The sequence below is a fragment of the Podarcis gaigeae genome (genome assembly GCF_964106915.1).
Source record: "Podarcis gaigeae genome assembly, chromosome: 3".
In the NCBI taxonomy this organism is placed as follows: Eukaryota; Metazoa; Chordata; class Lepidosauria; order Squamata; family Lacertidae; genus Podarcis; species Podarcis gaigeae.
This window is the reverse complement of record NC_139680.1, coordinates 73,183,159-73,247,739: the sequence shown is the minus strand read 5'-3', so window position 1 is coordinate 73,247,739 and position 64,581 is coordinate 73,183,159. Positions and strand designations below refer to the sequence as shown.

The 64,581-nt window shown below is 43.0% G+C and overlaps 1 protein-coding gene across 1 annotated transcript; it reads left to right on the top strand.

The window, feature by feature from the left end:
- Positions 1-5,673: 5,673 nt before the first annotated feature.
- On the top strand, positions 5,674-52,231 carry THBS2 (thrombospondin 2). Its single transcript, XM_083732203.1, has 22 exons — positions 5,674-6,064; positions 8,388-8,462; positions 9,878-10,434; positions 14,247-14,331; positions 18,547-18,740; positions 20,811-20,954; positions 22,457-22,553; positions 23,967-24,137; positions 24,625-24,801; positions 26,502-26,675; positions 27,414-27,541; positions 27,685-27,837; positions 29,766-29,984; positions 31,287-31,394; positions 31,896-32,055; positions 34,220-34,338; positions 37,291-37,525; positions 41,763-41,990; positions 42,779-43,050; positions 43,943-44,040; positions 47,470-47,609; positions 48,706-52,231. Exons 1-22 carry the CDS (start codon positions 6,058-6,060, stop codon positions 48,711-48,713), a joined length of 3,549 nt encoding a protein of 1,182 aa, XP_083588329.1. The 5' UTR covers positions 5,674-6,057; the 3' UTR covers positions 48,714-52,231.
- Positions 52,232-64,581: the final 12,350 nt, after the last annotated feature.

Sequence of the window (64,581 nt, the reverse complement as noted above, 5' to 3'; positions counted from 1 at the left end):
TCACAGAATCTGATTTAGGATTCAAAATGAGACTTTCTACCGGAGGGGTGAGCTCGCACTTGCAGTAATGGTCACCAACTGGTATGCTTTTAAACAAGTTTTATCAGATGCACAGAGGATAAGACTAGCAATAGCTACTGTTCTCTGAATACCAGTTGCTGGAAAATGCAAGTGGAGACTGTGCTGGTGCACTCAGGACGCTGCTGGCGCCGTGGTCTAAACCACTGAGCCTCTTGGGCTTGCCAGTCAGAAGGTTGGCAGTTCGAATCCCCGCAACGGGGTGAACTCCCATTGCTCTGTCTCAGTTCCTGCCAACCTAGCTGTTCAAAAGCATGCCAGTGCAAGTAGATAAATAGGTACTGCTGCGGCGGGAAGGTAAATGGCAATTCTGTGCGCTCTAGTTTCCATCACAGTGTTCCATTGTGCCAGAAGCGGTTTAGTCATGCTGGCCATGACCCAGAAAGCTGTCTGTGGACAAACGCCGGCTCCCTCGGTCTGAAAGCGAGATGAGCACCGCAACCCCATAGTCATCCTTGACTGGGTCCTTTTTTATATACAGCAGTACCTCGGGTTAAGTACTTAATTCGTTCTGGAGGTCCGTTCTTAACCTGAAACTGTTCTTAACCTGAAGCACCTCTTTAGCTAATGGGGCCTCCCGCTGCCACCGCACTGCTGGAGCGCGATTTCTGTTTTCATCCTGAAGCAAAGTTCTTAACCTGAGGTACTATTTCTAGGTTAGTGGAGCCTGTAACCTGAAGCGTATGTAACCTGAAGCATATGTAACCCAAGGCACCACTGTATAAGTAAACCCCAAATAATTATTGCCTGCAATATTTAAGTGGTATGATGAACGCAGGTGGTGCTGTGGGTTAAAGCCTCAGCGCCTAGGACTTGCCGATCGAAAGGTCGGCGGTTCGAATCCCTGCGGCGGGGTGCGCTCCCGCTGCTCGGTCCCAGCGCCTGCCAACCTAGCAGTTCGAAAGCACCTCCGGGTGCAAGTAGATAAATAGGGACCGCTTACCAGCGGGAAGGTAAACGGCGTTTCCGTGTGCGGCTCTGGCTCGCCAGAGCAGCGATGTCACGCTGGCCACGTGACCCGGAAGTGTCTCCGGACAGCGCTGGCCCCTGGCCTCTTAAGTGAGATGGGCGCACAACCCCAGAGTCTGTCAAGACTGGCCCGTACGGGCAGGGGTACCTTTACCTTTACCTTTATGATGAATGCCTCTTAACAACTTTTTGTTCTGTTGTCATGTTATAGTGCAGTGTTGATGCTTGTAACCAAAACCCAGAAAGCCCAGAGTCTTACATTTTAATACTTAGGAATTGCTCGCTGGTGGCAAAGAAGGCCTTCAGTCCAAAATTCATGTGATGATTAATTGATGGGTTACCAAACCAAGTAAACTGGACTTGTGGGTTGCCACACCAAAAAGGCACTGGGAACCTCTGCAATATAGTACCTCCAGCATCAAGGTCAGTGTACTTCTGAGTGCCAGTGGCTGGGAATCACATCACGGGCAGGAGAGTGCTATTATGTTCATGCTATGCATGTGTCTCGACCTCTGTGAGAAGAGACTGCTTTGTCTGATGCAGGCAGGACTCTTCCTAGGCTGCAAGTTCAGGAATAATGTTACCGCCATCTGCTATCTGTGAGAATTAGGAGCAGAAGAGCTGAACTAGGAAACGGCAAAAAGGAACCTTGAATTCTCCAGCCGCTTTTTAAGCGTGACCCCACTTCATAAAACCAGTCTACACATCTAGAGGTGAGGTAGAGCAAGGTGGAGAATTTCCTGTCTGGAGCTCGGAGGCTGCCTGTGTAGCGTAGCGTTATGCGCTGAAGAGATTTCCCCTCTGGCTCTTGCCTTACAGCTGGATCTTGCCTGAGCGCTCTGTCAGTCTCCCTCCCTCTGGACTCCTGCTGCTCTGCAGCTTCTCCCCCCTCCCCTCCCCAGCATGCCAGCATCTCCAGAAGTGAAATATGCAGCTCTTCCATTCCCTCTCCATGCCTTCCCCCCAGCTCTGTCTTGACACTGGAGCTGGGGAGGCAGGGGCGGCCACTGCTGCTGCTGCTGCTATCTGGCCTCAAGCCTTGCACCAACCCAGCTAATGAGGGCCAGGTTTATTCCACACGCTAGTGCGCCTGCCAAGGAGACAGTGTTGCTAGAAAAGGGGAGAAGGAATCCACGTCAGGCACGGCTTCCCACAACTTTTGAAGTTCAGCAATTGGAACAGTCAGTAAGTGTGGTAGGCATGTTTCTGAATCACGCACAATTGCATTGCGCCCATCTCTTTTTTGACAGGCTTCTCCTTAAGAGAAAACGGATCCTGTGCTTTCATCTTGGTTTGCAGCAAAGCATACTTTTAGGCTGCAGTCCTGTACACCAGTGGCTCCCAATAGCTAAGCACTGAGAACCCCCTGTTTTTCAAAAGCCGAGCCATGGACCCCCCCTCCTATTTTTGAAAATGTTGATATCTCTGTGGAAGTTTTTGATATGTGAATAGTGCCACCACACCCTTCAAGGTGTCCCAGCGCAAAACTGGGATGCACATCTTCCAGGCCACATTCCTGCGTGAGTCACGTGACCCACACAAGAGTATGGCACAATTTTGGGGTGCCATGAACTGGTGCAAGATGTGCATTTGACTCAAATGTTTTTGGCCTCTCACAAAAAAGCACCCCCCCAAAAAAAAACACCAGGATGTCCCTGAAGTTGACAGGTATATGCCATGAACACCCTGAGTGGGTTACATGGACCCCCTGGGGTCTGTGGACCACCAGTTGGGAAACACTGCTTTATGCAATTGCTTGGGAGGAAACCCCATCGAAACAAATGAGGCTGACTTCTGAGTAGGCATGCATAAAAAGATTGCACTGTCAATAACCAAAATCCTGCCGTATAGGCACAATGCACCCAGTGTTTAATGTCTAAAAAGAGGGGTACTACAGTACAAGTTTATTGGGACACTTGCCTGGAAGCCTTCCCATATTACTGATAATATGTGAAAGCTGGTTGGGAAAGAAGCATCCTCTGAAAGTTCTCAAAAAAGAGTCTTCCTTTTTATCTTACAACGGACCATGCATGCCACCACGAGCCATCCTGTTCTTCAGAGTTAGAGACAAGTAGCACTCTTAGGTCTTAACAAGAAGGTCCTTGTTCCAAGTGTATGAAATGTCCCATCAATCACATCCACCTGCCTGGTCTCTGCACGTCTCTCTGCTGGAACAGTAGCTTTGTCGGACTAGTGTGTGTTGCTAAGAGCTTTCTGGAGGGAGAAGACTGATATTGATTGGGACTCAGAGAATTGCAGAGTTGGAAGGGACCCCAAGGGCCATCTAGTCCAACCCCTTCTCTCTCCCCCAGCAATGGATATATAATACCTACCTCTGCACTTGCTTCTGAATGCGTCCTCCTCATGTTCAGTTGTAAATGACAAGGTGGCTGGCTGCATCATCCTGTCCAAAGGCTCCTTTGTACTTGTATGGGTGACTGGGGAAGGACCGTAGCTCAGTGATGGAACATTTGCATGGAGGGCACAGGCTTAATCCCTGGAATCTCCAGGCAATGCTGGGAATGTCTCTTGTGTCTGAAACATTGGAGAGCTGCTGCCAGTCAGTGTGGACAATTTTGTAAACGGTCTGTGGAAATGCCCATCCATCCTGGGAACTTTATTATTATTATATTTTTTTTAAAAAAACCATTTTTATTATTAACAAACACTACATAAAACGAGCATCAAAAGCAGAGAACAGAGAGGTAGAAGTCACTGGGCTGTATCCAGCAAAATGGTCCTGGACCTTAAACTTGGCTCAGGAGTAGATGGGCAGCCAGTACAAGTGGAAGGTCCTTGTGTGAACAGGATGAACTCAATGGATCCTACAGTAATGTCTAGCATCAGTCTGATGTTCCTCCCCCATCCTGCACCCACCAGCATCACTTTTGTACAGTTGATGAGTGCAGGGCTCAGGTAGGCAGCTGTTCTTCAAGAACAAGTCCAGTACCTAACTTAGTCTTTCCTATATGCAAAGAAAGAACTTAGAAAGATGACCACTCTGTCTTGTCAGAGTGGTACATGCATTGGTTTTCTCCTGCTTGGACAACTGCAATGCGCTCCACGTGGGGCTACCTTTGAAGGTGACTTGGAAACTGCAACTAATCCAGAATGAGACAGCTAGACTGGTGACTGGGAGCAGACACTGGGACCATATAACACCGGTCCTCAAGGATCTTCACTGGTTCCCAGTACATTTCCGAGCACAATTCAAAGTGTTGGTGCTGACCTTTTAAACCAGGCATAGGCAAACTCGGCCCTCCAGGTGTTTTGGGACTACAGCTCCCATCATCCCTGTCCACTGGTCCTGTTAGCTAGGGATGATGGAAGTTGTAGTCCCAAAACATCTGGAGGGCCGAGTTTGCCTATGCCTGTTTTAAACCCTAAACGGCTTTGGCCCAGTATACCTCAAGGAGCATCTCCACCTCCATCATTCAACCCAGACACTGAGGTCCTCCTCCGAGGGTCTTGTGTTGGTTCCCTCACTGTGAGAAGCGAAGTTACAGGGAATCAAACAGAGGGCCTTCTTGGTAGTGGCACCTGCCCTGTGGAACACCCTCCCTTCAGATGTTAAGGAGATAAAGAATTACACAACTTTTAGAAGACACCTGAAGGCAGCCCTGATGTGTTTATTATGTTTTAAAGATAAAAGCCGCCCAGAGTGAATGGTGAAACCCAGCCAGATGTGTGGGGTACAAATATAACAACAACAACAACAACAACCTGAGACTGACTCTCTCTCATCCTGGGGTGGGGGGTAAGGAAGCTGTGCTTGGTCATGTGCTGTACCATTGGAGGAAATGAGGATTCCCCCCCCCCCACTTCCTGTGTGCAGCTGTGTGGCAGAAGAATGTAAAGCTCTTCCTTGCTGGAGATCTTCTGAAAAAGGCTGGGCAGCCATCTGTAAGGATTTGGGAATGCTCAGTCCATCTGTGCCAACCTGGTGCCCTCCAGAGTTTTTAGACTACAATCCCACTATCCCCATCTTGAGGGCACTACGTTGGCACAAGCTGCTGTAGCTTCCATGTGGAGAGCCAGTATAGTGCAGTGGTTAGTGTGCTGGAATGAGACCTGGAAGACTAGGGTTCAAATCCCCACCCAGCCATGAAACTCACTGGGTGACCTCAGGTCAGTCACTGCTTCTCAGCCTGTCCTCCATTCACAGGGTTAATTGAGGAGAACCATATGCCACCTGGAGCAACTTGAAGGGGAAAAGGTGGGATTAAAAATGCAATAAATGCATAAAATTTTCTACACTAAGAAGTAGGGATGGGGAGTTGGCCTATAAGGCACTTCTTCAGCTTTGGGTGAAGAGTGGCTGGAGAAACCCAGCCAAATGGGCAGGGTATAAATAATAAAATTATTATTACTTTGTAACTCTCTGTTCCTCAGCATTCATCCTTTGCTTCTTCTCCAAGCGACCATCCAGAATCTGGAGCCGTTTTGTCCCACCAGGAAATCCAACGGGATCATCAAATCGCTGGGTGAAAACAAAGGCAAAAAACCCCAAACACCCAAGTTCCTCCCAAGTGTTTAGGAATGGGGAGGAGGTGTGACCATGCCTCATCCCTCTCGCTCCTCCCCTTCCCCAGACGAAGAGCTGCCAAATTGGGGTGGGGGGGAGGAGGGGGGGATTTTTGTGGTTCAGGATGTGGCTGGATGTGGGATCGCCTTCCAGGTAGGCGAGCGAGCAAATTGTCCGCTCGGAATGGGGAATTATGTCATTGCCGCGGAGGGACGCCTTCCAAGAGCGTTTCCTCCGCTGGCTGATTGACAGGCCTCGCATGCGAGAGGAGCCTATATAAAGCAGGCGAGCCGAGCGCCGCTTTGAAAGGCAGCCCGGCTAAGAGGCGAAGCGGGTTTTTTTGCGCGCACCTCCCCGGCCGAGGACTTGCCCTTGCAGGGAGCTGACTTGGCTTCGCGCTCTCGCCACGGGACTTTGGGAACTCGCCGCCTGCTTGGAGTTGCATTGGGAAGCGGCAGCTCTCAAGAGCATCGCGGGGGACTTGCATGCCAGGTAACGACCCTGGGACCAGTGGGGACAGGTTGGAGCCGGATTGTGGGTGGGTGGGGGTCAACAGAGGGACGCCCCCGGGAGACCCCGGCAGCACCACCTCCAAGGACTGAAAGGAGACTTACTCCCTAGGGTCGTCTTAATAATAAAGAAAATAGGCTGGAGCCAAATCAAGGGGGCGCGATCGCAGCACCTAAGTCCCGTTGATTTCAAAGCGCAAGCATCCTACGTATGCAGTTTTCCAACCTAGAAGGGTGCCTAGGACCGGAGCCTAGGGCTGCAATCCTAACTCCGTTTACCTGGGAGTAAGGGCCGTTGAATTCAGCGGGTAGTTGCAACTAAATTTTACTCAGAGTAGGCTCATTGAAATGAATGGACCTAACTCAAACGTGAATTTCAGTGCGTCTGTTTTGAGTAAATCGTATGGGAATGCCATTCAATAGAATGGGACAATTAAAATTGCATTGGACCCAATTCTTGTCTTTTCAACCCCTTTCCTTGGGCAGTTTCTCCGATTTTTTCCCCATTCATTCCCTGATTCTTCCTTGTAAAGAAAGCTTTTTTTTACTTGGGCTCAAAAAGGGTGTAGATCTTTAGGATGAAGAAAGGGCACCACCCACCACTGGGAAGTTTTCTTGTACAAGCCCCGTTGTCAGGAATGGCAGCTGGGAACACACACAAAAAGCAAATGCTCACAGCAGCTTGACAAGACAGGGGCCAATGTATTGTCTGATCAATATCTAGTGCATTGTATGGTACAACCCTAGATAGCTTCCAGAAAAGATGTTCAAGGCTAAGATGCAGGAACTCCTTTGGGGCTCTGTCAGGAGGACGTTCTCATGTACAAACCCCTGTGAGAGTGATGGGAACTCGTTCTTTTCACTGGAGTTTAAGCAGGACAGCAGAGCTTCCTAAGGGGAAACTGGCCATTGTCACTCTATATAGCATCACTGTAGACTTTCTGTGTCTAGGGATGGCACTGATAAGGGCATGGGTTGATAAGGTGACTTCACAGTATGGTGCGATCCTTGTAGCCCGTACAATCCAACCATAATTAAGCAGAGGAATTAATTATGTACACAACCCCACTTCTGGAAATATTCACCTTGCACAAAAATACCCAGTTTTTGTGTCTTTGGAAAAGTGCAGCAAATAATGATCCAAGCTGTGGATGGGGAAGATTTACCCAGAAACAAATTCCACCTAGTTCAATGGGACACCTAGTGAATTTACTCTGGATTGCAGCTGCAAACCTATAATTTTGGCTAGAGCAGGTCGTGAGATTTAAATTTGCATCTCTTCAAGAAGTTTGGATGTATAGAAATCATCAAGAAATGTATCCAGCAGAGGGCTAGGTCTACTCTCCTGAGTCCATTCATACACAGGACAGATGTGTAGCCCATCCCTGTGCTTGTTTACTCAGAAGTAAATCCCACTGACTTCCCTAAGATTTGGGCTGCAGTTCTAACAGTGTCTACTCAGAAGTAAATGCTGCCGACTACAATGAGGTTTACTCCCAGGTAACTGGAGATTGGATTGGAGACGCAGCATCACTTCATCTTGATGTGACACAATTGGTATAGAGAAGCAGGCTGTCTCTGTCTTTCCAGCAGTAAGAGAGTATGTATGTGTGAATGAGTGTGACTGAGACAGGGAGAGACTGGAATTTGCTATTGTAGCTTAATATATAAGTTAAATTACATGTGAAATGCTGCTGGAAATACCATTATCTTTCAAGAATGTAGCTCTACGGCTTGCCAAAAGTGGATTTAAGAGATGCAATAACTAGTAGACTATCTGAGAGCCCAGACGTCTCATGGAAAACTTTTGAAGACAATTCTGGTTGCATCATATATATTTCCTTGAATTTATTAGGAAGGATATTAAACACTTGAGCCTCTCCCCCTCCCCGTGCATTTAAAGCGTGTGCTTTCACTAATGTTATCATAATCAAGTCAGGATCAAGCACCTGGGTTCTCACACATAGGCATTGTCAGAAGTAATAAATGTCCTGTTTACAGTGTATACCAGGATTCATAAAAAATGCCCCAATGATGGGTTGATTTTTAATCTTTGTCCACCACACAACAGTGAAGGTTTTCTGGTTTGCAAGTTAAAAAATACAACAGCGAAACATAAATATAGAATGGCAATTAATTGATGAAGGACGATGTAGAAATAGGTGACATAAACAATAAAATAGCACCTGACAGAACCAACATTTGCTTTCAAAATAGTTGCTTCTGTTGTAAGCTTGTGGGAGACATGGGGAAATTTAAAAACAGACAAAAGTATCAACAATGTGCACATCTTGCTTTGTTCATAGGCATTATGCAGGACAGGAGCTGGCTGTTGTGGCTGACGATCTTGCTAGCTTTGTGGATTTCCTCAGAGGCTCAAGGTAGGTCTTTAAATATCTGTAGCATTGAGGCCAAGTATTTCCAGAGTGGACTAAAGCTCTGGCAACCATAGCCTGATGCTTAAAAGGAGCTTGGCTTCTGCTCACTCACTTGGCTTGGTCTTGAGAATAATTGCTCAATTATTTCTTTCCACAGCATGCCTGAAATATGAAACTAGCCTGCGTAGATAATATACCTTACTATAAATGCATCAAGGAAAGTGGAGGGATATGTATGTAGATCAAATTGAGGTTTGGCATCAATTGGTCAAATTAATTTGTGGTGTAAAGACCTCCCCCTTTTAGAGCACCAACTACTTAGTTGGCTAAAATGTATTTATATTTTGGTTCTCCTTGTTGGAAATTAGGATTCAGCTAGCAAGCTGAAAAACTACAAAAAAAAATGCTTTGTTATTATTGTTTGTTGCATTGATACCCTACTATTCCCTAAGAATATTCAGAGCAGCTTATATATGGCATCCCTATGGCATCCAGGTTCTCACTTTGGATATTTGCAGACAGTTTGATTTGAAATTTTGCTGGACTGGATCCAGAGAAGAATTCTACACAGCCAGTGGGGTTTCCTGGCTCCCTTCCACCTACAGTAGGGTTTCCTGCACCCCTCTTGCCCACTCTATTGTATCACCTCTGCCCCCCCAAATCAATCCTGAGAGTTGGGGCACATGATTGTGCCTCTGTCTGCAGCAAGACAGAGAAATTAGGAGAATTTGTTGGGGCAGTCATGCACAAGTAGAAATGTATATTTCAACCTGAGTGAGGCATCTCTGGATCTAAGCCATTCTGTTTCATGAAGGATATTTTCCACACATTTTCCAAGAAGCAGTACCAAGTAGATGGAGCCACTGAATTTAGTGTTTTGTGCCAAATGAACAGCCATTATTCACATCCCATTAGGAAGAAGAAACAGGCAAAGACACATAAGAGCCACCATTTTCAGATTGCAAGCATCTCAATTGGATGGGGGCTTCAATGGTAGGACTTGTAAGATTGCCTATATGTGGTCCCTGGTTCAAGCTCAGATAGACGGGCTAGGAGAGAATCTTCTACAAGTCCCTTAAGAGGATTGTCAGGTTAGGTGGACTGCCAAGTTTGATTGATCACTCATGTGCATGGACTGCTACTACTGTTTCTCTATAATGTTTGATGGTTCCCTGAGCATGCACCCACTCTAAGCTTCAGATCATTTTCTTCATCATTTAAGTCAGTGTGGCTCATTGGAAGTGTGTTGGATTTTGATCAGGGAGACTTGAGTATCCTTGGACAAATTAACTTAAATTTACTCCATCTGTGAAAATTGGAGTATTTGTGACCTGCCTCATAAAGTGAGGGTGAATGAGATCACCCCATGCCTTACATTTCTTTGTTAATCATGTTCCTTCATGTTGTTGCCTTTGCAGATGACGGCCAAGAGGACGAGTCCACTTTTGACTTGCTGCAAATAAGCAACATAAACAGGAAGACAATTGGAGCAAAAGTATTTCGGGGCAGCAATTCCAGCCTCCCAGCATACCGCTTCATCCGGTTTGATCACATACCTCCGGTTAACTCGGAGAAATTAAAGCAGATTATTAAACTGATCCAGCGAAACGAGGGCTTCCTTCTTGTAGCCACCTTCAGGCAGGACAGGCTGGCCAGGGGCACCCTCTTGGCACTGGAAGGCCCTGGCACCGCTCAGCGCCAGTTTGAGATTGTTTCCAATGGCCGAGAAAATTCACTCGAACTTTCCTATTGGGTAGATGGCTTCCGGAAGAAGTATCTTTTGGAAGACGTGGACCTAGCCGATTCACTATGGAAGAACATCACAGTACAAGTAGCTGGGGAAAACTACAGTCTCTATGTTGGTTGCGACCTCATTGACAGTGTGAGCCTGGAGGAGCCTTTCTATGAAAACCTGAAAGCAGAGAAAAGTAGAATGTATGTGACAAAAGGATCTGCCAGAGAAACTCACTTTCGGGTAGGTAACCTACAACACCCGTGAGGTCAATGATTTGCAGTTCAATCCCTGTGCATATCTACTCAGGGGTTGTAATGAATTGAGCGAGGCTTCCTCCGAGGTTGGTGTGAATAAGACTGCAGCCTTATAATGAGATCCTGACAGAAGGCAGCCCACATAGTAGCCCCACTGAGACTTTTGTCTTGGACTGTGCAATGGGAAGGGTGGCAAATTTGTGCAGCAGAGGGATAAATCTGTGGGCAAGGGAAGAATTTGGTGAAATGGTGACTGCTCTGCCTCAGACAGAAGAATGTCTTGTGCTGGTCCTGGATCCTGTTTAGTTTGCCTTATGTATGCTTAACAATGTAAACTCGTAGGCCGGAATTAGAGGGGATTCAATTGGCACTTTTGGAGAACCAGCTTCTCCCTTGACTCTGGTGCAATGACAGTGCTGTCCTCTTTCTGACAACTCTTCACACATACTTAGTCTAATTGTAAAGGGATGCAGGAATATTTGCCCCAAGTGAGGAAGGGGTATCTCTGTTTGATTCATCTTCGCTCTGTGCCAAGGTCACAGAAGTGAAAATGGAGATGTTTTCCATAAAGGTGGGTGAGCACTATGCAACAAGTCTCTTCAGCTGTTTGTCCAGAAGCCACTCCAAGATGGGAGAAGGAGTGTTTTAACCCTGACACTTTTTGGCCCACTTGCTATATCCAAACCTCTGAATGTCCACCAAGAGTTGTAGATTGGCAGCATGGAGGCCCTATAGGCTTCAGTCCTCTACACACTTACCAGGGAGTAAGCTCCATTAAAGTCAGTGAGGCTCACTCCTGAGGAGACATGTATAGAATTGCATTGGCAGCTTCTGTTAAGATTTGCTGCTCTAACATCTACACCACACTGGCTGTCATGTCTGGGGTAGGATGGGGGAATGACTCAATAATATCAGCCACACATTTTGTTAGCTGCACTTGTGAGGAGAGGAGGGAGACACAGGGTTGCTATTTTTGGCAGGAAACCATTGTTCTGCACGGCTTCTTGTTCTGGCCTCAATGGCAAATGTCATGGTCAGGTAAAAATAAACCTGACCATGGCCACTCTATCTTTTGGCTATTAGAATGCTACCTTTGCTTTTTGTTCAACTGGATGATTCCTCAGAGCATGAGCCAAGAGCTCCACTTTCTGATGACTAAAGAATTAACTTAATGCAGTAGGGGCCAGTGTTCGTTGGGATGGCAAGGTGGAACCAATGACAGATGGAGCCAGCAAATTCTGGTTGTGTTCCTCTCTTTTGCTTTTCCCTGATGAAATTTTCCAAGGCCAACACTGAGGGGCAGTGGGAGGAGGCTGACAGACAGTGTCATCCCACGGCCTGGATGTAAGGAAGGAAGCAAACAGGTGGGGGCTGGCTGAAGACAGACTGAAGCTGGTGGGGCAGTGGCTACTTTGTCCTAACATGCCAACCTCCACTGCTCACCTGAATTAACCAGAGTTCAGGTGGATAGGTGGATGGTTTGGAGTGCTTTTACTGAAGCTCACTGGCTGATGCTCATTGGCTGCTGAACACTGGGATTTGGTTTGCATGTGACACTAAGCCAATCCATGTGGGTTCCCACAGCAAAAGTCATGACTGTTGCACTCTTCCAGTTCTGCCACTGCCTTGTTACTCAGGACTAAGTCAAAGTTTGGCATAGCATTGCATTCAAATCTGGGCTCATGGTTTGTCTCACTTCAGGCAAATCATGAGTTGTAAACAAGGTTTGTTCTTCGTTTATTGCCTTTGGTTTGACTGGAGCAAAGGTGTCATCTTCTTAAGAGGATTGAGGAGGCCCGTATCTGATGTTTTTCATTTTTTTTATGTGTTGTTAGCTGCCCAGAGTGGCTGGGGAAACTGACAATTAGAACTTCTGGCAATGCTGAAGAGAGCTGGTGGAATATTTTATCCCATGCTGAGAAATTACTGTCCTGAGCCAACATATTAGCTACAAACAATAGTATTTATTCTAGCAATTTGGATATGTGGTCGCTGTGCCCCTGTGCAGGGATGGAGGACCTATTCGGATTGTCTGTGCTTGAAGACTGGTGGAATCTGATGGAATCCTGAATGCTCTGGGGGATTGTGTCATCGAGTACTGTCCAGCAGAGCTTTTCGGGGTGGTGGAGCTTTTGGAGCCCTTGTAAACCTACCTTGAAAAGCTGCAAAGCACTTTGAGGGCAAAGTCACACACATTTGGTCTGACCTTGACACCACTGTTAATGCAATCTGCTGGAGGCATCTAGAGCACTGTCTTGGCTGGTTTGAGACATGGGAACATGGATAAGGAATTTGAGTCTTTGGCCAATACATCCCCTTTCCAAAGAGCCTCATTGGACCCTAAAGACACATCTGTCAATTAGTAGCAACTATCCTGGTTTTGGACAAGTTGCTGGAGAGGGTGGAGGCTGAGGAACTGCAGGCGTGCTTGGAGGAAGCCATTTTTCTTGACCCAATTCCATTATGCTTCAGGCTTTGTTTTAGCAGTGAAGTAGCTTTTGGCCACCTTGATTGACAAGGGGAGGACAAGGGGAGTACAACCATATTGATGCTCCTCAAATCTCACAATGGCTTGTGACCATAGTCTCCTCCTGAACTGACTCTGTGAGTTGGGAGTAGGAGGTAGGGGTTTTCAGTGGTTTCTCTGGTTTCAGATATTACTATTAGCATTAGGGATCTATAGGAAACTTTTCAAAGCAGTCAGTAGAAGATTTGAGGGAAAGTGTCATCACTATGCAGATGACAGATTTCTCCTTGACATTGGCCTCCGATGAAGCTGTGAAGATGCTTGACCAGTGTCTGAAGGCAGCACTAGGTTGGATGAGGGCCAACAAACTAAAGCTGAATTCTGACAAGACAGAAAGGTCCCAGGTTCAGGAATTAGGAAGGTGGCCTGTTCTGTAGGGTGTTGCATTCACTCTGAAGGACCAGGTGCAAAGTCTGAAGGAACTATTGGATTCAAGTCTGAAACTTGAGTTCCAGGTGATCACAGTGACAAAGAGTGCGTTTTCCCAGCTATGACTACTTCACCAGCTACGGCTCTTCCTGCACAGGGATTTCCTGGTCACAGGGACCCATGCTCTAGTAACCTCCTGTTTAGATTCCTGTAATTCACTGTATGTGGGGCTGCCCTTGAAGATGTTCCAAATACTGAAACTAGTTGAAAACGCTGCAGCCAGATTTTTGAGGTGTCTGTGTGAGTTCATGATACAATTGTTCTTAAACACTTGCACTGGTTGCTGATTAGACACTAGGCCAAATTCATGGTTTTAGACTTGATGTAAAAATCTCTAACTGACTTTGGACCCATCTACCTGAAAAAATGCAAGGTTTAAAGTTGTCTCTGGCAGTCCTGTTAGCAGAATTATATTTAAGGGAGGCTCATAGTTTGCAAGAGGGTCTTTTCAGCAAAGGCACCCTGACTTTGGAATACCCCCCCCCCCCACGACGTGTGGCTGGCACCATGGTTTTCATTGCCAGCTAGAATCCTTTTTCTTCTACCAGGCCTTTGGGTAATGTGACATCTGACCTGTTTTGATGACAGCGTTTGATTGGTTGTTATGCAGGACTTTTTTCCCCACCTTCATTTCTCTGTTTAATTATGTGGTGATCAGCCCTGGGCTCTGCTGAAGAAGGGTGGAATATATGGTATTTAAATGAATAAAACAAACAAACAATTTATGCATGATTAAATTCAGTCAAGGTTGAAGAAGTTCTGAAGGAGGCGGGAAGTAGACTAATGATCTGCTGTTACCTTAAATGATACAAACATTTTTTTTGTGTGTGTCTTCTTTGCAGGGTCTCCTCCAAAATATTCATTTAGTTTTTGGAACATCAATAGAGGATGTCTTGCGCAGCAAAGGATGCCTGAGGAGCCAGTCCGGTAAGAAGAAGAAAAAGTGCCATTCTTATTGCTCACAGTAATTTGAGGGAGTGGCAACACATACCATCAGTTTCTATTGGCTCCTTCTGATAATATGCAGAATGAAGAAACCAATTAAAATCTGTACTGACAGAGAGTTCTGCAAAGGATCAGTTTCATGCTGCTGTCAGATGAGCTTCATCAACTGGGGCAACAACCAATCACGTCTACAGATGACCTCTGTGATGGAGCTTAGGATGGGTTTAGGCCAGGCATCCCCAAACCCAGCCCTCCAGATGTTTTGGGACTACAATTCCCATCATCCCTGACCACTGGTCCTGTTAGCTAGGAATGATGGGAGTTGTAGTCCCCAAACATCTGGAGGGCCGAGTTTGGGGATGCCTGGTTTAGGCTGTCTCTAAGGTACAGTGGACCTAAATTGTTCAGGGCTTTGTATCTCCTTTGTACTATAAAGAATGATATTGCCAGGTGACTCTTTTGTGTGAATGCTGTTCTTTAAAGAAGCATAATTTATCCTTGACACACATATACAAGAGAGGATTTTAGGTCCAAACATCTCCCCAGACATGTTATTTATTACTTATTTTAAAAAGGCTAAAGCTTCCCCCCTTTTTTGCCTCTCTCTTAAGACACAAAGCCTGAGATAAGTGAACGTCAACATTTGTGATCAAATGTGAAGTATTTGGTGAGCTGCATTGAAAGGCCGGGTTCTACATTTCAATATGAATAAATAAAATTGCTCATTAGTAGTAGCATTTCCACTTGGAACCATTTTGACTTTCAGAGTAAATCGTGTTTACTGCCAGGGGGAAAAAACCAGAAAGTGGAAAGATACAAGACTCCCATAATAGGTTGGTCCCAGATGTTGCCTTTCACTTCCACAGGCTGTCTGCCCTTATTGCTTCTGCCATAGCTTGTGCCAACAAAGCTACTGCACTGACTTTAGTAATCTTAAAAACATTCAGTTCAAAATCTGAAATTAATGATCTCAAAAGTGTCACATGTGGGACTTACATAAATTTTCATGGCAAGAATACGTCTTTTCATTGAGTCAAGATGACACTCAAACAAGTGGCATTTCATGATAAATTACTTTATTGTGCTGTGTTGCATTTTTAGAGTTTCCGGTCTACAGCCAAGATATTTAAAGTTCTTAGCTCTGGAAACAATTCATTATAAACTTTTGGAAAATGTTTACTTAACTGTTGTCACCATGTTTAGATTGATTAGCTCCATTAGCTGCAATTAATCATTTCCCTGTCCAAAGTTTTTTGTTGATTCTTTAGCTGTATTTCTATGTCTTTGTTTATTTTCAGATCTAATATGCAGTTCTGCCCTTTATAATATTATTTGCTGTCCTGGAATCATTCCTGATTTACATTAATACATCAAGTCAGATCATGACCTTCTTCGATTATTTTTGTTACCGTGCAATTGATAGTACAAGCAAAGGAACAGAGTGACAGATTTATGAGCAAGTTTTAAGGGCCACCCTCGAGTGGGCTCCTCCCTTTGTTGTAATACTGAAAAATAGAATGGCTTTGGCATGGTTTGCATGACATGGTAAGCCAAACTATGGCTTATTGAGGCCACAAGGATGGGTAGGCTCCTCAAGAGAAGCTCTCAGCTGCTTTGCTCCTTCGTGGTCTTTTTTGCTCCTCATCCCACACTGTGATAAACTAAGCCGTGGTATGGCATCCTGTGTTGTCTGAACCAGGACTTGTGGTTAAGCTCTCTCCTAACTAAGTCCAAGGTATCGTCAAGGTTTATTCTTAGCTGCAGCTCATGGGTCGCAAGGAGAGAGCTAAACTATGAGCCTGGGTTTGCCCAACATGCTAAGCCAAACCTTGTTTTAGCTCAGCAAAGTGCAGGGGTAAAAAAGACCAGGGATCAGCAAGGTAGCTATGAGCTCTTCTCTGGGAGACCACACGTTTGTGTGGTCCTGGTAATCCTTACTGCAAACGAGGCCTTTATAATGCAATGCCGTTTGGTAAATAAGTTTGTATTCTGTTCACCACCACTAAACATATGGCTGCTTTAGTATTTCTTGAGGGTACCTAAGGAACTTTAGTTTTAGTGAAAATATGTGAGGTATGATGCGCAGATCAAGCCTACATGCTTACTCAGAAGTAGCTCCCAGTGGGTGGAAGCCAATATAGTGCTAAGTCTCTCCTTCCGTCAGGGCAAAGATTTCTCCTTGGAAAGTGGGATGTTTCCTGCTTTCCACCCCCCGTTTCCCCCTAAATCTGTTCTAGGGGTTCCCCTCTGGAGCAAGCATTTGGGGAAAGCATGGGACAGGCTGGGGGGAGGAGAATGCAGAAAATCCTGTTACACAAATAGAGATCCTTGCACTGATGGGACATAGCAGTTATATACCACACACCAATTTCAGTAGGACGTCCTCTTTGGTACATATGCATAGCATCTACCTGACATCATAGAATGGAGATGGCCATGCTTGCCTGTGGCCTATGAAGTATTCAATGCCCTCAACCTGATGAGTGGTAGGAGCGCAGCTTGCTCCAATAGCACAGCAGGGATGGCTTGCCAGATGTGGTTGGACTCCAGCTCCCATAATCTCTGATCATTGGCTATGTTGCCTGGAGCTGACGGGAGTTGGAGTCCAGCAACACCTGGAAGTCCAGGAACAGCTGGAGGTCCACAAGTTCCTGATCCCTGATTTTATTTCTGCTTGTGATTTAGTATATACTATGCTGTACCTGATGATGTGCACTCCATTTACAGCCGAGTTGTGCCAATTTTATTGTAGGGTCTCTCCACTCCTGAGGGGGTTAGTTTGTGCAGCAGAATAAACTTTCAGCCCCCCAACTGCTCTCTGCAGTGGCTCCCAAGAATGTGGGAAATGACCACCTCAACAATAAAAGATGAGCAATAAGTCATACTGAAAGTTGCCCCAAATCATAATGATGTAAAGGTATCAGAGTATCGTCTTGCATATCTACAATGAGATGCATGTCATCTGAATTTGCACTATTTTTAAATATGTGGCTGAGACTCCAAGAGGATGACAGTAACACAGCTCCGTGTGTGCAAAGGAAATGCTTGCTACTCTTTCCCCATTCAGTGATCTGGTTTTGGCCAAGAAACATAACAACTAGGGGAGGAAGCGTCCCTGAGTTTACAGTCTGGTTATGTTGTCAGTACATGCTCTTTTGGCACAAGCACTGTGCCAACAGCAAGTATGCTTTGACTGACGTATATTGCTGCCTGCAAAAGCATCTGCTGCAAATGAGTCTGCTTAGAAAAAGCTATGCTGCTTGTGCTTCTTCATTCCCTTCAGACACACATTTAAAATAAATTGTGCTGCGTAGGGCTATGCTGAACCTTTACTTCCTTGATTTTGGAAGCCAGAAAGTAGTGCTCGGAGAGAATAACATTCCCTGAAAAAAGAACCTTGCAAGGAAAAGCCTATGCACATTTACTCAGAATTACGTTGCACTTGGTTTAATGGGCCTTACTCGCAACTAAAGGTCCATAGGGTTGCAGTCTTAATTCATCCTTTTTTGTGGCTTCTTGCCACTGCTTATATCTATAGCTATTGCTTTCAATTAATCAAGCCAAAATGTTCCTCTTATCAGCACTGTGTTCTTATAATTCTTTGGGACTAAAATGTCAACAAGCATTCAAACCATTCTTGCCCCCGTACCAGAGTGATCATGAAACCCTGGGAACATGTGATACTACATCATCATCATCATCATCATATTTGTATACCACCCTTTATCCATAGATCTCAGGGTGGTTCACAACATAAAATTACAATATAAAAACCACAAAATACATAATAAAAATAAGAACAAAAGCAAACTAATAATCCCCCTTCCCACAACACATTTAAAAGGGCATCAGATGTCAAACAGTTATACTTAAGCTTTTAAGTGGATAGTATTTAACATTGCATATGTTCAATTGCCCTGTCCTGTGTTCCTAAAAGACTTTTCCATTGCCTCTAAACCTGCAGACCTCTTTGAGAGCTGGAATCTAAACTGTGAAAAGGAATGACTATAATTGGAAGGGGCCGACATCCAATCCTTCTGTTATACCCTTGAGTATAATTTGGCATCAAACTTGTTCCAAGAGAGATACAGTTACAATCCACCTTTAGTACCAATGTATAATTTGAGCCAAAAGTTGTAATCAGGGAAAAGCTGTTGCATATACGTAATGGGTTTTATTTTACTTCCTCCCTTCCAGCTGAAGTGAACACAATCAACGAGAGCACCGAGATCCTTCACCTTCCTTCTGTCATGACAGAGTATGTTGGTGAAAACACAGAGAAAAAGGCAGAATTCTGTGATCGCTCTTGTGAAGAGCTGGGGTCTATGTTTACGGAACTCACTGGACTGCGTATTGTTGTCAACAGCTTAACAGAAAAGTTAGAAAAAGTGGTAGGTATCACCAGTGTATCCTGCTCTAGATGTCTGCTCATTGATTTGCAGCGATTGCTCCTCAAGATCAGCAACAACAAATGAACAGTCAAGTCACTGGCACTACAATAAACCCTTTGTTTGGGTATCTACCAGACGTTGATAAAGAGAACACTTATACATGTTGGAAACATACCAAAATATTGTATGAAAATTGTCAGAGAATAGTGGGATGGTGTATTAGTTCTGATGTCACCTCAGGAGATTCCCATGTTATGGGAGGACACATTAGGTAGAAAATTCTGAGTGCTGTGAAAGGGTGGAGTGGCTTGTGTTCTAGGTTCTAGCCATCCAGCCATGCCCTTCTCGAGGATGTTCCATTCCATTCTCTCTCCCTCAGCTTTCCATTCTCCCCCCACCCAACAATCAGTTAGTAATCTTCAGCCAGTTAGCCTGCTGGGGCTTTGAGTGTGTTTGTGTGCTGCTCAACACACAAGTTGAAAGACATTGCAAGGTGTTATATGTGGGTACCAATGTACACAGGTAGATCTCAGCCATGCAAAGAGGGGGAGCTTCATTGGGCAGGGTCCCTGTTCACGAGAAGGAGCTCTACCAGCTTACATCTGTAGGCGGGGAGAACTCCTGTCATCTGTTGAACAAGCAGACATCCATAGAGCATGGAAATGATGAGTTAGACTGCTGGGCTCCGCAACCGGCTTCCATATGTTTTTTCAGCACATGGAATGATTCGTGTGAACCACATTAAGGACAGCCTTGATGCTGCTGAGACAATACTTTGTTGTGGGAGACAGCTGGATGATATTTTGTTCCACTTGCCAGAGAAAGGATGAACACACAGGCCCAAGGGTTTGGGGGGCGGGGAGAGAAAGGGTGGAGAGATAGGGTGACAATTGAGAGGACTAGATTTGCCTCCGTGCTCAAATGGTGTGGTTAGGTTAGTGCCAGGTGATTTGGCACCATCTAGATACCTGTGTGACATTGGCAAAACTGCCCTCTCCACCACATGCGGGGTACTGTTGCACTTGCTGGTGCAACTATTGCATTCCAGCAACTGCATTTAGGAGTCTGATTACTGGGACGCAGGGACTTGCTGGTAGGTAGCTGTGCGTTCTGGGACAACGTTACAGGGGCAGATGAGGGAAGGATAAGTGACCCCCTACCCAGTTTCATGCCTACCCATCTCCTGGAAAACCATAGTCCCTGGAAAGGCTCTTGGTGGCTAATCCTTAAAGTATTTGTGTGTTGCACATACTACCACTGCCAGGGGTGACATGTCCCATTTTGCCACTTGAGGTGACATGGAACGTGCCTGCTGCACTGCGCTACTGCCACTGGCAGAGAAGCAACATCGACATCAGCATCAATATCCAGCGAGATCTCATGAGAGTTCACTGAAAATCACCAAATCTCTTGTGCTCTGTGAAATCTCGCAAGCTTTTGGTGAGATCTCACAGCAAATCAGCACTGATACTGCACGCCACTTCTCTGCCAGTGGTGGAAGTGGTGGGGCAGGTGGGGTGCCTTCAGGGGCTCCCACCTTCTGAGGTGGCTGCTTCACCCCACCTCACGAAGTCATCAGGCCAGCCCTGATCATTGCACGGTGTTAATGCATATGCAGGCACCCTGATAAATCATATAGAAAATACATGAATGTGCCTTGTTTGTCATTGCCTGGCTTTTGTTCCATTGTCTGCTTCAGTCTGTGTTATGAATCAACTTCACATATTTGAAAAAGACCTGAAGTAGTCTAGCACATGTCTCAAGAGTGAAATCATCTTCCATTTTAAGGAAGATGAGTGATACTCTACAATCTCTTCAGTATAATTTATGGAGATCTGTGTAAGTGCTGCAAGCCCAGATTGTAACATTAGCTGGGACGTTTGCGCCCAGAGGAACAGTGCACTCACTGAATTGTTTGCTTCTTTTCTGGCTCAGTTTAGCTGGGTGAAAGAAGGAATCTGTTCTGAGCAGCTTAGCTTTCTATGCTGAGGGTTAGTGAGAGTTTCACCCTTCTCTGACTATGGTGCATTGCAAAAAGGCCAACTCATTGCTACCTGTTTCATTGTACAGTCTGAGGTGAATGAGAAAATTGTGTCGGAACTGCTTGGCCCCAACAAAACACTCAAGAACCAGTCGGCTTGTTGGCAAGATGGCCGTGAGTTTATGAATAATTCACATTGGGTTGTGGACAGCTGCACGAAATGTCACTGCCAGGTAAGGCATCAATGAATCATTTACCCTTCCCCACCCAATCACACGGAGTTTCTTTTCAGCTGCATCCAATCAAGTGTACATTGGTACTTTGGTTCCCAAAATCAATCCATTCTGGAAGTCTGTTTGACTTCCAAAACGTTCGCAAACCATTGCCCCAAAATATTCGCAAACCAAGGCGCGAATTCTGATTGACTGATTGGCCCCAGAAACAATGCCAACAGCTGAAATAGACATTTGGCTTCCAAAAAACTTTTGTAAATTGGAACACTTACTGGGTTTGTGACATCCAGGAGACGATTTGTTCAGGAGCCAAGCTGTTCGGGAACCAAGGTACCACTGTAATGGGCTATTTTAATAGGCATCTATCTCTTTCTGTTGGGCTTTGCACTGCCCTGTAATTTCAATTTATTATTTGGCAGGTTGCCTTTGCTAAACTGTTATGATGGACGGCCACATATTCTTGGGGTTGAATCAATAAATCTGTGGAGCAGACTGCCACTCACGCAATGGGATTTCCCCTTCCTCTTCCATAACCCTCCAGAGCAGATTTTGGAGGAATGTAAGGAGCTGCAGGGGACGCAGGTGGCGCTGTGGGTTAAAGCCTCAGTGCCTAGGACTTGCCGATCGAAAGGTCGGCGGTTCGAATCCCTGCGGTGGGGTGCGCTCCCGCTGCTCTGTCCCAGCGCCTGCCAACCTAGCAGTTCGAAAGCACCTCCGGGTGCAAGTAGATAAATAGGGACCGCTTACCAGCGGGAAGGTAAACGGCGTTTCCGTGTGCGGCTCTGGCTCGCCAGAGCAGTGATGTCACGCTGGCCACGTGACCCGGAAGTGTCTCCGGACAGCGCTGGCCCCTGGCCTCTTAAGTGAGATGGGCGCACAACCCCAGAGTCTGTCAAGACTGGCCCGTACGGGCAGGGGTACCTTTACCTTTACCTTTAAGGAGCTGCAGAGTGGCGAAGAAGGGCAATTCCCATTGGGTGGATGGAAATCTGCTCACCTCACCCCATGTTGAATTCCTTGGCCTTTAGTAGCCAGGGCTGTCCTCTCTCCCTCATGCTGCACCACTAACTAAACCTAGCGTCATCAACCCTAATGGGGATGCAGCTGTACAGTTTGGCCCACCTGCTGTCACTGATGCAAAACTACAAGCTTTATTATTGATCGACTAGAGGGTGTTATAGCCCGTTCTTCTGTGTGACATCTCATATTGTCAGCTGCATAAGTCTCTGATGGAAAATAGCATGGTGCCAGTTGCACTTTTTGATGTGCATTTTTTTTTGTCAGTAAGGCAAACTTAGGTACTCAAGCCTAATTCCTGCAATGAACATTTTGCCTTGCAGAGGGTTGGCCTGGAGAACCCTTGGATCCCTCCCAACTCTGCAATTCTATGATTATATTACTTTTTCCTTCATTTGAAGAATGTCCTGCCAAAAGATAGGGTATTTAGATTGACTGATATTGGAGTAATGGTTCCATGTGTTTTTCCCCCTTTGCACATACAGAACTCTAAAACGATATGCAATAAAATCACATGCCCAGCTGTTCACTGTGTCAGCCCCACTTTTATTGATGGCGAGTGCTGCCCTGTCTGCTCTCACTGTAAGTATGGCATGCAAGGATAGCTTATTGTTAAAAGCTTGCATAGTAGGGAAGTCTCAGCTTGAATACCACTTGCTGGGTCTACAAAGAGCAAGGCTGCAGATGATTCCAGCTAGACTTCCTATGTCAGTGTTGCACACTTAACTAGCAATACACTATGTGCTGTTACTGCTTGGGTGATCCCTGAATGTTTTGCCACCTGCATCATTTTCTTCATTTGAGGAAACTACTGCAGGGAATAACATATGGCAGAAGGAGGAGCAGGAGAGGTGCAAGATTCTGACTTCTGGGATGATTGCCATTTTGCTAAGGCAGGGACCCTGTGACCCTCCAGTTATTGCTGAACTGTAACTCCCATCAGCCTCAGCCAGCATGGCCAGGAGTCAGGGCTGATGGGAGCTGTAGTCCACATTGAAGTGATCATCTTCACACAGGGATTTCCCACTTCAGTTTTTACAAGGGGAAGAGGTTGCCGGTTTACTGCTGTGTGATGCTCACGTTCCATGTGAACAAACCAAGTATATCAGTGAGAAGCCTTGAGAAACTACCTTTCTCTCAGAGAGGAGAGAGATTTGCATGTGGAGAGCAAATTTTCAAATGGGACACTTAAAAAGAAGATGTTATTGAAGTAAATCAAACAAAAATAACAGAGGTACAAAAAAGCAACACAGTATATCAGGGAGAGACTTACTATTAAGTTGGTAGAGTACTTAAGACCAATAGGAAATCTACATATCACATTGCACTGTGCAGAGGGAGTCCTTTGTGTCTACCTTGGTTGTATATAAAATAAATTCCCACCAAACCACATAGAATTTTTCCAGGGTCCATCAAGCCTTTGGCAACATGTAATTTATGAGTTCTTTTCCCCCCAGTTAATGCTAAAATCCACGTATTATTATACTAAAGCGAATATCACAAGTCCTGTAAGGGGGCAACTGAGGTTTTGGCAGCCACTAGTAGCCACGTCAAGAGGTCCTGAGAGCTGAAACCTTTCAAATTGTTTGCCCCATAGATTTTGTAAACAAAGTGGCAGTGAGGCTGGAATGTGATGTTTGAGTATTTTGATCATTTCTTGACAATTGTCCAGAATTTGAATATTTGTGAGCAGCCCCAACACAGAACACTATTGGAGCACATAGCTTTACAGACCGAATGGACAATATGCTTTGATAGTGATGTGTAAGTCAAACAATGCCAACAATAATAATGTGTAGCTAGTTGGGCTGTGTCTATTCAGTGCTTCAGGCTGTATATGGGCTTAAGCTTTGAAGAGCTAACCCAACAGATGCATTGGTTCACCTGTTTATTTTGGCTTATTTTTTGGCTCCCTAATGTATCTGCAAATTCCAGCAGGCTTTTACATGTGAACAAGACCGTTCAGGGCACCTCTATGATTCTTCTGATTTGCAGCTGACGACAGTGAAGAAGGCTGGTCACCCTGGTCTGAATGGACAGAATGCTCTGTCACTTGTGGATCTGGAACCCAGCAACGAGGAAGGTCATGCGATGTCACCAGCAATACTTGCCGAGGGCCCTCCATTCAAACAAGAACCTGTTCCCTCGGGAAATGCGACAATCGCAGTGAGTGTTTGTAATGTCAAGCTTTTATCTTTGTAACTTCTCCTTTGCTTCTCAAACAAGCAAATGCTACTCACCTGGAATCAATCTTGTATGCAAAAGAAACACATCCACGCATGAAAGAGCTGTGTGACATTTTTTTTTAGATTCATCAGATTTTAAGATGTGACCTGAACTACTCTCCTTACCCACAAGGCAAAGAGGTAGATAATAGATAATTGACAGGTGAGGACACCTCTCTTTGTGTCCCACATAGGACTATCCAGCTATGGTTAGCACATGGGGGCAGTAAACATATGGCCACTTTGACATTGATAGACATGGCTGAAAGTTGGTGTGGACTGTCAGATAATCACAGCTGCCAGTGGTATTTGTACTGCAGATACAGTTTTCCTTACGTTGCTATGCATTAAAGGAGAATTTCCATTAGAGCCTTTGAGGATTTAGGGACAGGGCCTTGAACTGTGATTCTTTTTCTCTCCTTGATCAGTACGGCAAGATGGCGGCTGGAGCCACTGGTCCCCTTGGTCTTCCTGTTCTGTGACCTGTGGGGTAGGCAACATAACTCGCATACGTCTCTGCAATTCCCCCATTCCACAGATGGGTGGGAAAGGCTGCAAAGGAAGCGGAAGGGAAACAAAAGAATGTGAAGGAGTCCCATGTCCGAGTAAGTGTTTTGGTTTGCATTCAGCCTCTGATAAGGCTGCAGTCTAGATGTCAACATTACTCAAGCTGAAATAACCTAACCTAAACATTTGGGATCAGCAACTGGGGCTCTGTTAGACTGAATCCACATCTACTTGGGCCTTCACTACTTGGCCCTTCTATGGCAGTAGAACTTTCCGGCACACTATTTTAGAGGGTCTGCCTTGATTGGGCAACTTTTTACTCACTTTTCAAAGAACCCCTTCTGGAAAGCTGGTTGCTGTGCAAGGCAATAAATAAATTATGTAACAGGTGGTGTGGGTGGCATCACTCATCTGACCTCTGGTCTACCAGGAGGTAGAGGGGGAAAGCATGAGTTGGCATGGTGGAAATGCACCAGTGAGAACACCAGATCAACTCACTCTACTGCCTCCAATTCCTGGTAAGAGGTAGTGATGCAGAAGTCAGATGACTGATGGTGCTCTACCACATGGTCCACTACTGAATAGAATATCATAACATTCTACTAGACTTAGGCTGCATTTCTGTGCACATTTATGAGGCAGTAAGTCACACTGAAATCAATGGAACTCACCTATGTAGGGGTCCACTATTTGCTCAGAGGTTTCCTAGGTTTATATTGGATAGTGTAGATGTTCTATAATTGATGTTCTATAATGGAAGCCTAACATTATTCTCATTATTTGAGTTTAACATCTACATGAAAAGCATGTTCTAGCAGGAGAGTGAAGTCTACAGTTTCATATGTAACCAGTAATAAAATTCAAATAGAAGAACCTCAGTCTTATATCATGAAATTTGCATCTTCCTATTATGTTTATTTCAATGAAAATGGGCTGAAACTGCTATAGCCTGAGGATGTGCAATGTTTTCATAAACTGATATCTACCTTTCAACTACTAATTGCTTCTTCACAACCTATTTGTTGATCATTCTTCCTGATTTGTTTGTTTACAGTTTTCAGGGAGGTTAGACAATGTCAGCTTTATAGTGAGCATTCATTCTGATTAGGAGGCTATATAACAACATCTTCCAGATCTTTCCTCCATCAATTTCTGTACTGCAAAATGTATTGGGTTTTTTTGGGGGGGGGGGGGTTGGATGCGAGGGTAAAGCAGATTTGTTGTGCAAGAGCATCAAATCTTCTTTGATTGTGCAATCTGAATTTGCCAGGGTGCATCTGAATCCCACTTGCAAAATCACACCCAGTCTTTTCTATGAAAATGACATAATTCAGATTTGTTGCATGTATTTGTATATATGCATGGGCAAAGTCATGTGGAGAGAAACCTGGGGTAGATTACTATGTGGGCAAAAATATGCATTCTTTCTTGCACTGCATTTTCCTTCCGGAGTGCCAGTTGTCTTATTGGATTCAGGGGACTGAAGAGGCTGCCATCTACAACCCTTTTGTTTTAGTTACCCCATTGAAGTGAATGGGGTACTTCTGAGTAGGAGGATTGTGGATTATGGCCAAAACAGAATTTGCAGGTTGAGCAGATTTGCAATTTGAGCAGATTCTTTTCAGGTTCCTTGACTAGACCAGAAAGACAATTTGTATTCATTGTACTAGTGAAGTGGCCAGGTGAAATAACTTCTTGACATCACTGAATGACACCACTCTGTGTGGTCAGTGTTTTGTTTTCTTAACTGTACTGTGCTTGCCCATGCTAATTTTTCCTGTTGCCTGTCCTACTCCAGTCAATGGTCGATGGAGCCCTTGGTCTCCTTGGTCTGCATGCACTGTTACCTGTGGCGGAGGCATTCGGGAAAGATCTCGTCTCTGCAACAGCCCAGAGCCTCAGTATGGTGGAAAGGCATGTATGGGAGATGTCATACAGCATGATATGTGCAACAAACAGGATTGTCCAATAGGTGAGTGTGGAATGTGCTGGATAGTTAGCTGTGTTCTAAACAAAGATACCCAAGTATACTTCATGCCTCACATGGGATCTGGTACTCCAAACCATTCTGCTAGACTAGCCTACGATTGTTGGAGCAGCAACTGCACAGTGGCAGAACATAGGATTTGTATGCAGCAGGCTTTGGGCTGGGTTCAGCTAATGGGTCCTGCCTGTGGAAGCTCACACAAGGACTTGCCAGCACAATGGGGCTTTCTCCCCACTCCCACTGATTGGCTTGGGATGTGTGTGTCAGAAGAACGCCAAGAACAGTGCACAGGGGAAGGAGAGGAGAGATTGCTCCTCTAGCACAAGCCTGACAGAACAATTTCCTTAATGCTATATTGAATTCCTTCTCTGAGATTCAATCACTGCCATCTCCAGTTAGAAGGATCTTGGCTGAGAGTGCTAAGAAAGGCACCTGCCTGAAACTGGAGAGTGGCTTCCAGTCTGGAGTAGACATTTTGAGCTGGCAGTTTCAGACATACTCCATCTTTACTGCTGTGCCTTCATATACAACTTGTCCTTTTGGAATTGTCAATCTGGGACTAGTATAAAATATATTTGTAGTAAATTTTAATACAGTTGCTTCGAAGTGGGTGGGGAGATTTAATATAGAAATGATGTAAAGCTGTTTTTCTTCCTCTGTATTCAGATAAGGAGATTGGCTTAGTACTGGCACAATTAATGCTCTTTCCCCTTGCTTTGGCAGATGGATGTTTGTCAAACCCTTGCTTTCCTGGAGCAGAATGCAACAGCTTCCCGGATGGTTCTTGGTCCTGTGGTGCATGTCCTGCCGGTTACCTTGGAAACGGAACAGTCTGCGAAGACCTTGATGAGGTAGACACAGTTTTGGTTCATACAGAAATGCCGTTTTGACCCCACCCAATGGAAACACGTAGCCAACTTCGTTGGAGGTTCCTCAGTGATATAACTCAATACTTCTTTCTGGTTGTGTGTGCGTGTGTCTTTGTTTTTTGCAGTGTGCAGTAGTGCCAGACGTTTGCTTTAAGTTAAATCAGAACCACCGTTGTGTAAACACTAATCCTGGATTCCATTGCTTGCCATGCCCTCCTCGCTACAAAGGAAGTCAGCCTTATGGGGTGGGCCTAGAGGCTGCCAAGAAAGAAAAACAAGTAAGTGCTGTTGAAAGAAGGCCAGTAACGGGATGGAAAATGTGATACATCTGCTATAAAAGTATGGCACAAAGAGGGTGATGTAGTATCAGTCCTGAAGACTTCATTGTCTTGGAGCATCTCAAAATGAGCAAGAGTGCAGCTTGCATGTTTAATAATGTACTCCTTAGATTGGAAACCTGGCATTCAAAACCACTCCAAACTTTTTAATAAATTGATCTCAAAAGTCATTTCTTTATATTAAAAAAAACCCAACAACTTAGGGCCAATTGAAAAGGGCCAAGAAGGTGTAACAGTGCATAAGACATGAGGGATTAATTCTTCACATAGCACAGGATGTAATGATGGCTGCTAATTTGGATGATTTTAAAATGGGATTAGAGAAATCTATGGAAAGGCTACTAGTTGTGATAGCTATACATTATCCCCGGTGACAAAGGCAATATGCCTCTCTGACTGAACACAAAGAGGGAGAGTGCTCTCACGCTCATGTTCTGTTTCTGGGCTTCTCATGCTCATCTTGTGAGAACAAAATACTGGAGCAGATGGGTTTATGGTCTGATCCAGAAAGCCTGTTCTTATGTTAGCCCTTCAGCCACAGGTTCTTCACTAACATATTCTTAATGCATTGCACATGAGAACCAGCACAATTAATATAAGGGATTGTTTGACACATTCTGTATGAAATAGGTCACTTTGGGGAGATCTTTATTCAGTGAACACAAGAAAATGCAACTAAATTAGATTTGATAAAAAGACATTCCCCACCCTCATTTTAAAATAGTTTCATTGGGTTTTACTCAGTCCCTTCATAGTTCTCCATGTTCTGGCTGACACGGTTTGTGAAGTTTAAATGTGAAACATCCGCTAATATTAAACTACTCTAGCAAAGCTGTCAATCAAAACAATAGCAATACAGAAGTACCAGTCAGGACTTGTGGGAAAAAAATCACAGTCCATTAGGCTGTCTCTCTATGTAAAAACAAAAACCCAAAGGCAGCTAAATAGCTGGTTTGGTGCTACATCCTGAAACTGCTGCAAAGGAAATGGGTGGGGTTGATTTACGTTAGTTAATGACATCCAGAATCAGCAAATGTAAGAGAATTTTTGTGAATTCTGCTTAAGGCGACTCTTTAGTTAAATAAAGCATTATTCATAATTACTGCACTGACAAACGTGTGCAGCTAATTAGCTCAGTCAGCAAGGAAATGTTCCTTGAGGCTCTGCCCAGGATTTTAATAAAAGGTTGTTAAATCGGGGCCCAGCTAAAGGATCTGTGGCTCAAAGCTCAACAATATTATGGGAAACTAAAACTGCTGTTTATCTACTCTTCTGAATAATCCGATATTTTGGATGCTTCATGTGTCATTTGAGGGTAGTGTGTTGCCTGCTTGACTATCGGTACTGAAAACTGTTTAAAACAAGGCATTTGAAAAACAGACATTTTGGGCCAACTTAGTTGAATTCAAATTTGGCTTTGAATGGTTTTTCCAGCACTATGTGGAACTGAGTAGGTCTTGCCATCCTAAGCATCTCTTCTCTTGTGTTGTTAGCACAATTCTCACCCACAGATACTGTTGTGGTCCCAGCCATTCCAGGCAGGTTTTCCTGGTCCCAGCCACCATATATTGTCCTGTTCCTAAAGTCACCTGTACTGCAGAAAGTATCCTGCAAATTCTTTTCAAGTATTGTAACTTGCTATGATGAGGATGACATCAAAGCAAATAAATAATAAACAAGCTCATGTCCCTGTAGCTCATAATAAATTTATTTAGAGAAAATAAAATGGGATACCTTGCATCAAAGCATCACTGTCTCCTCCTCCAATTTAGCTGGGTCTGGTGCTGCAGTTATTTAGCTTAATTTAGCCCCAGACCCTTATGCCCCTACAGAAGCATGGTCTGAATGATTATGATTTGCTTTTTCAGGTATGTGAACCTGCCAATCCTTGCAAAGACAAGACACACAACTGTCACAGGTCAGCCGAGTGCATCTACCTTGGGCATTTCAGTGACCCTATGTACAAGTGTGAATGTAGGACAGGCTATGCTGGTGATGGATTCATTTGTGGTGAAGATTCTGATCTGGATGGATGGCCCAATCATAACTTGGTCTGTGCTGCCAATGCAACTTATCACTGCATAAAAGTAAGTAAGAAGCAATGGAAACACCATGAATGTCTCAATGAAGGGCAGTTGATGAAGGGCAAGTCTAGTGATAGCCTCCGGTGACCATCATTTTCTGAATGATTTCTTAGGCCACTGTTGAAATAAATATTTTTCCAAGATTGGTAGGTCTCTCAGTTTAGAGAATCTGTCCATTTTGGGCTCCTAGTCTACCAAAATTATCTTCCTCTTATGATTCACCAAAAAGATATGACTGGATAGGCATGTCAGAATTGGGATCATTCCAGTGAAATAGTTGAATGCACAATGTATTGTTGTTAGAATTAGAATTTATATACTGCCCTATACCCGGAGGTCTTGGGGCAGCCCATTGCTTCATGCAAGGGCAGTGCTTCTGTCACCTTGCTACACCATCCTTTCATCACAAAATACGGCTTAGTCAGGTTACTGATAACATACCCTCTCAACAGGTTAACCAAATAAACCAGTGAAAAGCAGACGAGTAAGTGCTGAAGACACCCTTTATCAAACCAATACAGTCAAAAACAATACAGCACCAAAGTATATCACACCCCAACAGCAAGTGAATTGAAACAAACCAGAATTTTGTGCCTTAATTTAAACTTACTTTAAACTGCGAGAAATGTTTGTAACTTGAAGCTGAATGTGACTTTATAAGCCTGGGGGGTGGATCTAGTAATGGATTTCTCTTTTCCTGCTTTTCCATGAACAGGGAGGGAGTATTAAATGTTCCTTGAGCATACAATTGAGATGTCAAATTCTTTCTGCCCTGGCTAATGTCTGCTCATTTGTTAATGTGACCAACTCAGCATATATGGTTCATTCTTTCTTTCTTTTTGGTTCCTGTCACCAGGACGTACTTCATTTGATTCAAGAAGAATCAAGAACTGCTTTCATTAAAAGACAAAAAACAAAACTCAAACATACGGAATTCATTTAGGGGAGGTTCTTCCCAAAAGCCAAACCCATTATTTTTGTAGTACATATGTTGATTTAATAAAGGTTAAATGCTTTCCTTTAAAGCAATCTAGCAAAAATATAAGGTGGTAACCATCATCGGATATCATTCCACTTTAGCAATATAATCCAACACAAACCAAAGGCTGCCTAAAAGTGTGTGAAAATTAATTGAATACATATGCATGTTGACTTTAGAAAAGACTTCAAAATTCCCATTTTGAATTTGCCCAGTGCCATATTTTAGTCTCCGGAGAGGCATACAAACATTTAGTCAGAGTTTGGCATTATTATCAATTTGTGAAATAGAAGCGTGTGCCAATCCGGGGTTGTCTGTTTTTACAGGATAACTGTCCTCTTCTGCCTAATTCTGGACAAGAAGACTTCGATAAAGATGGAAAGGGAGACGCCTGTGATGAGGATGATGATAACGATGGTGTTGAGGATGATAAAGTAAGCTTGTTTTCATTAACCCATCTTCTCCTTTCAGAGAAAATAAATATGGACACCATTAAGAAGTTGTTGGTATATTTGCTGCATTCTCATTTCTCTACGTCTGTTGTCAGATATAAGAATTTAAACTGTACCATTTGGGATACCACTATTGCTTACAGATGTCGCTGATCATTACTTGTTCCACATTTCAGACCAACAGAAATTCTCAAAGAATGGCGCACTCTATGGGATTTTTACAGCTGTTTTGTTGGCTTGTCGTATTCATATGGCAAAAGGTTGAAAGACATTGAGTCTAGCAGAGTGTGTGAGAGTGTGATAGTCTTAAATATGCCTCATTTGATGCTAATTTACTATTATTAGCAGTATTTACATGAAACCCTTGGGAACCCCAGTAGGTATATGCTATTTGATTTACAGAAAGGGAAAAGGTTGATTGGAAATATAATGGTCTCTAAGCTATGCTTACACATCTTTTCTTTAATCTTTCCCCTTTTTTAGGACAACTGCCCCCTGATTTTTAATCCCCGTCAATTTGATTATGACAAGGACGAAGTTGGTGACCGCTGTGATAATTGCCCCTATGTGCACAATCCTGCTCAGATTGACACCGATAATAATGGAGAGGGTGATGCATGTGCGGTGGATATTGATGGCGATGGTAAATTTTTATTCATTCTCATATATTTTGTTTCTGTTCAACGTGGGAGAAACTGGTTCAAAATAAGCTATTGCTCTCACCCTTGTGAACAACTCTATCAAATCAATCCATGCATTGAAGGCAAAGGATAGGGTTGCCTCATTTGCAAAAAAGAGAACGCTATGACGACTCTCATTTTAAACACCCCTCCTATATGTAAGCTATAAAAGCTGTGGTATATTGCTGAGGGGGGCAGGAGAAGAGAAGAGGAAAGCAAGCATTTTCAACCACCAGTTATGTTTATGAAGGATTTCTTAATCAAACAAAATATTAGTGGTGTACCTAAAACTTATGGTTTGGTGGGGTTTACTGGGCAAATAATTTCATGGTAAAGTTTTTGCCATTTCCTCAAACCAGTTCTGGAACAGAATGGACTATTTGCATAGTCTCTCTGACAAGTCTTTAATGATCTTATAACAGGAAAGGTACTCTTTAAGAACCCAGGTCCCATTTTTAAGAATATAACATTTACTTGATATAATAATTTCAGAAGTAATGAAAATTATGGCCCAGCAATACTCATATTTTTTCTAATTATTTATGCTGTCAAATATGCTGGCATGAAGAGCCACACTTGAATCGCCAGCCAAATCAAATGTCTTCACCCAATGTGTTTGCCAAAACGCCTTAGGAGAAAAAAGGAAATTTCTTTTGGATGCTAGAATAATAAGGATCCCAAGTTACATTTTTGGCTCAGGAAGGAGGAAAAAACCAACAGTGACATTTCAGGTTATTAAACTGGCAAACCTGACCTGAACAGTAGCCCAGTACTGAAAAAACCTACCAACCTAAATATCTTTGGTGTTTTTGGAATGCCTCTAGGCTTGTGGTTTTTGGCATGACTTGGAAGCAGAAGCTTCAATGTCCTTAGAGGGACGTTGCTGCTGCATTTCCTGGCAGATGAATCCCAGTTTTCAGCACTGGAGAAAAAAACCTGTTAAGCCTCAGATTTGATTCAATAAATGTGTAAAGTGTTGGGTGTGTGTATCAGTAGATATCTAAAACCCTTGAAGGTTTTCCATAGTATGGAGTTTCCATTAACACTCGTGGTTATTTATTTAGACATATCTAAATATCCAAGGCAGCTTACAATCAAAATATATATCATTGCAATAAAAATAAAAATATATAAACCAGTATTCCTGGAAAGGGTTTTCTTCTCATCTCCTCCAAATATTGTAAGAATCAGCAAAAACTTTTATTACTAAAAATAAATGAAATCTGAAATCTAAAACAAACTGCATAAACCTCAGGTCAGCTCAGGGGATACATTTCATAGTAAATTTTATAGTATTGATTTAGGACATTTGTTGACCACCTAATCAACAGATTCCTCTGGACTGTTTACACAGAGTTCAAACAATTAAAATATTCTAGGGGACTGCACAAACCACAAGATTTGGATCAGACCTCATTTTGCTGCTTCAGGAAACTGTTTGCCTTGGTCCAAGTTGTTTCATAAGCTGCCCATCAGAGTATTGCTCTCTCCCAATCACTATTGGATAAAATCTGAAAAGTTGGACTGCCCTATCTTGAAAGGTCTGGATGAATCGACTACCTTCAATTGAGAATGGAAGCTCATAGGTCATCAATTGATTTGTCACAAAATAGAGTGGTTTTGTTCTTACCTTCTCACTGTCACCAGCAAATGTGTCAGGCAAATCTTTTATGTGACCAAGAGTTGGGCAGAGAGGGGTCACCACAGAGCTGAATTAGGGAAAGAGCCATCCTAAAAGTATTTCACCAACCATGGGACCAGCTAGTACAACCCTACAGACTTTATAGTATTTATAGCCTTGTATAAAAGGGGTTGTAACTTAGGGAAGGCACAGCAAGACAAGCGCACCCCAGTTAACAAGCAAAGGAAAAAGCAGTAGTGCTATCAGTTCAAGATATAATGTGTGCCACCTAGCATGGAGAGACCAGCCTTAAATACAAAAGCTCACAGGGTGACCATGGTCCCGTCATTGTCTCTTGGACACAGTTAGTTTCCAGTGAGAATGAAATGGGGAAAATTCTCATTCATGGTTGTGCTAGTTTCTTGGAAACCAGTGCATGTTGCTTGATACAAGTGGAATCTGAACATAACGCTTTTGTTTGAATTGCTTTTTTCCCATCCTGGCAGATGTTTTCAATGAACGCGATAACTGCCCATATGTCTACAACACAGACCAGAGAGATACAGATGGAGATGGAGTTGGTGATCACTGCGATAACTGCCCACTGGTGCACAATCCTGATCAGGTAAGTAGCATATACATGGGGGGGGGGGACTGTATGGATGTGAAGAACCTCTGCCTTCACCCTTGTAGAGGTACCACTACACCGTACTGTGTACTATTAACACAGGCTGCCTTTTGTCGCTTTGAGGGATATTTCAGCAAGGCTTGTCGTTCCTTTCTCCCCTTTTCAAGATCTAAATTCATACCTGGTTGGATTTAGGGGTAAACAAGGTTTTTGTTATTGCAGAGATACTCAGTGTTCCAATTATATGCTTTTGGGGGTAGATTGTTTCAAGATGCAGGAAAGCTAGAATAAAGAAGAGCTTTTGTTCATGAATAGTCTTCCATCCCTCTTCCTAACAGGGAGTCTTCTAGTTTGAGTTCATACATGCATCCAGCAACCACCCTGTGAGGTGATGACTTGTATGTGTGACATCATACATCCAACACCACATGTGGAGATTCCACTCCCAGCCTGCAATATTTTCAATGGAGGCAGCTCACACATTCAGTTCCAAGTCATCCACCACCAGAATCCTGTGCATGTCAACTCAGAAAATCTGACTCCCAGTTTCACCCCAGGAACATCTCCTGCTATTATCTCAATTAAAGGTCAAAAAAGGACCCCTGGATGGTTAAGTCTAGTCAAACTTGATGATGGGGTATGGTGCTCATCTCGCTTCAGGCTGAGGGAGCCAGCATTTGTCCATAGACAGCTTTCAGGGTCATGTGGCCAGCATGACTAAACCACTTCTGGTGCAATGGAACACTGCGATGGAAACCAGAGTGCACAGAGATGCCATTTGCTTTCCTGCCACAGTGCTAGCGATTTATGTACTTGAAGTGGTGTGCTTTCGAAGTGCTAGGTTGGCAGGAGCTGAGACAGAGCAACGAGAGCTCACCCTGTCATGGGGATTCGAACTGTCAACCTTCTAATCAGCAAGCCCAAGAGGTTCAGTGGTTTAGACCACAGTGTCACCCATTTCCCTTTCTCAGTTAAGCCCCAATATATACAAGAGATCACCCCTTTCTGATTGTCACTAGTTTCTCGCCAGGTTGGTTCTGATGAAGGGGAAGGTGGGGAGCACATGAGATTTATGTGTGAAACAAACTGTGTGCCTCTGGGAGAGATTATGTATATGTATGTGCTTTTTTATTTGGCCCACCAGGCAGTTTAAAATGGGTAACACAACTCCCAGACCACAATGGGCTTTCCAGCTCTGCATTTCAGAAATGCTACGTTCTAGACTTACTTGTAATTGTATTCGGGAAGTGGGAGGGGAAACCACCCAGTTTACGTAGAATTAATATGGTTCTGTTCAGTCACAGGGCACATGTTTATATTAAAGGCAAATGTTGGTGGCAAACTGCATGGTTTGAGGTAAATTGAATGCCCAGGTTATTTTAAAAAAGAAAGAGTTCAGCTTTTCAAGTTTTCAAAGCTCTGACACAACAGCTTTGCCTTTGATTTGGATGAATGGTCTGGAATTTCTAATTGCGCAAAGTTATTGCTGTTGGCTTCTCGGGGCATATATATACATAAAAACCCTGAAAGCAGCTGAGGTCAATAGCAGTCACTCATAACATAAGAATGCTGCCTAGGCAAGAGAAGTTTCTCACGAGAGCAGCGCCACTTTTCTCATCTGCAAAATCTTACAAAGGGGCCTAAGGCTAGAACTGAGATCTGTTGAGGACGTCAAAGGTCTTCCTGTGTGTTGGCACCAATTTCATTCATTAAAATGCCTGCATTGCATTTTCATCTTGCACTCTTCTTAACAGATACTTTGGGGGCAGATGCCAAATGCTTCCAGTATGAAAACAGATGCAAAAAAGAGAGAAAAGACCACGATTCTGGAAGAATTAATGTTATGTTGGAAAAATTGTATGAGTTAAAGATCAGTTAGAAAACATCTCTTCAAGCATACCGCCACCTACCCTGATAATCTACTTTTTCAGCTTAGCCAGCCTCTGTTCTATGCAAGAAATCACATAGAAACCATGCTTCTCAAACTTCTGATAAATGACACATTTTGTCCTTCCATTAAAATTGGAGGGATCCTATGGGCTTGCATCTGTTTGCTTTTAGGACTAAAAAATGTAAAGGTAAAGGGACCCCTGACCATTAGGTCCAGTCGGGACCCACTCTGGGGTTGCGGTGCTCATCTTACTTTATTGGCGGAGGGAGTCGGCGTACAACTTCCGGGTCATGTGGCCAGCATGACTAAGCTGCTTCTGGCGAACCAGAGCAGCACACAGAAACGCCGTTTACCTTCCCACAGGAGTGGTACCTATTTATCTACTTGCACTTTGACGTGCTTTCAAACTGCTAGGTTGGCAGGAGCAGGGATTGAGCAACGGGAGCTCACCCCGTCGTGGGGATTCGAACCGCCGACCTTCCGACCAGCAAGTCCTAGGCTCTGTGGTTTAACCCACAGTGCCACCCATGTCCCGTAGACGTGCTTTCGAACTGCTAGGTTGGCAGGAGCAGGAACAGAGCAACGGGAGCTCACCCCATCATGGGGATTTGAACCGCCAACCTTCTGATCAGCAAGTCCTAGGCTCTGTGGTTTAACCCACAACGCCACCCGTGTCCCAGGTGGGATATAAATTTGTTCTTTAATTGTTTAGTCGTGTCCGACTCTTCGTGACCCCATGGACCAGAGCATGCCAGGCACTCCTGTCTTCCACTGCCTCCTGCAGTGGGATATAAATACAACAGATAAATAAAAGTAAGTAAGTAATTAAGGGTATTGGCTTAAGAGTCAGTAGATTTAAATGAGGAATTTGAAATAAGAATCTATTTTGCAAGTTTGGGATATCTCAGTATGTTTATAGAATATTACTTTTCAGATTGCCTTCATTATTCATTAACATTTCTGAAGGGAACCATTAACAGTGTGATCATGTGGTTCCCCCGCCTTTTTTGGTTCACTGTTTCAAAAATTCAAATCTTGTTTCCTGTCCCCACCTTTAGACTGATGTGGACAATGACCTGGTTGGTGATCAGTGTGACAACAATCAAGACATAGATGAAGATGGCCACCAGAATAACAAAGACAATTGTCCGTACATTTCCAATGCCAATCAGGCTGACCATGACAAAGATGGTAAAGGGGATGCTTGTGATTCTGATGATGACAATGATGGCATCCCAGACGACCGGGACAACTGCCGACTCACATACAACCCTGACCAGAAGGATTCCGATGGTAAGACTATGGGCACTTTAAAGACATATACGGTGGCATATCCTTTTGTGGACTACAGTCACTTTCAGGCATACAATGGTGTGCTCCAGGGATGGAGAACCTATTCCCCTCCAGATGTTGCTAGACTACAACTCACATCATCTCTACCATGCTGGCTGAGGTTGTTGGGAATTGGAAGCTGACAACATCTAGAGGGCCAGAAGCCCACCTTCCCTGCTGCAGTCCATGAAAGCTTATGCCATGGTAGATTTGTTAGTGCCATAGACTTGGGGGTTTCTTGAGTGAAGACTAAAGATGGTCCTCTCAATCCAAGCTGAGCCCAGCAGTAGATGGTGTGGTGCCCTTGATCTCTCTCCAGCTGAATCGGTGCTGCATACTGGGACTGAGAGCAGGACAGGGGAGGTGGCGGCGAGGTTGGCCTAGTGAAAACATGCCAGCAGAAATGCCAGGTTGGCTCAGCCAGTGTATTTGCACAGTGTTTTTGCCTTGTTCTCTATCCATCTTGGTTTGCAGCAGTGACTCATCCACAGGGAGTGGAGGTCAGCAGTGCAGCCCTACCATAGCATCTGCTACTTGCTTGGCTTATGTGTTGGAAAGCTGATCAAAGTTTGACTTGTTTCTATCACAGATGAGTCTGTCGAGGTGTGTTCGCACCCAGCTGCTGGCATGCCTATAGTGTTGCATCCAGTTCTGAAAGTATTCCTAGGTCTGGAGAATTCACAGGTGGTCTCCTTTTAATGGTGTACTTCTTTTAAGCGCAATGGCATTAGCAAGTTGATTTTGTAGGTGATCAAGCAGGAGGGCCATGACTGTTTTGTGATGCTCAGAGCATCCCTTTGTAGTAGAATCTGACAATACTGTAATGAAAAACATCCGTACAGGTTGTTTATGTGACATTTTCATAAAATATTATTTGAGAAGCTAAGAAAGAAAACTGGGATTAATAACTTCTGCAAAGAATTATAGCTTGAACAGAGTACTGAAGTGAGATGACTAATAAAAGTAGCATTATTATTATTATTATTATTATTATTATTATTATTATTATTATTAGCCACCCATTTGACTGGGTTGCCTCAGCCACTCTGGGCGGCTCCCAACAAAATATTAAAAACACAATTAAAAAAAACCATTAAAAACTTCCCTGAACAGGGCTGCCTTCAGATGTCTTCTAAAAGTCAAATAGTTATGCAAGAATATGTTTAGCATCCCTTAGCACATCAAAGGTACACCCAAACACATCTGTTTGCTGAAGTCTTTATGAGGGTTTTCTGCCTGGAGTAATCTTACTAAATAGTTTGAATATATTTGAAAGTAGTGCTTTGAAAACGAGTGAGCCAATCCATAAGCCAGCTGCCTCAAGGTCATCCAGTGACCTCATGGCTGAATCGGGAATTTGAATCTGTCTCTTCCTGCTCCTTAGCAGACAGTACACAACACTGGCTCTCGGGTTAACACCACAACAGATCCTGCCCACTTACGTATTCTGCCCAGTTACGTCTCTAATCACACAGAGCAGGTGGAGCTTAGATTTCTCACCAGTTAGCTCTTCTGTGACAGATACTCCGCAGTGTCATTTGAATCTAGGGTCAAGAAATAAGGCAGAATTTTACTGTGTCCTGAACAACCATCTTCCAGAAAGCAGACCTCCAAGGAGCCTGTGGTCATGGCTGGTGGGGCAGATGCTTTCTAAACTTTTTGATGAAAAAACAGCCTTGTCAGCAATCAGCACCACAGGGAACGTAAGAAACATATGTGGTGAAAAATTAAAACCTCATTTGGACAAAGAAATTGCTTCTTTGATGTTGGCAAGAGAATAAAACTGGGAACATACACTTTCCCTCTTAAGTGTAAAGATAAACACGTTCAGGAGCATACAGCTGGTCAGAATTTGGAGTTCAACTTGGCAACCAGCCAGCCAGTCAGTCCGTGGAATGTGGAGCCATTTTCTCACAGAGATGAACTACAAAAAGCATCTGAGATGCTTGACTCTGTATTTTTTTTAAAAAAACTTTTTTGGCAGTTCCATAACAAAGTCTGTCCTTGAGGATTAGAATAGAAGATTGGAGTAGAGAGACAGTGTTCTAATGAAACATGCCTGCGAAACATGTGGTATGAGTCTCTACTGATAAGAGAAATGAATGCAGACAACAATAAGTGAATCTGCATAAACATAATTGGCTGAGATTCTCATCATTCTCCCCCACCCCCCACCCCACCAAGTTTAGTGTCCTCATGATTGGAGAGAAACACAGGAATTGTATTTCCTTATCAAAGAAAAAAGTTGGGGGAAAATGTTGTAGAATGTGTGCGTGCGCCTTTAAAAAGGACTTGTGGAACAGGATTTGCATGCTGTCTGTGAACACAGAAAACATATTTCATAGAATCATAGAATCATAGAATCGTAGAGTTGGAAGAGACCACAAGGGCCATCGAGTCCAACCCCCTGCCAAGCAGGAAACACCATCAGAGCACTCCTGACATATGGTTGTCAAGCCTCTGCTTAAAGACCTCCAAAGAAGGAGACTCCACCACACCCCTTGGCAGCAAATTCCACTGTCGAACAGCTCTTACTGTCAGGAAGTTCTTCCTAATGTTTAGGTGGAATCTTCTTTCTTGTAGTTTGGAACCATTGCTCCGTGTCTGCTTCTCTGGAGCAGCAGAAAACAACCTTTCTCCCTCCTCTATGTGGCATCCTTTTATATATTTGAACATGGCTATCATATCACCCCTTAACTTCCTCTTCTCCAGGCTAAACATGCCCAGCTCCCTTAGCCGTTCCTCATAAGGCATCGTTTCCAGGCCTTTGACCATTTTGGTTGCCCTCCTCTGGACACGTTCCAGTTTGTCAGTGTCCTTCTTGAACTGTGGTGCCCAGAACTGGACACAGTACTCCAGGTGAGGTCTGACCAGGGCAGAATACAGTGGCACTATTACTTCCCTTGATCTAGATGCTATACTCCTATTGATGCAGCCCAGAATTGCATTGGCTTTTTTAGCTGCCGCGTCACACTGTTGGCTCATGTCAAGTTTGTGGTCAACCAAGACTCCTAGATCCTTTTCACATGTACTGCTCTCAAGCCAGGTGTCACCCATCTTGCATTTGTGCCTCTCATTTTTTTTGCCCAAGTGCAATACTTTACATTTCTCCCTGTTAAAGTTCATCTTATTTGTTTTGGCCCAGTTCTCTAATCTGTCAAGGTCGTTTTGAAGTGTGATCCTGTCCTCTGGGGTGTTAGCCACCCCTCCCAGTTTGGTGTCATCTGCAAATTTGATCAGGATGCCCTTGAGTCCCTCATCCAAGTCGTTGATAAAGATGTTGAATAAGATGTTGAATAAGATGTTGAATAAAGATGTTGAATAATTTGTGACATTTCAGTTTTGTTGTTTTGACATTTATTTGAATGTCTACTGTTCTTCAACCCAAATAACTCTTTAACCCAAACCAGTATAAATATTACATTCTAGGACACACAGCTTGCAAAGTATTTACCACATTGCCAACATCAGGGCTTCCTTATAACAGATCTGGTGGTTGCAGTCTCTGTTCACTTGAATGACTCTGTCTTAAATACCACATTAATCACTCAGGATTTCATTATAGCCACATTCCAAGTTTTAGGGGGGGAAATGGTTATTTATCCCATAGCTTATCACTGCTCTCCCTCCCTCCCTCTCTCACAGTCTCTCATAAATAAAGAGTAGCCAAGAGCTGTTTTAATATGATTTACTGTAATGCCTTCTTCACTCATTTGCTACAGATGTGACAAAAGTACATGGTCATAGTCTTAAGTATTCATGACAGAACAATGCTGAAGGCATCTGATGACATGGAGATAATATGGAGTTTTAAAATTCCAAAGCTCCTTTTTAATATTGTGGTTCTCCTGGCTTGTTAGGTTATAAGGGAGTCATTTGTTTTTGTCAGCAACTGATTTCCCAGATGGCCTAGGCCCATCCCCAGATTTGCACAGTCCTGTCTGCTCTGCAGATCCCATCTTGCACAGAAGGTTGGAGTAGTCACCCACCAAGGTCCCTTGCAACTCACCCACTGCGCTATCCATTCCATTCCCCTGGAATGGAAGATGGTAGCCCTTCTTCCCTTAAATTTAATTCTGTTGTCTAAGAAGGTGGCATGGCTGCTTCCTTCCTTCCTGTCAAACATGACTTCTTCCTACAGAAAGAGAGATGTGTGAATATAACGTGAAAATCATTCAATGTTTTGTGTGCATTTTAGGTGATGGCCGAGGTGACATCTGCAAAGATGACTTTGACAATGACAAAGTCCCAGATATTTTTGATGTTTGTCCTGAAAATGATGCCATTAGTGAAACTGATTTCAGAAAGTTCCAGATGGTCCCATTGGATCCTAAAGGAACAGCTCAGATTGACCCAAATTGGGTTATTCGACATCAGGGCAAAGAACTGGTACAGACGGCTAACTCAGATCCTGGCATAGCTGTAGGTGAGTATGATTCAAATTAATCAATTGATTAACTGATGATATGAACAGAATTACACCAAGAGGATAGAGTTTAGTGTTTCACAAGGGCTTCCATGAACCCAGTAGCTTTTTGGACTTTGTTTTCTTGAAACAGACCCTCATAGCATATTATGAGGCAGTTTATATGTTCAGTTTAAGAATCTCTTTCTAAACTTAACATTCTGCAATGGATTTGGAAAAGTTGGAAGCACAGATAACTTCTGAGGAATGTTTGGCAATAATAAAAAGCTGCCTAATAAGTTAGCATTCATAGATGATTTACATTGGAGTGTGTGTGTGTGTGTGTGTGTGTGTGTGTGTGTGTGTATGACTGGATGGAATGTATTAATCTTTCTGCATCAGGCTGTAGGACATAACCCATAATATTGCTCTTGCATGTGGTATACAAGCATTTCAAAAGCATTCTGTAATTGTTACTTTTTTCTTTTTAAATATTTCGAAGTTTTCTTTTTCATGGCTGTAGAACTGAACTGAAAAATGTGAAGGTCCTTCCTATATCAAGGTCCATATGTCCATCAATAAATATGCCTATTTAAAAATGATTTCATTATAAAGCAAGTATGAAGTAACGGAAAGGGTAGTAATTGATAAAGCCTAGAAAAAGAACTGATAACCAAATCAAATAGCATCAAAATAGAAAGTAATGGCAAGTGCCTGAGACTGTCTAGCTTGTTTCTGCCCAGATTCTCAGCAAGCTGCAATCCCTTTGGGAACTGAACACCTACCGTACATTTTCTACCCTCCTCCAGGTTATGATGAGTTCAGTTCTGTTGACTTCAGTGGTACGTTCTATGTCAACACAGACCGGGATGATGACTATGCTGGGTTTGTCTTTGGCTACCAGTCCAGCAGTCGCTTCTATGTCCTGATGTGGAAACAAATTTCCCAGACATATTGGGAGGACAAGCCCACCAGAGCTTATGGTTACTCAGGGGTATCACTTAAAGTAGTGAACTCTACAACTGGCACTGGCGAACATTTGAGAAATGCCCTTTGGCATACAGGAAACACACCTGGACAGGTAAGAGGTATATGAGTCACATTCAGCTAAGTGTTCTTCGAATTGTCCCCTTCTCATATACCATCATGACATAGCATTGGAAACCATTGTTTTGGTCCTATCTTTCATTATAATGATCAATCAATGGCCAAGTTTTTATTTCATTCTATTTCTTTTTAATTGGATATTGTCTTGGAAACTTTTGGCCGGGATTAGGCCCAAGAAGCCTCCACCTCCAGGTTTGACTTCAATAGTGACCCTGTGTCCAATTATTTTCTCCCGCATTAGTGAATTGTTGTCCCTTGCTCTTTGCAGGAGAAAGTACAGTTTGGTACCTTGGATCACGAATGCCTTGCAAGTCTAATGTTTTGGGTCCCAAACACCGCAAACCTGGAAATGAGTGTTCCGGTTTACGAACGTTTTTTGGAACACAAACGTCCCGGGTGGCTTCCACGGCTTCTTATTGGCTGCAGGAGTTTCCTGCAGCCAATCGGAAGCTGTGCTTTGGTTTCCGAACGTTTTGGAAGCTGAACGGACTTCCAGAATGGATTCCGTTCGACTTCTGAGGTAACACTGTACTGCACTTGGGAATACTTTTGCCAAATGGTTTTTTTTACATCCAAACCTGAGCAGCCCAGGGATCCCTTTATGTAGAAAGACAGTGCACCCTTTACAGCTACCCAAAATATGCAACACTCCCTGTCTAATCACAACAGCATTTAGCTGGGAAAGCTGCAGAATGAACATCTCATATTAACTGACCAAACTGGAGGGGGGCATAGAAACTATGGCAGCGCATTTAAAATGTGGGTTGTGGTTTCTATCTAAAAGACGGAGTTTATAGGAATTGGATTTGCCCCACTTGTTAATGCATATCACTCAGTGAAGTGTTGTTTTTTAACTTCTTCCACAGGTGCGTACCTTGTGGCATGACCCCAAGAATATCGGCTGGAAAGATTACACTGCTTACAGGTGGCATTTGGTCCACAGGCCTAAGACGGGATTAATAAAGTATGACATTTCTTGTAATACACTGTATTGCTTTTCCATCTGATCATAAATGAGGTTTTATTTAGTGGTTTGTAACCAAATTCCAGCACTGTCACTTCATTTATGGCAGACTTTCGGCACTGGAAGATTTGGGAGTGTTCCCCAGCTTTCCATGCCATCAGATGTGTTCAATTTCCTTCGAATGGCTCATATAAACACAGCCATTATTAGATAAAAAAATGATACCTCCAAATTTTTGGACTGTTTTTCTGTACTAATCTGAATTTTTGAAGAAAAAAAAGAGAAAAATGTCAAAACAAAGCTAAAATGAAGATTGGAAGAACTGATTTTCCCCTTCTTAGAACTAAAGGGAATTGAGATTAAGGCAACTCTAAATATTTTCGTAGACTTGTGATGTTAGCTCTGATTTGTCTATCTGAAGCCAGTCTTAACTTAAATGCAGACAAGCAGCCATTTATTCACACAAATTATTTCAGTGAAATACCCCCATTCTCACATGTTTTTTTCATGATAAAATGCCTGCAGTGTCAGGACTCCCATGCAAATGTGACATTGTGTGAGAATGGTGCAGGCAATATGCCTATTAAGTAAATAAAACAGACATTCTTGTCATTGGTAAACTCAGTCACATGGGTCCTTTAGGCAAATTCAAGTTTTTAAGAAATAGTGTGGAGAGAATCAGAACTTATAGGGTTAAGAAGTATATAGTTTGGGCCTTTGTGGTTTACAATATAAAAGCACAAAAATATATAACATAGTAACAAACAACCACTATAGCACCCCACCCCACCCCCCGTTTAAAAGGCCATGTATTGTTTAATTAGCCAAAGGACTGGGAGAAGAGGAATGTTTTGCCTGGCATCTGTACATGTCGGGAGCTTTTTACGTGGGGGGGGGGGGAAAGGCATTCAAACAGGTAATTGTCTCATTTCCCACTAGAGAGCACTTGAGGGAGGGCTTTCTTATGCTATATATAATGTGCCCAATAAGCATATTTGCCCGGCAGCGCTGTAGCCCATAGATTGAAGCAAAATACTGGGCAAATTTTCTCTCTGCAATGGTCTCATCATAGGAAAAAGCTGTCCCATGAGCTCTTGCTGCAGAGAGGAGGGGAAGCCTATATAAGGCTGCTTCCCCTGGAGCACAGAGCCATTTTGCTTTGAGAGCTTCCTGCCCGCACACCCTTTTGTTAGAACCTTCACTGACCAATTTTGGGTCGCTGGTTGACAGGGCTGGAATGGAATTCCTCCCACCCTCTCAACCTGATTGGCACTTGGTTAGGTTTTTTCCCGCCTTTCCCTCAGTGAAATTATGGCTTCCTTGTTAGGTGGAAGAACTTTGTTTGAGTGTGGAAATGGCATTGGTCAGGATCAACATAGTATATGGGGGCCCCCATAAGGGGCCTGTGGGGAGGATTGACCGCAGCAAACCTAAGTGTGGGTTTGGTATCTGCCTGGTGGGAATCTGCACCCTGGTCCCTCAGTGAGAACTTGCTTGCTTGACTTGCACCATGGCAAGGTTCAACCCTGGCCAACTCCCATGGTACAGGTTTGGAGTGATCCAAACCCAGTGGATCCATTCCATCAACATGGGGCTTGTGGAATGATGAAGGGGTCGTGGGACCCAATGCCATGCCAACCCTTTGCCCTGCCTGCTGTTGTCAGTTAAAGATTTGGCCTGATTTTATCCCATCGCCATTGTACAGTCCGGTTGTTTTGCTGCTCTCATGGGTCACATAATGTCCCTACCTGGGCAACCACATAAAAGAAAATTATGGCTCTGGTTAAATATCTTGGCACCTTAAAAGAACCTGTAGGGCACATATGGGTGGCTGTTAGCTATTGCGGTCTGCAGTTGAAGATGGGAACCTAGGTAGATTGGTCTAGCCCAATACAGTGGTACCTCGGGTTAAGTACTTAATTCGTTCTGGAGGTTCGTTCTTAACCTGAAACTGTTCTTAACCTGAAGCACCACTTTAGCTAATGGGGCTTCCCACTGCTGCCGCGCCGCCAGAGCACGATTTCTGTTCTCATCCTGAAGCAAAGTTCTTAACCCGAGGTACTATTTCTGGGTTAGAGGAGTCCGTAACCTGAAGTGTATGTAACCTGAAGCGTATGTGACCTGAAGTGTATGTAACTTGAAGTGTATGTATCCCGAGGTACCACTGTACAGCTGTTGTAGTTCTGGATGAATATGTAGCCATACAGCACACCAGCCTACTTCCTGGATTTAGCTATATTGTTTGAGGATATAAGAGAAGATTTCTCAACTGGTTGTAAGATATAACTTATTGGGCATATAACTGCATAAGGACACAACAGAAACTCAACTTCTCCAGGTTATAGCTGGATCCTCATTCACACACAGCCAGATGCAAGGCTTCCATCTGTTCTTGGCACCGCTGAACAGTTGCTTATCCAGAACCTTTAAACTTGTAACATTTGTTAATTCATGTAGGTTTTTGCACTCTAATTTGACTCTTAAGAATAATTGAGCATTTTTCAAAAGTCAGATGCACACCAGATGCGTTCTGATGTGCATCCAATCTCCATGAGTCACACAGCACCCAGAATACACAAGTATGGACAACCAGTTCCCAGGAAAATTTGTCATCCCTTTGACCTTTTGGAGTTAGTGAAACTTAAGTTAATCATGGCTGACTTTTAATGTGGCTCAAGCATGGTAACATTCTCTGGGTTGGTGTTAAAGTCTGTCGTGGTGTAACCATTCTCTGGCAGGAATATATATATATATATATATATTTCTGTGAGTTTCTCTCACATTCAATTAGCCCTCCTTTGACGGCTATATTTTCCCATGCTCCCACATCTAGAAAGCAGTGCCACAAACAAATCCTAATAATTATGTTCTCAGCAAAACCTAGGGCTTTGAAATAGAACATGTATGCCACTTATTTCATTGCATAAGCCAACCATTAACTGTCTGAGGTTAGCGGGAATGTTTCTTTATGAAAACAGGCTAATGTATTATGGAATATTTAGCAATTTCAGCTGAAATGCACAATAACATCAGCTGTCAGAGATCACACAGTGCACAATGTGACCTCAAGACTATAGAGTTGTTTCTTCAACATGTGTTCATGACAACAACAACAACAACAACAATGTTGGAAGCCACTCTGAGCAGCATCCAACAGAATATGCATCTTACCCCTCCTCAGTATAGATTCACTTCATTGGATTTGGCTGGCCTAAATCAGAACTGGGAAATCTTTTTCAGATGTGTCTATAAAACTACTGTGAGGAGTGTTTGAACAGACTGTGTGTTAGATAGGCAGAAGTTGTAGACAAACCTGGGTGTGAATCTGATGTCACTTTCTTTTTCTTATAAGAGCTTTTACTGCCACTAGAAAGAAAGTGTATCATTTCAAGAATGGTGTCTAATCTAGATTTTGTTCCCCTTTCAAAGGGTTTTAGTGTACGAAGGAAAGCAGGTCATGGCAGACTCTGGACCAATCTATGACAAAACCTATGCTGGTGGGCGATTAGGTCTTTTTGTCTTTTCACAAGAGATGGTATACTTCTCTGACCTCAAGTATGAATGCAAAGGTAAGTTAATGCATTCATCATCATAATGGTAATAACTACTTTAGTGTTTGCAGGGGGTTGCAGACTTTTTCAATGGGAGGGACCATGGACCTGATCCAGCAGGGTCTTAGGCTTTTATGGCTCATTCAAACTTGCAGGTCATCCGATTTTGCAGTATCAAGTGTTGGCCATGTATTTGTGAAGCAACCCTCTGAGTGCCTTTGATTCCTTTTATTAAACAATCTTATATATATGAATCTACATTATGAATGAAAATGGATTCAGTGGGACAGCTTTCTTAATAGCAAATGTGTATAGCAATTAATAGCAATTGTGTGTATCCAGCTTGAGGCGAGAGCAAGCATAATCAGTGCTTTTTTCCCCTTAAAAAATGTTTAGGGGTACTATCATTTTCCTACTCATATTGAAATACTGCCCCTCAATGAGGCCAAACTTAGACTTACAAAATGTTTAGGGGTATGCGTACCCCTGCATCCCTCTCCTCCGAAAAAAGCATTGAGCATAATTAATTGTAACAATCAGAGCCAGATTCCTTGCAATAGGCAACCTGACTTGCATGTGCCACTCCTCATATGTGATGTCCCCCCCCCAAGCAAATATGACCTATGACATAAGGCTAAGCATTTTCCCTGACCATCAATTAACTTAGGCATCCTCAACCTTTTCAGACCCAGGACCCACCTTTAACCCAAATATGCATTTGGGGACCAATTTCTGAATCGTTTACCCAATACTTGCATGGTGGTAGCGCTCTTGTCGTGATCACCTTGGGTCCGTCTGCGACCCAAGACCAGAGAATCAACCATATATTCTGTAGCTAGCAATATAGTCCAAAGGACTGGAGTAACACAAGTAGCAAGAGACAATGTAGTGGTGCGAGTAGAGTCTCAGACTTGGGAGACCTGGGTTCAAATTTCAGTACAGTCATTAATTTGGGTGACCCTGGGGCAAGTCACTATCTCTTAGCTCAACTTACATCACAGTATTGTTGTAAGAATAATGAGACAATACTACAAGTAACTCCTCCCCCCCATGTTTACTGCAATGCAAGCCAAATGTGGGAATTGTACTTAGCAATTGCTTCTTTCTGTTGCAGATGTCTGAGGTAAAGCTGCTGCAAAACCAGCAAAGTACTGTAGATGCCGTTCAACTAGACACCTCTGTTCATCCTGGTACTTCAAATCCCTCACTTATTTTTCAACTCTGGCATGTTCCCCAGACCTTGTGCCTCCCTTCAGCCAGGAGAGATCCCTCCAATTCTACACCCCAGTGCCTTCTAAGAGCTTGGACTGACAGGGCCTAAATGTGACCATCAAACCCACCACGGAAGCAAAAACTGATTGACGTATAGAGTGAAAACTTGGCAGACACATTTATTCAGTCATTTGTTTAGGGTTGTTGTTGTTGTTTTTAAAATGACGTTTACATATAAAGTGTAAAAGTGTAATTACTTAATGTATTTATATGGATATAGATATGGACGAATGTGAGGGGGATATTCTTACATCAAGAGGGAGGAAGTGGTTGTAAGTAAGACCACTTCTTCAGGCCACATTACTTGCTCAGATCAGGGCTGGGCCTTGGTGACACAAAATCTGGGAGTTATAGTTCATCAAAACTGAGAAGGACCAAACCCTAAATATCCTACTCATTTAAGAAGCCATGGAAAACTAAGGCAACGGCCACCCAAGAAGATGGCTCCACAAACTTCAAATGTTACTAATCTTCTAACAGCTTTTTAGGTAAGCCACATGCTTGAAGTTTAAAATAATGCTTCTTTTCTAATGACAAATACTAGCACGTGAGCAGGCTGCAGAGAGAACGACGACAGCTTAACATCCAATAGGGCTCTTTAGATCTTGTATCCAATTCTGTTTTAAAGACGTGAATTTGGAATTATTCTCCTGGGGGGCATACAAATTAAAATGCCAGTTATTTCAGGGTTGTTCATTCAAAGTATGTGGATATCAGGGAATCTTGATACCTCATGAGCAGGAGCTGGCAGGCATCTAGTATCCTACTCACATATAATTTTGTGGGGAGTGGAGCAGGGAAGCTGCATCAACAACCCAACATTATTAAATGTTTATTTTGCATATGTCTCCAAAGTAATACTTCTAGTGGAAGTGCTGCAGCTCAGAGGTAAAGCATGTGTGTTACATGCAAAAGATCCCAGGTTCATGCCCCATAATCTTGGCATAGGACATCTGAGTCACTGGTGAGCAACCTGCCAGTGTAGACGGATGAAGATAGACCAATGGTCTGATTTAGTACAAGGCATCTTCATATGCTACACTCTGGAAGAAACTGGCATTATATGAAGCTCAGCATCCTATACTCTGGAGCTGTTCTTGTGACTTTAGGACTGCCCTGTAATAAATTGGGGAGGGGGGTTGTGAATGTCAGCCAAAACTTGTAGATGCTCCTTTTTATAAAATGGGTTCAACTACTTGATGACCACTTTTCCATATGAATTCCATATGAATTCAGCCTTTGCTTCAAAGACACACTCAGCATATCATTGTATACCATGCAGTGTACTATGAAAGGTTGTGTTTAGAGAAAGGTTGTATTTAGAGACATTTTATCCATGACTGTGCATTGGGAGCCATGGAGATGCATGCTAGTAGTCACAGTCAGAGCAGACATTCTGAAATTAATAGACGGGCACAATTATTGTAGTGGGTCCACTCCGAGTAAAACTTAGTTGCTTATAACCCAGAGGGTGGGAAAGTAGAAAATGTGGCTGTCATATATAGCGTATAATCAGCCCTTTGAATATTGTCTAGGAAGATTAGCAGTGGTGAGAACTTAAATGTGCACTAATTGACCTGATGAACAGCAGCGTGCCTAAGGTGTCCCATGAAAATGGTTCCTGGCCAGGTGAAACCTTTTTCCTGACGCTGTTGCAGCAAGCACTTTGAAACCCCAAACGTTGATCCGGGTTTCTGATAAGGTGGCAATGCTACCATTAACAAAATCTGGTAACATATTACGGTTCCAGTTATAAGGACGTCGGTGCTATTTATTTATTGCGATGCGTGGCTACGTTCTCCAGTAATTTATTTGAAAGCATGCCATAGAGCACATTAGTCATGGAAGAACTCACAGAAGAGATAACTAAATAATGCCTTTAATGGTCCAACCGGTGAATATATGTTATATATGTAATTATATGTCACAATAATCTTAAATTGCTCTGAAAATTGCCAAATAATTAAGTAGCCCTCGAGACCTTCTAAGTGGAACCTTGATATTTACTATTGTCCACCATTTTTGTATTATTATTTTTTACGTATGTCTGCTGTATATAGGACTTTTAAAGAAAAGAATGCTGAAGGTATGTCAGCCTTTATCCTAACCAGATACAACAGTTATTCCATTATACAATAGTATGCACATATTTAACACTCTTTTTTGTTATTTTAAATTGAATGAACTTTGCCCATGAGGTAAACTTGCTGGTGTGGTTTTGTTCGTGGATGAGCATTACTAAGAGAAGAGAACAATGGCCTTGTTGCTGAGTCCTCTGTGCACTCTGCTGCATGTATCTCTCTGGATTGCAAAAGAAGAATCTAGAAACCTGCCAATCAGCTGTTGGGCTGAAGTCAGGAGGGCGCAGAATCCATTCTCTGTCACAAACAGCTGCCATGTGGGAATCCACATTAAGATATGTATTAAAGCGCTGGCTGCTTGGTGAGGCTGGGGAATCACGTGCAAGCTTTTGCAGCCAGCCAGAGATATGCATGTGGATGTCTCAAGAAGGACTGTGGCAAAAGAATTCAGCCACAGATGAGTACTTCCAGTCACACAATTGTCAAAGCGTCTTCATGGATGCAAAAGGATGCAATTCAAGCTCAGGGCTGTCCCTACCGCTGCATCAGAATCAATGCGGCAGTTTCTGTAGCTGAGGCTTCTACATTAGCATCTCAGCTGCTGCACTCACAGCCAGGCTTGTTTTCAAACCAATTTTTAAATCGATTTTGATGTTATATACCTTTATCAAGAATCCAGTGCTTCTGGCTTTATTGCACATTCTTAGTTTTGCCATATTAACAACCTTTTTAAAAGGCCTCTTAATGAGATTATTATTATTTTTTTAAAAAAAGCTTGTTCAGAGTGTTTTTTTGCAATTCATATTTTTAGTATTTCTAAAAGTGTAGCCCCAAGTCCCAGAGAGAAGTGAGGGAAATTTCATTCATGTAATAATGCTTATTGTATCCTTTAAATAAAAAGAAGACATCAGCGATGGGACTAAGATGTTAATATTTCGATTGTACCATATTTGCCTATACTATGTAAATTATTTATGACTGTTTCCTTTTTCCTTTGTATGTGTGAATGTGTGTGTGTGTGTGTGTGTGAGAGAGAGAGAGAGAGAGAGAGAGAGAGAGAGAGAGAGAGAGAGTTAGAGAGAGATGGTGGGGAGGGGAGAAAGAATATATGTGGATAAGCACAAGATGCTAACAAGACTTAACATTCTGTTTTGCCAAAGACTGTAAATAACTATTTATTTGTTTGCACGGATAGAATTTCACCATTTAATGTCCCTCAGTTATTCAAATCTTCATTTTTATACATTTTAATAATAGACAATAAACTGTAAAAAGGTTTTATTCAAAGTGTTCTCTTTACTTTCACATAGCTTAATATATATACCACAACCAACCAAACCCAAGAAACCCCTCTTTTGGAATTCATTGTTGAAACCAAACATATGATCTTAAGCAGCCAGAATTGGTAGCAATAGAATTCAGTTTGATCCTATTATATATCCAGTGAGGATTGACCAATGTCAGAATTATCCTCCCGTGGAACCCCAGGCATTTGGAAGCAACTTGTGCTGGAGACATTTGTGGTGGACAGTATTTCCTTTATTTATTTTTCAGTGCTCAGAAGATTAAGAGCTTTAGTTGTTTTTTATCAGCATCTGCACAGTGGATGGATTTCTTCCCTAAGCTCATCTTTTCTGAACAGATACCCAGAAGCTGGCATGGTGCCATAGAGCTGCCCTTCTGACACAGGCATTGCTGCCACTAGCTGGGCTGTGGTAAGGTTCAGGATGCATGGGTGTACTGGCAGAATCAGGACAGCACTTTTGCTGGTATATTCACATAGTCTGACCCTGGTAAGCAGCAGTGATACTGGCATCAGAATGGCAGCTCCACCCCACCACCCCACCCTCTCCTCTCTATGACTAAGGTTTGTTGTTCACAGTATGAAAACTGCTCTCATTTGTGCACGTTTATCAGAATCCATTTAGCCAGACCTAGAATCAAAGAATTGTAGAGTTGGAAGGGACCGTGAAGATCATCTGGTCCAAACCCCTGCCAGGCAGGAATAGGCAGCTGTCCATAAATGGGGATCAAACCTACAGCCTTGTGGTTTTCAATACCATGCTCCAACCAACTTTGCTAACCTCACAATCCACTGCAGCAGGCACCCCCAAACTTGGCCCGCTAGCTGTTTTGGGACTACAACTCCCATCATCCCTAGCTAACAGGACCAGTGGTCAGGGATGATGGGAATTGTAGTCTCAAAACAGCTGGAGGGCCGAGGATGCCTGCACAACACTAAAGTCGATGCACTATCAGAAACTAAACTCAGCCCGACACAGAAAATTCTTACGCTTTCGAAACATATACAGTGGTACCTTGGGTTAAGTACTTAATTCGTTCTTGAGGTCCGTACTTAACCTGAAACTGTTCTTAACCTGAAGCACCACTTTAGCTAATGGGGCCTCCTGCTGCTGCCATGCCACCGGAGCACGATTTCTGTTCTCATCCTGAGGCAAAGTTCTTAACCCGAGGTACTATTTCTGGGTTAGCAGAGTCTGTAACCTGAAGCGTATGTAACCTGAAGCGTATGCAACCCAAGGTACCACTGTATTGGTTAGCCAGGAGTTGGCTGCCACCCTGCAAAAATCCTCAAATCCAGGTAAAGCAAAACAATTTCTCCATTGGCATAGGATAGGGAAATGCATGATTCTTGCCCCACTAAGCTGAGTTAAGTTATACCAAAGACTGAAGCAACTGCCTGGGCCTCACTGGGCTCAGCCTCCCAGCAATCTCTGCACATGGGTGTGGAAAGAGCTGGGAGGTAGACTTGTCCACAGGATTCCTTGTACCACATAGCAAGTTGTTTTCTTTCAGAAACTTTGTTTCTGGCTCTACTGTAGAACCAATACTGCCATAGACTTGATCCTGAAAAGATTCAGCAGCCAATCTCACAGCTACAGTCATACCTTGGGTTAAATACGCTTCGAGTTGAGTGCGTTCGAGTTGTGCTCCTCGGCAACCCGGAAGTAACAGAGCGTATTACTTCCGGGTTTCGCCACTTCCGTATGCACAGACGCTCAAAATGACGTCATGCGCTTGCGCAGAAGCGGGGAAAAGTGACGCGTGCGCAGATGTGCCGTCGCTAGTTATGTTTACCTCTAGATGCGAACGGGGCTCTGGAACGGATCCCGTTCGTATCTAGAGGTACCACTGTACTTCTACCCGCACAGTCACACTTATAACTTCAATTCTAGGAGAGCACAAATGGCTAACAGGTAGTCTCCCATCCATCCTGTTCTAGAGCCAGTCTTGTTCAGCTTCAACAATAAAAATGAAAACCCTGTTACTCTAGACTGATCACCTGAAAAGAGCTAGAAGTGGTCACATATCTAGCTGTCTGCTTTTTTTAAATGAACGAGTATTCTACTATGAGCAATCTTCTAACCATTGGAACTCGCTCTGCAGATGTTCCAGATGTGACCAAGAATAACTTACATGTTCAACAGCTGAAGCAGCACTGTTACCTAAAACCTAAACAAACAATAATTAAGTATGTTGTGTTTGAGAATATATTTGTTAAAATATATTATAATGTTAAAAATCTTGGCACACAGAGAGGGAGCCTGAAAAAAATCAGGACAATGTGTACACCTATCACCATTGGAAATCATTAATATGCTTTTCTTTTCTTTGCTGTGTTCTTAATTGTCCCTCATGACATTAGAGAAATCCAAATGCATAGTTTATGACAATACGGATAAGAACTGATAATGCAAGCATACTATTCTTAAAGTACAACATACTGAATACAGTAATGCTGTTTCTTGGCTCTGTAAAAGTTATTACTATTGCAAACACTTGCCAAATTGGTTAGTGTACAAATGTTTGGCCCGCATAATTTTGGATATATGACAAGTATTAGTCATTATCACATACTCTCAGATTGTAGAGTACTAACCTCCATCATTCTTAATGGTCATTAGGGACAACAAATTCAGTGTAGTGTAATCCTTGTTAAAAAATATGAAACTTTGGAGAGCGCTAACACAGAATTATAGAAGAAACAACTTTCTCAGAGCACCTTTGCCCCACCTTTTGCCGATACACAATCATTACATATATATTTTTGAAGGTCACTGTTCAGAAACTTGAGTGATGGAATTCTCTCCCCCCCACACATCTGTTTTCATTTCACTGTATGAAAGTTTACATTATGAAACAAATGCAGAGGAGCTAGCCAAATTGGCGTACTGTATATATAGAGGCTTGTCAACTCATAGTTTGTCTCTGAGACATTGTCAATATATCACACAAAAAGAGAAAGGTTGAGTTAACCATTATTATCAGTTTCAAGTATCACAAAAAAACCTTTGATGTAGGTTGCTAATACCGTTTTCATTTTATATTCATGGGAAGCTGAGGTTGCATCAATTAGAGTCACATATGTTGCTCCACTACCTGAATCTGGACTGGGCAATAAACATGCAAACATTACGGTTTTGCCTCATGGATTCTTGATGTATGAGTTACTGTGAGCTACATTCAGGATGGGATAAACTTCAACACCTCCCATGCACCTTTTTCTATTTGGTTTGTACAAAGGCAGCCTACATGTCAGGAAGAAAAGATTTACAGTGGTACCTCAAGTTACAAACTCCGCTAACCTGGAATAGTTACCTCAAGATGAGAACTTTGCCCCAGGATGAGAAGGGAAATTGTGTGCTGGCGGCGCAGCAGCAGCAAGAAGCCCCATTAGTGAAAGCACCCCTCTAGTTAAGAACAGTTCCAGGTTAAGAACAGACCTCCAAATGAATTAAGTTGGTAACTTGAGGTACCACTGTACTTTCAGTGTATATCTCCACAGAGTCTATCAAAAAGCAAGCACGCTTTGGGTCTCCCATATAAGGGGGTACTTTCCTTCCGCTGCTCAACAGAAAATATGGGAAATTCTGGACATCTCTTAAAATTCAAAATTTCCCCCAGGATGCCATTTTAGGCATCCAATTTCCTGGCATGTCCGGAATTTTCTAGACATGTGACAAGCCTATCTATGATAGATTACTGCAACATGTGATACGTGGGAGCTGACTCTGAAAATGCTTCCCAACATCTGTTGATGCAAAATTCAGTAGTCAGGATGCCCACAGGGGCAAGATGGTTTGATCATATTAAACCAATCCTGGCCCAACTACCCAGCTGCACTGGCTGCCAATGAGTTTCTGGGCCAAATTTGAAGTGCTGGTTTTGACCTATAAAGTCTTTAACAGCTCAGGAATGTAATACTTCAAGACCGTCTCTCTTCATACGAACCAACCCAGATCCTGCACTCATGAGAGGTCTTGAGGGTGGCAACATGAGAATGGCCTTTTCTGCAGTGGCTCCTTGTTTGTGGAATACTCTCTCCTGGCACCTAAAGATATGTAAGGATATGCCAGGTGAAAATGTAGCTTGCAAATGTGTTTCTTTTTTGGGGGTATTGTTTATGGTTTCATTATTATATTATGCAGTGCTTTTCCCCCTAAAAAAATGTTTAGAGGTACTCTCATTTCCCTACTCATACTGAAATACTGCCCCTCAATGAGGCTAAACTTAGATTCACAAAATGTTTAGGGTTATGCATACCCCTGTGTCCCTCCAGAAAACCCCCCACTGATAATATGTATCTTGTGTTTTCATTTTGTATTTTTATGCTATAAATCACCCTGTGATTTTTGGATGAAGGGCAGTATATAATTTAAATAATAACTATTGTTTCATATCCAGCCTGCCACCACTTTCAAGCACTAAGCTAGCACCTGAACCACTTTGCCCAATTCAGATGAAACAGAGTGATTGAACTGGGAATTTTCCAGATTCTACCCCCTCAGCTCCTAAAACACAGAAGTTAATACAGGGTCCCTTTACCTTTGCCTTTTTTACCTCGGTTTTTGAGCATCTTGGAAGCTGAACGTTTTGGTTTTCAAATGCTGAAAACCCAGAAGTAATTGCTTCAGTTTTTGAACGTGCCTCGGAAGTCGAACAGCTTCCGCTGAGTTTTCCCCCAATTTTCTCCACTGACATTGCAACCAACCCTTTGTGCCTCGGTTGTCGAACATTTCAGAAGTTGGACTGTCTTCCAGAATGGATTACGTTCAACAACTGAGGTACCACTGTACTGATGAAGCAGGGAGGATATTAGCAGGCAAACTGGCTTGGTAGAAGAGTAGCTTCAGTCCATAGCAACTGGTAAGGCCAAATGGTGGGACAGATCTGGCACCAGTACATTAGCATTCAGTGCAAGCATATATTTTTTTTAAAAAAATTTTTTATTTGTTTTCCAAACACATAATCAAAACAAACAATAAACAAACCAAAAACATACAAACATATAAACATGTATAATTTCATAATCTTGTTTTCATACACCTTACTTCTCCGACTTCCCCATACCTCCCTTTTGCTGCATCCTTAATTTTACATTTCTTTAGCAACTCCTCCAATTAGTTAATTATTTAATTCACTTTCATTACATTCCTTTTTCTTTAACTTATTAGTTACAGCTGCAATTCTCTGTTTCTTATTCCCTGACATCTAACCCTCCTCCATTTTACAGCAATTTTTAAGATATATCTTAAATTTCTTCCAGTCTTCTTCCACTGTCTCTTTCCCCTGGTCGCGAATTCTGCCGGTCATCTCTGCCAATCCCATATAGTCAATCACCTTCGTCTGCCATTCTTCCAGAGTAGGTAGTTCTTGTGTCTTCCAATACTTTGCCAGGAGAATTCTTGCTGCTGTGGTAGCATACATAAAAAAACGTCCTGTCCTTCCTTGGCACCAATTGGCCGACCATGCCCAGGAGAAAAGCCTCAGGTTTCTTAGGAAAAGTCCGCTTTAGGACTTTCTTAATTTCGTTATAGATCATTTCCCAAAAGGCTTTAATCCTCGGGCAGGTCCACCAAAGGTGATAGAAAGTACCTTCAGTCTCATTACACTTCCAACATTTATTATTGGGCAAATGGTAATTTTTTGCGAGCTTGGCTGGGGTCATGTACCACCTATAAATCATTTTCATTATGTTTTCTCTTAAGGCATTACATGCCGTAAATTTAACACCAGTGGTCCATAACTGTTCCCAGTCAGCAAACATGATGTCATGACCGATGTCTTGTGCTCATTTAATCATAGCTGATTTCACCGTTTCATCCTGTGTATTCCATTTCAACAGCAAATTATACATTCTTGACAAGTTCTTAGTATTGGGTTCTAGCAATTCTGTTTCTAGTTTTGACCTCTCCTTCTGGAAGCCTATTTTCCTGTCCTGTTTAAATACCTCATTTATCTGATGGTAATGCAACCAGTCTCGTACTTTAGACTTTAATTTCTCATAACTCTGTAATTTAACTTTTTTGCCATCTTGTTCTAAAATTTAACAATATTTTGGCCATTTAGACTCCATATTAAGTTTTTTCACCTCTTTAGCTTCCATTGGTGACAACCACCTGGGAGTTTTGCTTTCTAGCAAATCTTTATACCGCATCCAGACATTATATAATGCTTTTCTAACAATATGATTTTTAAAACCCTTATGTACTTTTACCTTGTCATACCATATATATGCATGCCCAGTGCAAGCATATACATGTCCTTGTTTCCTATTTCTGAGTGACCACCTTGCAGGTGTCCCTTGTCTTCAGTGGAAAAGGGCAGAAATGCTGAAGTTCTTCGTGGACTTGAGTCTTACCCACAGGGAGCAACAAAGGCTCTGTTGCCAGGAGAAGTACAGTAGCCCATCAAATTCCTGCTTGCCTTGGTTTCCACTCCATCTGTCAAGACAGGAGTCCTGCAAGCTGCCATATGGGCCCCTCACACATGGTGGCCTTATTTCAGAAGTAGCTGCAAACCAGAGCTCCCTTTAATACTTTAAAAGCACACTGTAATTCAAAAGCAAACCCACAGGAAAAACCCCCGATTGCAGCATATAACCAAATGTAGCACATATTCCATCTCAACAATAAACGCAACCACTGAGGAACATTCCTGAGAAATTCTAGGAAAACAGGCAGGTCTTCAATAGAAAAACTGACGGTTTTATAAGAGCAGAGATGTGAAGCTACCAGGAGGAACGAGCACATGCATACCTTCCATAGATGAATTGTATATGCACATACACACGGCAGCCTGTATCCCAATAAATACTGTTTCCAGTTTCCAAAGTGGAACTTTTAAAACAGCCAACAGAAGGCTGCAAACAATGTGCGTCCTGTTACTAACTGCATTATTTCCCACAGAGATGAACTAGAGGTTCTTCTGAGGCATGTGAAAGGACTGTCCACCATTATTATGATATAAGCCCACAAGCTGAAAATAGTGAACCAATATTTCAGGAGTGGTATTGAGTCAGTGCTTGAAATAACATGCTATACCTGGGCTGCAGATTAGCTCCAGCTATTTAATTTAAAGCATTGGCTGCTTTAATGGTTTATACATATTTTTTTCCCTTAATGGAATAGAAATACAACAAATTAATGTAAAAATTATTGTTAATGTTGGCGGCATTCGCCCATTCCAGTGCCTGGCACTCAAATGCCTTCCATGGACTCTGATACTGTTCATTCTTGTGTCTTAAACTCTGCTCTGCCACTGGCTTTTTGCATCCATTTCAGGTGCCCCAAAGTTGATAAAATAACAAGTCAAATGTAGGTTAACTTTTCTGTTCCATGCTATCAAGGGTTGAACTTGCTTTGGGTTTTGTTTTGGATTTTCCTCTGCGTCCTCACCCAAAAAACCATGTTGTGCTTGAATTGAGATGATGGAAACACATACTTGGCACAGATTTTAATAATAATAATAATAATAATAATAATAATAATAATAATAGGAAATGTTGTTTGTTTGCCTTTGGAAATTCTGCTAAAATGTAAATTATAGAACACTTCAAAATTGCCAATCATAAATATTTTTTTATTGAACAGCTGTGCTTTTTCCTTTTGTGAGAGCTTTTTAAAATAATTGTTGAGCACTTTTTCAATTATTCTCAAAGCCAAGCCATGGGGGGAAAAGTCTGCTATGGGCTTATAAAACAAAATTTCCAATATCAGATATCATTGACTTGATCTTGCAAGTCTTCCACATGTCAAACACTTTATTAGAGTCAGTTGGACTCCTGTGTGGAACTCCGTACAAGTTATTTAAGATGTGCTGAGTGTGTATATCTGACATTTGATCTATATAGAATGGATTTCTATGCCAAATGGACACTTGTGTGGTCCAGTAGCAAGTGTGCTCCCTTTTGAAGTAAAAGGCATTTAGTTCAAGCCCAGCTTCTCCAAGGGCTCACCATGGTCATGACAAGATCTGGGAACACAAGCTATGCACACAAAATGGCGACATTTTGGGGGATGAATTCTGTGCTCATTTAGTTGAAAGGCAAAAGGTGTTTTTTAAATGAAAGCATGTCTACTGAAATGTTGATATAGGTTGGAATGGGGGAAAACATTTATTTTGCTCCTGTTCTTTTTCATCCTTTCCCTCATCCCTTCTCTCTGTAGTGATTCTGGGAAGGTATGAATAATGTTTACTCCCAAAATGTTCTTCTCTGAAAATGAAATATGTCTTCTTGCAGTGCCTTTCCCCCCAGATCATTTTTCAGGTTTTAGGTTCCAGCTTTTTCTTCCTGAGTCTGTTTCTTTTTGTGGTCTAAGCTTGCTTTGAATAGTCATGTAGGTTATTTGGCCTGCTGAAAACATTACTGTTTTGATGCTGCTATTTTGTACGAAGCACCTTTGTCTTTTTTGTATGTTATAAACTAGTAAACCCAACTAAAATATGCAGTCGGGTCTCTCTTACATCTAGTTGCATCTTCAAGCATCACGGGATCCCAACTCACCATCCCTTGTCAGAAGAAAAGTATGTTCTGATTAGGGACAGATATTTGCGCGTCGAGGTACCCAAGACACCCCCAAAGAAAAACACAATTGACATTTAATTTTTGTTTAAGGTTTTTGGCATAATTTTGGCCACAACTTTATTCAAATTACAGCAATGTGAGTGGTTGCTTAGGCATTGGTAGCACTAACTACCTCCGCACGGGGACAGCTCTGACATTCGCACCCCCCGCGAAGTCAGGAAGGGTAAGTCACCTGGGGGGAGAGACGGGACTGGGAACCATGCCTCACCTCTCCCCAGAATGCTCCCAGGGGCTTGCGTGGCCCTAGCCCCTTGCCAGGGGGTTTCGGACAAAAGCATGGGGAGCCCCTGGGTTCCTTTAACAGAAAACCCTTGCAGCAGCTGCATTTTGGAAGGGCAGGCACAGCCAAATCTATACCCCTCCACCAACCAATTTCCAGACCAATGCCTAACCGCAACCTTACAAGTTGTGACGATTTGCTACGCAGTAGGCAAAACCAAATGGGACACACTAATTAGCCAAATGGACAAAATTCCTACCGGGCCCCTGCCCCAAATCAGACGACCCCATGACAGGCATAGCGAGGTCAAGCAAACAACCTAACATTAGGGAAGGGAGGGAGGGTGATCCGAAGCACACAGCGAAAAGTGGAAGTTCGTTGCTGCGTGCAGTGTATTTAACAAACAGGGCGGTCAATCAACATATGGCAACATCTAGATTTCTCCAGTAACAGCCTGCCCCTGCTTAAAGGATGGCCAAACCATTTGCCTAGCAACAGTGAGGTGTCTCGTCAGCCCCAACCGCAACTCGTGCTCTCCATGAGGGAGAATACGCTATATAGGCACAAAATGTCCCTATTTTCCAGGGACAGTCCTGGATTTACAGAAGCTGTCCTGGTTTCTGATTTCATCCTGAAATGTCCGACTCCCTCCATTCCTTAGGTTGTCTCTATTTTCACTGGAGAAATGTTGGAGGTTATGGATGAACCCAGCAGCTGCTGGTTCTTACTGCCAGTCATGGTTCCTAACAGCAGCTGCCGCTCCCTAGTGCCCTAGATTCCAAGATGCATTTATAGGAAAATATTCCAACAGTGCCTTGGTCTGGTCTGGTGCAAAGAGGCAAATGTGGCTTGCTTCCTTTTAATCATAGAATCATAGACTTGAACAGTTGGAAGGGACCTCGAGGGTCATCTAGTCCAACCCCCTGCAAGGCAGGAATCTTTTGCCCAATGTGGGGCTTGCACCCACAATCTTAAGATTCAGAGGATCATGCTCTACCGACTGAGCAATTTGAGCAGGTAGGAAATTGCCTTGTACTAGGTCAGACTCCATCTACTCCAGTGTTGTCTACTCTGACAGGCAGAAGCTTTCTGGTATTTCAGAGGTATTTCAAATCACCTCCTTCCTTCCTTCCTTCCTTCCTTCCTTCCTTCCTTCCTTCCTTCCTTCCTTCTTAAAAATTCAAGATACTGTGGTACCTCCGGTTACAAACTTAATTCATTCTGGAGGTCCATTCTTAAGCCGAAACCGTTCTTATCCTGAGGCACGCTTTCACTAATGGGGCCTCCTGCTGCCACCACGCCACTGACACATGACTTCCACTCGCATCCTGGGGCAAAGTTCGCTACCAGGAGCATCTACTTCTGGGTTAGCGGAGCTCATTATCTGACACATTCGTAAGGAGGATGGTACGTAACCTGAGGTTCCACTGTACTGGGGATTGAACAAAGACCTTCTGTCTCTCCCCAGTCTGTGCATATGCAATCTTACTAAAGTTCTAAAGAGCCTCACTGCTAGCCCATTCTATAAGCTTTCAAATAAATATACAAATGGAAAGAATGTGCCATCTCAAGTAAGGGACTATGACTATGAGATCTAGGATGGCTCCTTAGAGGATTTAATTAATTCTTGTTGCCTTGGCTGGTACCTGGCTCCCCATCTCACTGCACTAGAATCTCATCTATTATCTGCTTCTTCTCTCCACTGCTGCTTCTCTGATCTCAGCGGTCCCTCCCCAGTTTTAAAAGGGCCATCGGGCTAGCTTACATGTATAATTCAGCCACATGAAAACCCTTGACCGCCTGAAAATGGGGGAAAGGGATAGAAAGGTTGCTAAAGATAAATTTAGCTGTTACTGGAAAATTCTTCTGTGAAGGAAAACGTAATTATAAAATGGATCGTTTCACAGCTTGCTTAAAAATATTTGTGAACAGATTTATTTTTTACTCATTTTGTCACCTTCAAGCTATGAAACTCCGGCCACAAACATCCTTGTCAAAATTGTTGAGATAACCACAGAGGGTCCCAAATGTGCAGAGAACCTCAGAGAAAGGGAGGGATGTGCCAAAAAAGAGAACCTCATTGCTTCCGCTTCTATAGCCCTGCAGGCATGTGGTCAAGGATGAGGAGAAGGGCATTCTTAATTAGTGTGGATCGGAATACATGCTGCAGAACATAAATTAATAGGTTTTCAGTTACACTGCGGGACTGGGAAGAGAAGATGTGGAACAACTTGCACAGACATAAAACAGATTCTCTCCCTCTGTCTCTGTCTCTCTCCCTGGGTCCCTTAGGATGTGGTTGGGCAGATGGATAGATACATATGCACAGAAAACCTCCACAATACAAGTAAAAGAGCAAAAAGGAAAGTATGTTATGTAAGAGAAACGTAAAGCTATTCTAATGAGAAGGCCAGCATATGCATGCAAATTAACTAGACTGTATAGCATACTTGATTTAATTGTATTTGGAAGAAAAGAAGCAAAATAGAAGTTTTTGGTTTGGCACTCAATGTTTACATAGAAACACTTTCCTTTTAAAAAAAGGAAAGAAATGGAGACTGTTTCAGATGGAGAACAGCACTAATTAAATGTACCACAACTATGTTTCCAATTAAAGCATTTGGTGCAAATGCTATTCACCATCATTTTTGTGTCTGTGTGCTTGAAGGAAACTCGGCAGAATAGTGGAGCGATGCAACTTTAGCGATGTTTACATTCCAAGACAGATCAGAATCTTCCTTGCTTGGAATGCAGATTCAGTTTTTCTTCTGCATTATCTCCCACACTGACAATATTAATATGTGAAAGAAGAATCTTGGGGGAAGGAGGGAGAGGGAGAGATTTCAGATGTGCCTTAATTTTAAAATGGAACATATATGAGAGATTCGCAGGCTGAAAATCAAAAAGGTGCTCTTGTTGCCTGCAAATGTCAGCACGTATGCATTCACTCTTTTTGGCAGCTTCTAAAGCACATTTTAAATTGTGATTTAAAATGTAGTAAACTGAAGAAGTTGCTGAACTTGCGTGTGAAGACCCTCAAATCCCCTCCAAAATAAATCACACAGGAAACAGAAGATTTGTTTAGGATTTTTGGCATTAATTTGGCCACTACTTTATTGTTTACAGCATGTAAGTGGTTGCTTAGGCATTGTTTCAGACTACCTGAACCTCCGCTGGCAGGAACAGGACTGACAACTCCAGAGGTCAGTAAAGGAAAACATACTGGTGGAGCACAGAGGTGGATTTCCGCCTCTTAGTTCACCCCAGATGTTCCCAGGAACTCTGGCATGGCCCTACCCCTGAGAGGGGATCGGACAGAGCAAATTGAGCCCCTGGATTCCTTTAATGGAATTCCCTAGCAGCAGCAACCAAATTGAGGGGCAGGCACAGCCAATCCATAATCCCCTCCACCAAAGAATGAACCAATGCCTAACCGCCAACCTTACAAAGTTGTGACGATTTGCTACACTGTAGGCAGAAACCGAATGGTACCAGCCAATCAGCCAAGTGGCAAAATTCCTACTGGGC

What these genes read in the sequence shown, in the direction of transcription:
- THBS2 (XM_083732203.1), top strand. An exon ending in CAGAAAAGTTAGAAAAAGTG is followed by an intron (nt 18,741 to 20,810) that starts GTAGGTATCACC and finishes TTCATTGTACAG; the next exon opens with TCTGAGGTGAATGAGAAAAT. An exon ending in TGACCAGAAGGATTCCGATG is followed by an intron (nt 37,526 to 41,762) that starts GTAAGACTATGG and finishes TGTGCATTTTAG; the next exon opens with GTGATGGCCGAGGTGACATC.